The sequence below is a fragment of the Molothrus ater genome, chromosome 1, assembly GCF_012460135.2.
Source record: "Molothrus ater isolate BHLD 08-10-18 breed brown headed cowbird chromosome 1, BPBGC_Mater_1.1, whole genome shotgun sequence".
Lineage (NCBI taxonomy): Eukaryota > Metazoa > Chordata > Aves > Passeriformes > Icteridae > Molothrus > Molothrus ater.
Genome location: NC_050478.2, coordinates 105123505 through 105184855, shown reverse-complemented (window position 1 = coordinate 105184855; position 61351 = coordinate 105123505). Strand labels below are relative to the sequence as shown.

The 61351-nt window shown below is 38.4% G+C and overlaps 1 protein-coding gene across 3 annotated transcripts; it reads right to left on the bottom strand.

Annotated features, from left to right (window-relative positions):
* Nucleotides 1-715: 715 nt before the first annotated feature.
* Nucleotides 716-51821, bottom strand: YES1 (YES proto-oncogene 1, Src family tyrosine kinase). Of its 3 annotated transcripts, none has more exons than XM_036402280.1 (13): nt 51625-51821; nt 49866-49970; nt 18018-18290; nt 13800-13899; nt 13026-13124; nt 9722-9825; nt 9394-9543; nt 9015-9170; nt 8537-8716; nt 6231-6307; nt 5740-5893; nt 5075-5206; nt 716-4306 (listed from the first exon to the last, which is right to left on the bottom strand). In XM_036402280.1, the coding sequence occupies exons 3-13, from the start codon at nt 18280-18282 to the stop codon at nt 4098-4100; spliced, it is 1626 nt and encodes a 541-aa protein (XP_036258173.1). In that variant the 5' UTR covers nt 18283-18290; nt 49866-49970; nt 51625-51821; the 3' UTR covers nt 716-4097. The 3 variants fall into 3 exon arrangements, with proteins under 3 accessions (XP_036258173.1, XP_054370554.1, XP_036258165.1); XM_054514579.1 differs by lacking the exon at nt 49866-49970 and adding an exon at nt 37654-37780; XM_036402272.1 differs by lacking the exon at nt 49866-49970.
* Between the last annotated feature and the right edge of the window lie 9530 nt (nt 51822-61351).

Genomic DNA, 61351 nt, shown 5'->3' with positions numbered 1-61351 from the left:
CAGGGAAGCTGTTGCTGTTTCTGTAACTAACGCTCGCTCTGTGTCACTAGAAAAAGGTGCTGAGAAAATAATCTGGTCCTTGAGGAAATGCTAAAGTCTGCAGCTGAGGGCGAAGTTCCTCTGTGGGTTCTGCTTCCAACTCTCAACACCCTCATAAGTCTCTCACAGCTGACACCCAGCTAGCCAGGATTCTTGATCAGAACCCAGGTTTTACACTCCAGGCTGTTACATCAAAAATAGATACAACCACCTCACTTCCCTTTCCTGACTCTTCCCACCCTATCTTGGAAAGGGGTCTGTCAGAGATGCGTATTTGGGAGGATGCTGCTAGCCCCACACTGACATTCACTCTCCTGCAGTGCCTGGAAGGTCAAAGGCAGTTTTGTTCCTGTACTACAATGAGGCTGAAGTGGGAACAAGATGTGTGTCTATGAAGGAACCTGCACTTTCAGACATTTGCACAAGGCAATAGTTATTGGGTGAATCACAGTTCTGGACTGAGGCACTTATCCACCCAGACCTGCTTCTGGTGCCCAGATCAGCTGTTCCAATCTAGCTCTAAATTCCTAAAGCCAGGTGTGAGAATTTGAGTTTCCTGCTTGCAATGCTTAGCTTACGTTGAGTGCTCCTGTGGTTTAAACCCAACTTGACTGTGTAGCTCTAAGCGAAGGCGTGTCGGGGGAATGTTGCCACAAATACAAACATCTACAGCATCTCCACAGAAAACTTAAAAACTGAGAAGTTTATTGAACAGTTGAAAATAAATAACAAAAGTGGGGCTCATTAAGTTTACTTCTTTATACTCATTTATACTCACTCCAGCTGCAGAAAATGTGTTTTAGAACAAACATTAGTATTGTAGATGAGTGTGGGTAAGACAGTGTTCTGCCTTGTTTCTGCCCATCAGCAAACTCTAGAAGTCTTTCTTTAAACAAAACAAAAAAACAACCCAACCAACCAAAATAACCCACCAAACCCAACAAAAACCCGTCCAATCCTTTCCAAGGCTACTTTTCAGTTGTAAGGGCTACTCACAAGCCTAGTGAAATGACAATTCAGTGGTTGCAAGGATAAGAACACATAAGGTTCTTTTCATAATGCTTTATGCTGAAGTAGGAATGTACTTTATCTAAATAGTAGGCTTGCACACATGTTTATGTTTGGAAATTTACTCAAAAATACTAAGAAAATATTCTTAAAATACTACAGCCTGAAACAATGCATGACAGAAACAGTCTGCAGGCCTAGCATGCAGAATGGGAATCACAAGGTTTGGATGGACAACAGGGAGAGTACAGATTACCATAAATTACATGATTGTTCTCATTAAAAATAGTAAAACATTAATTACATTACAGGAAATACTAAAAATACAGCAAACTTTGCAGTTTGTAGGTTCTGTAAGAAGAATGGTTTTAGTGCTGTGTTAGTTATTATTGAAACTCAAACAGTACTAGCTCCTTGACCTACAGTGGCACTGTAGATACATGCCAGGATCTGCACTTTGAGTCGTACTGGTTGCTGAGACAGGTAACATTCAATGAGGTTGAGATAAAACATTGGCTGTCACAAGAACAAATGTATAAAATTCCCTGAAAAATTAGACAGAAGTGAACAGTGGCTGTTAATCCCAGAGAAAGCAAGAGGGAGGATATGTGCTTGCCTTACAGCATGACAGTGACTGCCAGCTGAGAGTTTAAGTTCGAGTTGCTCTCACAAGAATCCCAAGTCTGTCTGTCTGTCCACCAGAGGGGTTTGTTTTATGCCCAGGCAGAATTGTTCTAACCCATTCCTGCCAAGGACCTGTGAACTGGTCTAGAAAATGTCTGTTTTAACAGCAATAATGCACAATGAACTCACAATCCTGCATGGAAGTACAATTTACAGAGGATAAAAAGAACCTCATGAATGTTTTATTCCCGTCCTTCTCCCCTCAATTTGAAGGCTACTCTGCTTTTGTCCCCCTCCCACCTTCTCCCCCCGCCACCTCAAATAAGCAGATGCAATCAAGGTGAAATTTATTTTGAACCAATTCTGCAAAACAGTTCAACAATGCCATACTTTATAAAAATACTTAGTTACATAATTAAACTTATTACTATTTATATAAAAAGTGTGAATGTGAATTTTAAACTCTGTTAGGGTAAGAACCACATCAAGGTCTTCAGGTGAAACAAATAAATTTTCATAAACATACAAACTCTTTTGGAGAAGTTTTATAATACACAACCATTTACAATGAACACGTTCATTAAGTTAGTGTTTTATTCCTTTACTATACAAGTGTTATTACAATGAACTGTTCCATTCAGTAATTAAAAATCCATACAATGCCAGTGTCATTGTTGGCATTTTTTGTTATGACTGTATTAATACATAAACTCATATGATTGTGTTATTATTTTAAAATATTTAGAAAAATTAAAATTTCATCATCTTTTTTGGGTTTTTAAAGTATTTTGTGTATGTGTTTTTTTGTTTTTGTTTTTCTTACAGAAAGCCCTTTTAAAATTTGATAGCCACAGATGTACAGTTGATGAGCAATGATGAGGGAAAATGAAAAATTATGGCATTGTTCCGACACAGATCTGTTTGGTAGTTGGATTCAATGTAGTGTAAACCCATGAATGTTAAGTTTAGTACCAGAACTAAATTACCAGCTCTTCTGAATTCATTTGTTGGATAGTTTTACAATGATAATATGAATTCCAAGCCAGTAACTAAGTAAGAGTGTTTCAAAATTAAAGTATATAAGCTTGATCAGAAATTCAAGAACCTCATGCAAATTGTTGAGTAAAAGACATGACGTTATTGCTTGATATGTCAGTAGCCAAAGAAAATAAATCTAGATGTAGTGTCAGCTGGGCTGAATACCAGCAAATTTCATTACTTGGACAATATTAAATATATTTTATCCCTTTACTTTTTAAACTTTCACATTTTCTTTCACTTATTTTTAGTTAAATAATTCTGTAGGAAGGGCAGAAGTGGGAAGAGCAATGGTGTGTGTGTCTTAATAGCCAAGAAAAGCAAAAGTGCAATCAAATCCCTGAACTAGTGACAAATAGCACTTGTGGCACCCATCCTCATTAACACTTACAAGCCACATACAACAGTACCAAACCTGTCTTTGAAAAAGGACTAAAAGGTGGCCATTTACCAGCTTCAGTCTTGCTTTCCTGGTGAACTTTGTAACTTTGTTCAGGTAGTCTTCCCATACAAAAGCTCGCTGTTCCACTGGAGCTTAAAGATTAAAGGCTTTCCCCCCGTGATTGTATTACACAGCTTCAAGTTCAAATATCATCATACTTTATCAACACAATTTTATAAAATATTACCTCATTTTCTAGTTACCTTCATTATTCTTAATTAGCTATGCAGAAAGAAAAAAGGAAAAATCTCTCATGCTACTTTCCAGTTATATTAACACAAGTATTAACACAGTGCATTATGCTCTCTAATCTCACTATTGAGGTCTACCGTTTAGATCAAGTTTCTCATTCACTGTTCCAATTTCTCTTTCTACCTGCCTACTCTAATTAAGTCCATGAAAGTGGAAGCTTAAAGATTGAGACTATAAATCAAATACAGTTGTACCATCTTTTGTTTTGCGGGGGTGGGGGCACACATCTGTAGTTTTAAACACAGGGAGTTTTACTGAACTGGAATAGAATTGCTTGGTCCCACAAAGTTCTTCTGCTTTAAAAAGGCCTTACCCCAAGATCACAAATTCCACACAATTCCCTCAATAGTACAATGATTAGCAAATATTCGGAGAATAAAGGATTTGAAACATTGGTTTTTCAGCTATTGTTCACACCAACACTCATTTTTTCTGCCCCATATTTTCAGTAAGCTTCCTTTGGACCCTGAAAATAAGTTGGGAAAGAGGAAAAAATAAAAAATATGTCATTGGTAAATCAGAGTATAACACTTTAAAAGTGGTTTTGTGCAACTGCATTATGAAATTCCAGTTTGCCATTAAGAGCATGCAAAGTAGCGAAGATTTTCTTTCCTGTGATTCCTTAGAGACTTCAGGAATTCTTTGCAAGTCTTTTACATTTGGCAGATTTGTGCATGTTATATAGACTGTTGGCTTATAAATTGTCTCCAGGCTGGTACTGTGGTTCTGTAGCAGTAAAGTAGTCCTCCAAGAAAGACTGTATATACTCAAATGTTGGTCTCTCATCAGGGTCCTTCTTCCAACACTGTTTCATTAACTCATGGAGAGACTCTGGGCAGCCTTGCGGACAAGGCATCCTATACCCACGTTCTACTTGTTCCAGAACTTCTCGATTCACCATTCCTAAAAGGAAAGCATATTAGCTCTGAATGACATTATGCAAAGAACAGTTTCCCAAAGTTTTTCAAGAACCTCTGCAGCTGCAATGCATGTGGTTCTACCAGAACAGAACCTTTAATGAACACACTTTATAGGGAATGAAATTTTTACATTTTGCATTAAATACATTTTCTGAAAATTACTTCAGTACACTGGTAATTCCTCAAAACATAGTCCTTTTCCCTTTCTCCCTTTCCCATTGCCTTGGACCTGTTCTTTCATAGAGGAGACTCAAGTCCAAATAGTTTTTCCCTGCCTTAGGTTCCACTCAAGGACAACTTAATTTGAAATCAGGCCAAGAAAAAGGCTTTAAATATCCCTAACAGAACTGCCTTACACATTCCAGATCCAGCAAAATATCTGCTGAAAAATGTTTAGTTTCAAAAACTGGTTTAGCAGGTTCAGTGTAGTGATGCTCTCTGTAGTCTGGGAAAATGTCAAAAGTAGAAATATCAGGAACAGACAGAGAGAAAACATAAGGATATCCACTAATCTGAAATAAACTGTCAGTCACATTTAGAAGTGCTATTATCTTAAAACATTTGAAAATATGCAAGATTTAATCTGAACATAAACCAAAGTATCTTTGTGAACAAAGGAACCAGTAAGGTGTGACTAAGTTTTTGTCTCTGCTTGTCAACTGTGGGCTCTGAATGGAGAAAGTACAAAAGGTAACTTCAGAGGCAGAGAATACAACAAAGAAAAGAAAAATTGATTAAATCTTCCTGTTACCTGGATATGGCACTCTCCCCTTAGTTACCAGCTCTGTCAGTAAAATTCCAAATGACCACACATCCGACTTGATTGTAAACCGACCGTACAACGCTGCTTCTGGAGCAGTCCATTTAATTGGAAATTTAGCTCCTACAAACATTGGAAAGACAGATGCTCAGTTTTCCCTTGCTAATCCACAATTTGCTTACACTTCAAAATATTTTGAAAAGAATAATGCACTAAAAATATTTTTATACTTTAGGACAAAATTCAAGGTGGAATAGTATTTTAATATTTCTCAAACTAGGACAGCAATTATTGGCTACATATCTGGAAGCACTAAAGACATTTGAGAGTCTTACTTAAATATGTTTCAAAAAGTGAAACTGATGAACAACTTCTCTGGAATCTCATCTCTCTTCAAACTGTAGCATGTTTGATCCCCCAAAAATAATTAAAAGTGCTTTTTGAAATCACAAACAAACTGCACATAGTTTTGAACAAAGGAAGTTTACTAGGATTACACTTAGGCAAGGGGCTCACCTAAACAGAGCTGTGAAAGCACACTTCTATGCACGATCTTTATCCATGAACACAGAACACAAAGGCATGTTCTGCTAAATGTAATAGTTCTAAGCAATTGAAGGGCAACCAGTCTTATTAAATAAATTAACTGGCCTTACCTTGTCTTGCAGTGTACTCATTGTCCTCTATTAACCTTGCTAAACCAAAATCTGCTATTTTACACACAAGATTGTCTCCTACAAGAATGTTAGCTGCCCGGAGGTCCCTGTGGATGTAGTTCATTCTTTCAATGTAAGCCATGCCATCTGCAATCTTAAAAAGAAAAGTGTTATAAAAGGTTATTTTTCATGGCTAGATACATTTCTCCCAAGCATTAAGCTGCACCCCCTTATTTTAGCTCAATTCCCATTGTATAAGTATAGGAATGACATTATAGCAACCAAGAGCTTGGCACTGATTAGCGTGTCTGGCTGTGCAGTATCTACTAATTGCAAACCAGACTGTTTCCTTTCTGACAAATTACAAACCCACAACAGAAGGTGTAAGAGAGCAGCACACAACAGCCAGAGCATTTGATATTTACGTTTAGTTGCTATGTGATACCTCTTCTCTAGGCACAAAACATGTGTTTTGTAAGTTTTTTTGGTACCTGAGCAGCCATGTCGACCAGCTGTGGGAGTTTTAAGTATTTCCCTTCCCCTTCTTTAAGGAAGTCTAGCAAGCTGCCTGCAAAACATTAACACATTTTCAGAAAAAAAAAAAAACAAAGAGGAAAAAACAAAAACATTAACTTGACCTGAAAACACAAATGAGATTTTCTTCTTAGACATTATGATTGACACATTTATCTCATGAAATCTGTATTTGAAAATCCATCATTTACTAGAATATGTGACCCAATGATCATGCCCATAGTTACCTCTGCAGTGGTAACTAGTTAGTGCAATTCTATCAAGTGGTTTGGAATCCACTTCAATGATGCAAATAACTAAACAATAACAAAACAGATTGCTGTTTCTGGCAATTCACTGGAATTTTTCCAGTGTTGTTGGTATCAGTGCTCCTCCTAGCTGGGCTTTCTTCTGTGAGATTTATAATTGCAGAACAAAAAAACCTCTATCCTACTTACATTTTTCTGCCAGCCCCAATCATATATTAGAGAAATTATTCTGAAATTGTTGCTTTTATTTTGTGGCTTTTTCTTTCTTACAGTGAAAACTATCTTCTATTCTTTACAATACCTTATTTTCTCCCATTTATATAATGCAATTGTACCCAGAACATTACATGAGCAGTATCTGAAACCAGTTCCCAGGACCTGTGCTTCTGTTAAGACTCCAACCTCTACTTGAGCAGTAAAGCTTTGTCTCTACATATGAGTTTTTACAGGTGGCATTATGTCACACATGGTAAGAATAGGATCTCTTTCCTAAGAAACTGGTGAAAATTGGTAACTAATCACTCTTGTCACTGTCCAAATTACAGTAACAAAATTACAAGTGTGGCCAAGGTGGGGAAAGAAACTACTTGACTGCATATCCTGAAGTGGATTCACAGCAGTTCATAGCAGTAATTCTGAATTAGATTTCTCCAACATAAATTTAGTGACTTGCTGTATTTTTGCACAGTGAAAGTAAAAATGTGTCAGGTCAGACCCACACTGCTGCTGCTGTTTGCTGTGTGTGTTTGCACAGACTTTTTCTGACCTTGGTTCATGAGATCAAAGGACTGAAGAGGAGCAAAGATTTCACACTGATCTCTAGTAACCTGTCCACACTGCAAAAAACAGTTGGATACTTTGCAGTTTGTACCTGCTTCTCTTCCTTGTGAAAGGGGAAATAAAAATAAATTGTTCTAGTAGCTTAGAACAAGGAAATTCTGTGGGTTTTGTAAAATATGAGAATTTTGTCAAAGGAAAGCTATAAAGAGAAGCTTCCAACAGCATTTTAAATCCATAACTTTGACAAATTACAATTCTTTTGCTTTTGCAAGGTAACCAGTTCTGGTAGTGAACTTTGCTTTTCTTTAGGCAGTTATAAATATTTTTTTCCTTACTGCCTTGCTGAAACTTGATTTCTGAACAATGAAAACTGACTTTGCATGGCTGTCTAGTGTTATTTAGGAACAAAAATGCAGAAGCAAGTTTTTACATTTTCTATTCATTTTTACCTTTTTGATCTTACACAACCCTTTAAAAACCCCATCCAAACAGGAAAAAAGTAAACCCATACATTTGTAGTGCAGTACTGAACACAACTAGCCATTCCCTTGCTTCTGTAGCTTATGAGGATAGCAAAATTTTTCTCTGAGTTGAACAGAAGTCTGCATTTTATAAAAAATGGAATAATTGACTTGGAAATCTGCTGCTTCTTAACAGTCATATGCTTATGATGTTTATTTCTACATTCTGCCTAAATCTCTAAATCTCTGTTTCAGCAGCAGGGGGAGGGGGAAATGACACAGAGCAAAGGAAGAAGGATCAAAGACTGAAAACAAAGGGATAAAGGAGGGAGTCTGGGAAAAAAAAAACACTCAACCTTTTTAAAATTTACTATTACACTGCTGGGAAAGAAACACTAAAAAACCCAAAGCACAACATGTTTTGTTGTTAGCATGACCTGTCTACAGGCAGGCATAATCTCACAATAATACTCCCAGCTATGCTGTTCCATTTAATGTGATGGACAGTACACACTAAAAATGAGGAGAAAACCCCCCAGTCGTGTACTTGGAAGATTAGAAAGGGTGACACAGATGTGCGAAAGAATCATGTCTCTGCCCATAATCTAAATCAGGACTGCTCCAAGTAGGTCAAGCGTTGCTCATTTTAATTTAATCAAAATTAACACTTATACTCCAGTTAGCTTATACCTAACATTAATTAAACATTTGATTTGTTGCTGAGGTCTTAAATAACCTTTCAAATGTAGCATTTCTAACTATTCTGTCCCACACCTTTTGTCATGAATTCAGTGACGATGTAGATTGGTTCCTCAGAAACGACCGCGTACAGCGGAACAAGTTTGTCGTGTCGTAGCTTCTTCATGATCTGAGCCTCCTGCAGGAAAGCTTCTGGCATCATTGTGCCAGGCTTTAGTGTCTTGATTGCTACTTTTGTGGTTCCATTCCATGTTCCTAGAGAAACAGATCAGGTTTTATTCCCCACTGTAATACTGAAGAGATTTTCTGCTGAAACTTTTTTTTTGCTTCTCTTTTCTTAGCTAAGAAATAATAATAAACTAGATATAATCATAAACTAGAACAATACTGAATATTAATTTTACCATTACATGCATGATTACATGATCATAACTGGTATTTTTTCCCTTCATTTCTCTACGATATTATATTTTCAGATCCCGATACCGACTTACTTAAAATACTACTGAAACATTCACAGGAACAACTGAAATGTGTCACATTAAGCTCTTACCCATCCACACTTCACCAAAACATCCTTGGCCCAACTTAACTTCCAGCCTCAAAGATTCTCTAGGAATTTCCCAAGCGTCTTTTGCTAGTCCCTGTGTCTGTGGCTTCACAGTGGGACACACAGTTGTTAGCTTATGACACAGCCCATCAGCATGTTCTGGAAAACAGAAAAAATAGTCAACAGCTTCACAGTTAAGCAAGGGTAAAACTGTAAGAAAAGTAACATCTTAATGTTGATAAAAAACAATTAGTCCATTTACTTTTTGTTGAAATCAGAAAGAAATTTTATAGTTGTGAATTTTAAGAATAAGCTATGGATGCAGTCCTTCTTCCTCACAGTAGGCACAGGGTAACATTGGGACGCTGGAACTTGGACTTACCTCTGTAGTGTTTCACCAACTTCTGTAAAGATTCAAATTGTGCTCTGGTTGTGATATAGTATCCACCATTGTCAAGTTTCCTGATTTTGTAGTGTTTTACATTATCACCTCTGACCTCATCCCAGTCACGTATAGAAAGGGAATAAGCACCTAGGAAAAAAAAATCACATCTGGTTCTTCACCAAAATAGAAAAAGGTATTTAACGTATCTCCCCAAGTGTCATGGCACACACATATGGTGTGCACATTCATGTGTATCACGGGACAGGCAGAACAATGTTCACCTTGGTGTTGGGGAGAGAGAAGAGATACACAGACACATACATACCTTTAGTGGTTTCACTCTCTCTTACTAAGAAAATACCACGCTGGTTCCCAGGATTTAAAAGTAGCCTTTCTGCATCCTTCCTGCCCATCTTACCAAAATACCACCTAGAAAATGTAAAAGGAAATGTGTAAATAAAAGCTTCCTATGCTTTGGTACACATATAAGCAAAGGATTTAGAAATCTCAAGCACTGACTGGACTACTAATATTCCAAAACAGTTGCTGGGCTACAAAAATCCCAAAGCAGATACAGATCAACAAAAGCAACGACATCCATATAGACAAAAGATTAAAATGACCTATTTCTATATGACTCTCATTTCTGTTATTTACAAAATACATGCGAAGAGGCCTGTATCTGCAAACACTATGGTTTCCTGCTGGTTTAACAACAGACATCAGCTGTTCTTAATGTTGAAAGAAACACCCTCCTCAGGCTAAGTTTTCAGGGCAAGATGAATCAAATGACACACTTGGTAGCACAATCAAAACTGCAGCTGAAATACCTTCTTTAAAAAGTTTTGGCTTTATGTTAGAAAACAATATTTAATGCAAAGTGAGTGTGCATAAGTATCATTGGAGGACAGGTTCATTCAGGTAGGAAGGACCCTTGGAGTTCTCTGGTCCTGCCTCCTGCTGCAGGCAGGGTAGGCAGTGACATCACACCTAGTTGCTCAGGATGTTGTCTGCTTCAGGCTTGAAAACCCTGAAGGACAGATCACCAACCTGGGCAACCTGTACCCCTTCCTGGCTGTCCTCACGACAAAAATGTTTCTTATACTCAGCTGGAAACTCTCCTGTTTCAATTTCTGTTGTCTCACATCTTTCTCTATCTCAGCAGAGAGAGCTCTTTTTTATATTGATCATTTAGGAACAACCCTATGATAGACGTCATTTACTTCTTTGTGAAGTTTACAATTTACAAATTGCTGAATTATTCTGATACCAAAAAGAACACAGATGTTTTAGAAGACTTGCATTTTTTCTTGCCTTCAGCTCTTTCACATAAGGAGTTTTTTCTTCTATACTCCCACAGCATGCCCATCCTGATGAACATCCTCCACACAGTGCTGTTCTGAGCCAGTGATAATTTTAAGGTCCATCTTCCTATGAATCCCCAGACTTTGGAAGTATTTAGATGTATTTCTAACTACATCTGTTTTTATTAAATGCCTCAGAAGTTACAAGTGATGTAAAGTGTAAATTTCAAACATTTTTGTCTGTCACTATCTTATCGTCAAGCTAATTTGGCTTCATGAGTGATGGGAAAAATAGTACTGCAAACTGCTGCAAAACAATGGCTTTGTGGGTGAAATATTTTCTGGGGAAAAAATGTAGATAAAGAGGGATCACTTTGTTGGCCATGAACAGAATGGCCTGTGCAATCACATGGGAATTTGAAACTTTTTCTTACATTTTGTTGTATTTGCAGTTTGAGTGTTGAAGGAGACGTGCAAAGTTAGAAATGGATATGAGCGTATACACACTGGAGACAATTTGAATGTAACCTAAAATCTTACAGAAGCAAACATGAACCTAGTTCATAACGTCACATAAAAATGCCTCTTCCTCAGACTACAACAATTTACAAACTATATTGTAAAGTGCTGTTTTATTTCACTACCTATAAAATAATAGTTGAGTTTAATTGCTTCTTTTTTAGAGACAATTAAACATTTATATTATGGTGCCATTAAAAGAAGCACACAAATAATATGGATCCTGTCAAAAGCAGTTTCAGGCTTAGAAAAGGCCACAGACAAACTCTTAGCAACTTGGGGCTCTGTATGACATTTGCACTTTTATCTCTAATTGCAGTCACTACACAAAATCTACAAACTCTATCAAAGCACAGGGCTAACAAACTCTAAAGCAAATGAACTGTATTCCAAATGCTGTGGGGATATTTCATAAAATTAGCATAAATTAATTAATTAATTAGCATAAAATTATTTTATGTATATTATTTTATGTATATTATTATAATTTTATATATTTTTTATTACTGCACTACAAATGTATGGGTTTATGCATCCACTTTTTTCCTGTTTGTATGGGGTTTTTAAAGGGCTGTGTAAGATCAAAAAGGTAATTAATTTAATTAGCATAAAACTAATTTCATAAAATTAGTTTTTTTTTAAATAAACCTTTTTAGAAGGTTCCTCATTCATCACTCTTTACTCTCACCTGCAGTCATCACATAAACTTAAGACAAATCCCACCACTTTGTTCTGGCCAGTGTTTTAAGAGCTATGCTTTCTTTGTAAAAGGGCTATCATTTCCATTTTACCACCATTGCAGCTTTAATAGCCTAAGCTTTTATTGCATAGTTTAAAAAAAAAAGAAATCTTTGACTTTTTTCCCCCACAAAATAAAAAAAGGTTAATAATTTTAAAACCAGATGAAACTCAAGGGTGTAAAATAACAGAGTATCTTTGATGCAATCATTTCTTAATAGCACAGAGCCAAGTGAGAGCAGCAGCAGCAACACGTTGAAGTCTCAGCTTGAGATTCAGCAAACATCTTGAAAATAAGGCACTTTTCCCAGACATGCAGTAGCAAACAGAGAAGTGCACATATCAGTGAACTGCTGATTGGCAGTATCACTGAAACAAGGGCTGTGCAACTTTATATTTCTAGTACAACAAATACAATCCCTTGGAAGAAGGATAACCTAAAACTCTACTCCAACCTACGGGATCCACAGTCATTTTATGTGATTGTCTACCACTCCAGGATTTTAGTAAATGAATGTATGAAGCACTGGTACACAAAGCAGTATAATTTTCCAAATTCATAGCAGTCCTTAGCATATCAAACAATTTTGTCACCAAAAAGTTCTTACAGATTAATAAATTAACAATAATTGTGCACTCAAACGCTTTTTTAGAATGTAAGGTTAGGTAAAACCAAGTATATAGCTGACCTTGACTCAGGGTCTGGCAAGTAAAAATAGGGATAAAAACCTAGAGTTGATGGTGTGTGAACTCTTTAGTTAAAACCCATAAATTTTTGCTTTATATGATACACAAGGCTTGCCCTCCAATTTTTATCATTACTGAATTCTCCCAACCTTTCTCCTTTCTCCATGCCCTGCATGTAGCAAGCAGGCAGAAAACATCTGCGTGAGTGTCCACCCCATGCTTACTAATAATTGTACCTTTGACATAATCCAAGTAGCACTGCTATCCTTTCATTAATAGTATTCTCCTATTTTACCCTTAAATTTTACATATAATGAATTTAAAAACCAGTATCACCACAGGGTAGGAAGTGTATAAAATTGACAGAATACAGTATCTTACTCTTCTGCTTGAATGGAGTCTGCAGGAGCTACATAATTGCTTGGGATGTAGCCTGTCTTTCCCGTAGCAATGGATCTTGCTTCCCACCAGTCTCCTTCCCTGCAATCAAACATCATTACCTCTTCCACATATAAACACAACACATAATCCTATACCACCTGTAATGTACTTGCATATGAAAGGCAGGTAAATTTAGGTAACACGTTATTTTAATTATGTGGGCATCTCAAATAGTTTGTGCTGCACCTACATATATCTTGTGTTGTGAGCAACACAAATGCCTCTTAGCAGAATTTAATATTTTAAAGATTTGGGGCTTTTTTTTTTAATGTAAACCCAGAATGCTTTATGGCAGAGATGTGTAAGTAAATTTCTGAGTTATCTAGTCTTCATTTGCCTCTCCAGATCAGAGAGTAACTCCAGGTGCAGAGCCTGGGATGGAGCAGCACCTGTCCCCACTTTTGCTGCCCCAAAGGGTGTAGCTGTGCCTTGCTGGGGCAGGGAGGGGAAGGAGGTCACCCAACTGAGAAAAGGCTTGGGGCTACCACAGTTGCTACAGTTCTACATCTGCACCCAAACACTGATCTCAACCAGAAAAATTATTGTATTAGCAGTATTATGTATTTTAACCCCATGCTTGTTGAATATTGAATGTATTTAAACAAAAAAGAAATCAATTACCCTTCACTGAAATAGGATACACAGATTTCCAAAGGAACTAAGGATCTAATTATTTCAAACAACCTAGTGAGGTCTGTGAATGAGAACACTTACGTGTTATTTATTATCTGGAACCGTTCACCTTTCTTAAATGAAAGGTCATCTGTAGTTCTAGCTTCATAATCATATAAGGCCACAAATACAGTAACACCACCTTAGGAAAAAGAAAAAAAATCCTGTATGATATAGCAGTAATGTTGCAACACTTGATTTAAGGACTTGTCCATGAAACAATAAATCAGTTTTGAAGCAACTAAACACTCTGGGTTGCATCTCATTTTGGAAGACAGATCAATAACCTGCTAACTTCTTAGGAGAGAGCTATGCCCATAAACAGACATTCTGAAAATATGCTTCCGCACCACGAAAGGCCACTAGACACATCACTGGAACCACATTAATAATTACAGCACTTTTATACAGAAACCTGCAATGACGCATCATCGGTAAAAAAACCCAAACCCTTAGCTTCTTTATTAAGCTTGCTTCTTGTTAAGAAATGCAATTCTGGAAGAACCTACACCACCACAATAGTGAACCATCAGCCACTAATTTTCACAGAAGTGAAAGTTCCTGCTGCACTTAGCTATAAATAACTGATGCATTCCCAACTTTTGGAGGTTACACATCAAGACCTACCCAAGGAACTGAACCAGAAATTAAAGTATTCTCTTGGGGACAAGGACATTCCTCTGCTTTAGCACTGATGATTTTTTTGATGCCACCAAGTCTCCCCACCCGTGAAGCAGACCCTTGCTGAGGATGATCCATCAGTGCATGACTCCAGAGAACAAGGACCAAGGCAGGTCACATGAGGAACAGCTGCACTCCACCAACCCTAAGGAATCTGCTGTCTCATCCCACTGCTGGTATAGTGCACGCTGTTGAACATGTTCCCTAAATAAGACAGATGTAAGAGAGGTGGATGGTAGGAAGGCTTCTACACTTAGCAGCAGAAAACATTTTTCTATACTTCAAAGACTTAATCTATAAAACTGGGAAGACAGAGAAGAGGAAGAGGGAAAGGAGGAAAGGCTGTATGAGATGTACAAGCTACTAGCAAAAATAAAGAACCATGTACCATAACCATGAGAAAGTTAAAATAGAAAATTGCAAATAGACAATTCAGAAAGACTTTTTAAGCCCTAGAAATGCTATTTCTTAGTCTAATTAACATTTAGGAAGCCTAATGATGGTCCAACCAATAACATATTTTTAAACATATAATACTACATCTCTAATGTGCACATGTACATATCAGGATATGCATGAAAGCCTACCAAGAGAAACATGTTGCATCTAATTTAGGTCTTAAAATTAGTATTATCATGATCAGAAGGGAAGAATACATAATGCAATGGGGACAGTCTATATGCAATATTCTTTTGCAATGTGTACTTTCTGACATAAGAGCTCCTAATCACCTAAAATAGTTTGATTAGGAGTCTTCCTGTGGTTACAGTCTCTCAGCAGGCCTCAGCTGGAAATGAATTTACAGTTCCGCTAGGAAAAACAGAACAAAATCCCCACAGGAGGTTAGAGTAATTGAGGGTTTTTTTTTTTAAGTGTGATTTATGAACTCAAAATGAATGAAAATATTCCTTAGAAGTTAGCAGTTCCTAATTTAAGTTAAAAATCAAAACAGTTCTACCAATTTTTCTCTATATTACTACATTATTTTGATGACACAAACTGATAAGTGGAGCAAGAAAATAGTGAGGATACAAACAGTATTCACACAAACAGAAAGCAAGAGTTATGGAAATAAACCATCTCCAGAAAGTTCTTCAGCAGATGAAAACAATCAATACTCTCAAGTCACAATATCACAAAAGTTTTTAACTGCATATAAAGAAACTTGAAAAACTTCAGCTACCATAAAACCTCTTTTTATTCTCAGTCACAAGTGCTATTTTTTCATAGCAAAGAATAGAAAAATACTTGAAGAGAACAGCATCAGCACGGACTGATTTAAACAAAGATACTGACAAATGATATTTCAAATCTTTTGCAGCTGTTTTCTTTGTGAACCACTGTGAGGTGATCTAGTTTAGTTGCTCAAACTATCTGCAGCCACAAGACTTCCCTTAAAGATTTTCCTTTTATTAGGTCAGTATGCCATCCTCAATCTATGACTGCTTTTGGAGAGAAGACTTCACCTTCTTGTTCAGCAAGGGGATTACAGAGTACTAGCACAGCTTCATGGAAGACAGGAACAGTAATCCATTTTTCTGTTTTGATTTTCAGCAATATTCTATGAATTCAGAGTATCTGAAGACAGTGTGTAATACAGAAGCAGTGTGACTAACTCAGATTTCTTCTTCTTTTCTGCTCTAGAGGAATAAAAGATGGCTCAACTTTTCAGCCTCACTACAGGCCATGATGACAACCATATCATCCTCTTGTCACTCATCACTGATCAACTGGATAAGTACTACTGACATTTACATCCTGTTTGACAAGCCCATCTATTCTCCTCTCTTGTGTAACAAAGGGTGACAGAATGTGATCCAGTGTTTTATTGGTCACAAATACAAACAGCTTACAGCAGATGAAGGCTATCTCATTTGCTCACAAAACCACCCAATTTTGATTGATCTGAAAGGCAGTACTGAATGTACCAAATAATTGTTACTGCAATTCTGTTTATGTATGTATGTATTTATGTATGTATGTTTTTTTGTGGATGGGCTGGTTTTACAGAAGAAGGAGGAATAATTTCATATGCAGTATCATTTTGCCTAATTGCAAAACAATGGAAGCGTTCACACAAATCAGCCTGCCTGCTGATAACTGATTTCACACTGATGAGATATCAGACTCTCTTTTCATGAGAAATCTCTCTTGTTGACTCTGGTTCAAGATATAACACGCTTAACAACCAGCAGGAACAGGAGCAGGCAAGAGAACATCCCTTCTGGTCTCTGCAGCAAAGAATTTGTCGTATCCATTGGGGGGCTACATCCCTGATGTCTGGTTATGCCCAGGAGTGCTTGCATGCACTGTTGGACATTCCTACATAACCAAAGAACCAGATCTAGTAAGAAGAAATATTCCAAGGTTCTTGGGGGAAATGAAATACAATAAACTTTCCTCAGCAGAGCTAATGAAAATAAACAAATGCTGCCCTTATTTAATTTCTGCATATGTTCATCCAAAAGAGGGATTCACAGTTGACTCATAAATGATACAGGCTAGATGTTCATTTTAATTATTTGGTTTTTAATGTACTCCCAAGAAAAGGACCATGAGGTGATCATTACCTGACAATTCATACTTGGTTTCCGGAATTGCTTAATGCCAAGGTCAGAATGTATTTTCATGGATCTCAGATTTCTTGTGTTTTTAAAAGACTTTAAATGCCACTGGAACAATGCAAACACTTCAGCACTGTAATTGTGCTAACATTAGAGGTTTGGGGGAAACTAGAAATAGACTATTAAGGAATTATTTACTCTGTTTTCTGAAAGTTCTGTAAAGAGCTTCTAGAATAAATTAGTCTGTCTTCTTAGTGTCTCTCAAAAAAAAAAAAAATCACAGCTTCCTCTCAAAAATATCCATCAAAACAATGAAATCAGTAACATGGACACAATCAGTATTTTTATAAGTTTTAAGATTTTAATATTAAGGTGGGTTTATAACATCAAATATGCATGTTGCTTTAAAATGCTGTATCTTCTACACCTCAGCCAAAAAGGTCTCTGTGTGCTGCAAATTCTATCTTTACATTTTCCATTCTGGTTTTCATATGACCACCAAAAATGGGAATTCCACTCTTTCATTTCACACATATTGTTCCCACAGCAAAGTACATAGAATATAATGCAAATCCAGTTTAGTTTTATAAATTCATTCAATGTTGTATTAATGTAACTTAAAAGCAGTCAGACTTAAAACCAGTTTAAAAACCAATTTCCTGAATCTGAAGTGTTTTTCATTTTGTACATCCCTCCAAGTTTAAAGCCATTATCCCATACACATCCTTTCAACAGCTTACAACTTCTAATGTAAGTTTATCAACTATTCCCATTACTGTCTTTAGTAACTCTTAAATTTCTCTGTTCTGTGATCTTAACTGTCTCCACAAAAATAAAAGCCAAAACACCCAACCTTTATGCCCCAGTCACTAGTGAATACAGGTTGAATTATTACATGAGCAGTAAAGATACTGAAAATCAGGAATTTGCAATTTATTTCTGTATGGCAAGGTGTCATAGTATTTTTGTGGGTATAATACTAAATAATAATAGCATCATTTTATGTAACACTCACCTGTTAAAGTACTAGGATATGTACTTGGCACAGCTGAAAATGAAGATGATGCTCCTCCAAAGGGTGTCATTCCTGAAGGCCCTCCAAAAGGAGTCATGGAATGACTATTAAAATTAACTGCTGATCCCTTTATTGAAGGTGACTGTGTTGCTTGGCTGGAATCTGATCCATAATGACTGACATGGGAAATAACAGGTTCTGGAGCATTTTCAGTTCTGTATTTCATGGCTGGGCCTTTACCTTCTTTGCTTTTAATGCACCCCATCGTTGTTTCTGTGAGGATGAAAGGGAAAAAAAGAAAAAGAGTTCACCTTCATGTGGTCTTAAGATAGCTAACACAGGATATTCCCAAAAAGTTAATCCAAATGCGAATTTATTACTGTTAAACCCCATGCAGAGTGTGAACTCCGATGAGAAAATGTTCTGGAATAAAACCTAAACTATTACCAGACTAAGGAAGCCTTAATTATTTTCCTCTACAACTTCACATAGTAACAGCACATTTGAATTATTCTTCATCCTGGTCACTTGACAGACTGTAAATGGTAACAAAGAAAATAAGGAGGAATCAGGCAACAGATGAGGAAAAGACACTGGAATCTTCTATACCAGGGTGGAGGGGGAAACAGATGTGACAAATCCAGACTCAATTATAGGAAGCAAATCCAAAGCAATTCTACAAAGAAAATGAATGGGGCATTCCTGCTTTCTTTTTTAAGGATCTGCCAATGAAGTCTTGACCAACTGCTGACATCTTTAAAGACATAAAGAAGTTTTCATCCATTGCCAGTCCCCCAAATACATCTCACAAACAAACCTCAGATCTTCAACAGTCAGAGGATAGGGTTAAGCTCTAGAGTAACTACAATTGCAAAAAACCCAAAAGTAATTACAATTCCTAAGGGATTTAGAAACAGAACCGTGCCTGGCCAGGTAACAATTGATGGCCCAGGAGTGCCTGCATCTCCCACTACAGGCAGACAGTGCCAGAGTTCTTTACCGTGGGGGCACCTATTACCTGCTGCTGAAGGCAATCAGAGGAGACCTGTCACCAGCAATTAACACCGACTGAGCCTTAAGAAGTCACCACCTGTCATTTATCAGGTGGTGTGACAACTGGTAGCAGGCATTTTCTGGCTTACCCCAGTTAGGAAACAAATCAGGAAGAAAACAGCAGCGTCTATTAGATGCAGCACAAGTCTGGCATTAAAATCCCTGTGTTATTTGCAGGAGGGGGTTTAAAAATCTACTTTAACTACAAAAGTAAAACCTCTACAGACACAGGAAATCAACTGCTCAACATTCTCTAATGAATCAATTAAAAAAATAAACAGCAGGAGCCTGAAAGCATGAAAACCACATATTTTTATAAGTACAACCACAATTTCATGGACTCTAACAATTAGGAAAATACAGTATTTCCCAATGTGTGTCTAAATCTTTTTTTCCTTCTCAATTCCTTCTTACCTTGTTAACTATTAGACACAGAAATATGGAACAAAGTAAATTTTACTAAACAAATACTGCTGTAATACAGTCACACTGAGAGAAAATAACACCCTCCGTATAACTAACCGTTACAATAATAAAGATACTGTAATTTCCTCAAGAACCATGAATCAGAGTTCCTGGAAGGAACAAGGTCCACAGACAGCGAAACACCCTATAAAATTTAATGCTCAAAACCATAATATTCACCCTGTCATTTCAGCCCCTAATACTGCAATGTAATACAATTACTGATGCAGAAACAAGCAGCAACAAAGTCAAATAACTGCCCTTTTACAAATCACATTTAAGGTTTTCCACAGAATAATGAATCATCACAAAGCACACCTTTTCAATTATTCTTACTTCTTATACTATTATTGCCAACTTATTAACTATGAACAAATGTTAACAGAGCAAGGCTCAAATATGTGAATAAGAATGCAATGTGCCTAAATACTTTACAAAAAGTATACATTACTATACACAGTAGAAAAGCCAGTTATTAATTCACAATAGAAGTCAAACATCCAGAATCCCATCCTTTTAATTTCTCTACTGCTGCAAACAGACACTATAATCCCAAATACTTTCTTTTGGCCATGTGGCTGCCTATTGTGAATTCTTGTCTTCCTCTGAGGCCTACTTGACTATTTTTAAAAAACTTAAATTCTGTTTTCTGCTAGCATTGAACAAAAATCCAAGCACCTTTACAAAAATGTCTTTTCTAATAGCACTGATTACTTGCCTTTGGCTGAAGTTGAGCACACAATTCAAAAGTCCAGCACACTACTAATGTTAATCAAGTAGATTAAAAGGGAAGCACACAGACATCTGTCCAAATGTCCATCACAAATGTATTTCCGTCCTTGTGCCATTTGCCTAACTTGTAGCAGGCTGATAAGACCTCAAGATTAAAAAAAAAAAAAGTAATAAAAAAATAGCAAACAATTTACCAAGTCCAGTAAAACTGCTGGATCCTGCCCAAGGAATTGCTGATTTGATCAAATGGCTGGTAACTACTATCACCCCAACCTGCTCACCCACTAAGGCTGTGTTAACAGCAAGAACTCACTATTGGGATGCTTGAGTGTCACAAAGAAAAGCCCTTACTGAAGACCTGAATTCATTCGAGAAAAACAGAATCAACCTCTCCCTTTGCTTCTCCCCTCCCCAGCCACTTCACTGTTAAGGTAATCTTCTTTCAGGGGTTAAAGAGATTAACAGCAGAGATTCAATCAGCACTTCAAAGAGAAAGACATTCAGAAATAAGCAGACAAAAATGTAAACACTTTTATAACTGCATAGCCACAAAAGAAAATTGAGCAAACTCCCTAGCTTTCAAAAGCAAAAAAATATAGGTGTGAACTGCAGTAAAATTCTGTATATGCATTTGTGAAGACAAGTTAGAAGCATGAGGGGAGAGAAGATGATATAAACCAAGAGCAAGCAGTAAAAAATCCCTGACTGCCCATCCTGTGGGGGAAAACCCCCAACGACTTAGTACTGTTTAGTCTTATAATAAATTGCTGGATAAAGAACAAAAAATCCCTAAGCAGCTGGTGTGCAATGCTGGATTTGATTATTCTGGTATTACATTTGTTATCAAAAATGTATGTAACTGAAATAACTTTACACCTATTTTTACCAACCTTTGCCTGGCCAGCAAAAACATATTAAGGAATACGTTTTTGTCATAAATAGCTAACAGCTCTCTTTCTGTTGCACTGAACTCTTTAAAATAGACTCAAATGGGAAATTCCTATTTTCACTGCAGAAGTCAATCTATTTAAAGCAATGCTGGCCCAAGGTATCTTATTCACAAGCCTCTAACTTCCCACTAATTAGATCATTGTTTCACGCCAAACTGGTGTCTGAGGCAATTTATTTGAGTAACTTCAGCACCTTGTTCTTTTTTTGAAACGAACATTCACCTATTGATTCTGATCACTGTGCCACACATTTTGGATGGGAGAAGGTGGCAGTCAGCTTGCTGGAGGTCTATCAGGAAACCATGTTCAGAAAGGCATGGATTATAAGTCCAGCCGTCTTGTTCTGCCTTCTAGATGAAAACAAACCTATGTTAGAATGTTCTCAAGTAGAAACAGAAACTAAAATGATTACTGTTAAGGGCAGTTGAAGGTTAACAGGGTGCCCACAGAAATCAAAAGAAGAATGAGAGTACCCCAGGAAGTCGGAATCAAATGAAATTTTAGTAGCATCTCACTGGATTTGTGCTTTTTGGGGAAGTCATATAAAGAGCAACAGATAATTGTCATTCAATACCCTACAAATACCTCACACAATGAAGAAGACCCTTAATAAACACTCTGACAAGATGAGAACTCCAGGAAAGTCAATGCTGCTCTCTTATCATCCCAACTCCTTTTTATAGCAGAGTCCCAGACGAGAGGAAAGCTTTGTTCAACAACAATTGAAAAGTGTGGCCAGTAAAGTCTTCGTGTTGGCATTTTGCTGCTTTCCTTTAAGGATGAGCTACCAGACCAAGAAAAACAAGTTTTTCTTCTAAAGCAATTGTATCTTAGCATACTGACAAATTCCCTCAGGGTGTCTGCAGCCTTGTCCATCCAGCCCAGAGAGGTGGCTGTCACAAAGAACCTACTTGTTTATCTAATGTGTCTTTGCTCCTTCCAGTTGATAGTTACATAAGTTATTCCTTGGTTCCTTGGGATGCAGGATTGTCAGGAGTGCTTCAGTGAAGGTCTCCTACTGGCATGAAGGAAGATTAGAAAAAGTTTTCATTGAAAGAGGGGATTTCAACTTGGGTGGATAAACTGACTGTGTTCCAGCCACATGCCTTAGAGCAAAGCAGCCTGCAAATGCCTCTAAACACTGCGCTGCCTTTCCCCCATACTCTACCCATCAGCACAGAGATTTTGAGGGCTGGGTGTTAACCATCTGAAACCCTGAACCAAAGGCTGGAAGAGGCTCACGTTTGTTTCACTTGCTGTAATGCATTTGATAACAAAACCCATCACTATTAAAAAAAACCCCAAAAAACCAAAACAATCAAACAAAAGACATCCAAGAAAACTGGTGTTTCCTTTTGGGGCCAACTGAATACCTCTCTGATTTTGCTCTTGTGTTACAATGCAGCATGTCCCAATTGCCTTCTGGAGACTACATCTTGAGTAAGGCCAGGAGTGACAGTCACATGTAGCAGTTTCCAGGCACCACAAAGGGCAAGATGCTCTAGGGACTTCCTCTCTTTTCAACCTCTCATATAAACCAGGTACTGTACCATAACTAAGAGGTACAGAAAAAGACAATCACTAAGGGAAGGGCAGTTTTCAACATTTTGATTTCATTACTTTTGATTACTGAAATTGTCCATACAGCTAAAAAAGAGCATAGAAGTGATTTTTCACTACAAAGAGTAAGTCAAGTTAGAACAAGCAAATCAAGTCTCTTCCCAGAAGGATAAGGCAAGACTGCAAATATTTTCCCACCTAAAACATACAAAAAATCCTCTAACTAAAAAGTAACTCTCCATGCTACCTAATACAGAAAAATAATTTGAGGTTCATAAATGGCTAATAAAAAGATGAAAAAAACATTGAAGATTTCCACTGCTACTGTAGCTTGACTTCTCAGTGTTAGCATAAAAAAGAAATTGTTTCTGTCAAGAAAAGACATGCCTTCACTTCTGTGAAACAAATGCCTTACAAAAAGGTCTTCTTAACTTTCAACTAAAGTAATGATTAAAAGTTATTAAAATTTCATGCAGCGATAAAGACAGGATATTCTGTGGGAAGTTTGCTAATGGATCCATTAGCTGGCAGCTGTCTATTTGCTCAAACAAGTGTAGAGCTGATTCCACATGTCAACAGAGACACAGAACCTATACTGGCTTTTTGTACACTGGACAAACAGCATAGACCATCTGCCAAACAGCTGGCTTCAGCTGGTGGTATTGAAAAATCATTTATTAGATGTGACACAGACTGAAAAAACTGAAAACCAGTAGTAAAGAGGTAACAAGTCTTTAGCCACTATGATAATATCCAGCTAATTCAGTCCATCTTTAACAGGTCAGTGCTTTGGTATGAAAACAAGAGTGGGCTCTCTTGTCTACAAAACAACCTGCCTTGTTTATAAAGGACAGTGTACTAAAGAATTGCCCTGTGTTCTTTGCAAAGTACATACAGTTTTAAAAAATTACGCCGTTTTTATCATGGGATATAATTTATCTTTTATGAGCTGTCATAAATTGCAGGGTTTGCTTATTTTACCATGAACAATCCATGACATTTCAAAGAATGATGTTCTACTGTATTCAGTTTTATAATTAGCAGCAACATTAGTGCAATGAGGCCTTAGAGAGTCTGCATCATTATGCATTTAAAGTGCAACTGACATGACCTTGCAATTAATGATCTAATAAGGAACAAAAAGTGAAGATAAAGGAAGAAGCATTCATAAAACCCCCACTGAAGCAAGCATTTATGTTACTTGAATTTCAATGTTTACCACACATCTTTGTGGAGTTCTACACCAAAAAATAACTACAAATCAGTACTATTAGATCTCATCTTGCCTATACACTAAAATAGATATTTAAAACCATCCTCTTTATTACTAAGGCAAGCTGAACTTTTGAATCCTAATGACTGTACAGACCTAGTGCTTCTCTGATCATGACTATACAAACATATTGAACAAAAAAATGAGGGGCTACCGTGATAATGATTTTGATTTCACAGCAACAAAACAGACTCTGGATTGTTTTCTAATAAAGCTACAGCTAGCAAACCCAGTGTAGCAAACAGAGGATTCTGTACAGAGAAAAAAACTGAGAATAAAATGCTTTTTAGGTGGACATTTTGCATTTTAGAGTCAAGAGATATTGGAAATATTACATATTGCTATTCTGGTTTGTGTTTTTTACAGGACTCAGAATTTTGAATTTGCTTTAAATTAATGATTGATAATGATCCTTCTAGTGGAGGAACCAGTTAGCTGGCTTACAAGATCACAAAGGAATACTGAAGTAATTCACTGAAGGAATATGAGATTCTAAAATGCTACCTAAAAAACAAGGATAAGCAGAAACTGCTAAAAGAAGAAGGTCCTTCAATCCTTCGTGTCTTTCCATGATTTCCTGACTTTTTTTTTCCCCCCAATGGAAGAAGTTCAATGGAAGTTTGTTTCCTCTGAGGTTTGAATGGCTTAGATATGGGAGATTTGCCCAGATGTGTCAGATTTTGAACACTGTACCTATGCAGGAGTCTAAGGATTTACAGTTCTCCAATTTGGATCATCCCAAACAAAGGCTTCTCTACTGAGGAAACACTTACTGTCCTTGTTGGACCTAACAGGTAGGAGATGGAACTGCCCCAGCAGGCAATACAATCCTCACACCAGTCCACAACAGGCCCTAGCAATCCAACTCTAAGGTCCCACTGGATGCTAGGTTGCAAAGTTGAAGGAAAAATTGACTATGGCAAAGAAAAGTTCTAAAAACAAAAGTGGAATTAAGGGTTATCAGTGAGGCAAAATTAGGAGAGATGTGAACACTCTCTTATTTTTTATCTGTTACATTCTTCCTTTTATCTGGGTCAAACACATGTAGGATCTTCACCCACTCACTGGGTACCTGGACAGCTGAATCTGTAGAGGTGCAGATTTGTGTACCTCTAAAGTGTCTTTCAATTTAGAGACAGGCAAAGGCTTCAAGAGCATACTGGAGACAATGACCATGTCATGGATGATACCCAGCTGGCTCTGCAAAACAGACATACTCATAAATTTGTGCTTATTTATAGTCAAAGTTTCACCTACACTATCTAGGGTAGTAGGTTTTCTTTGATCAGATGTTTTATGTAAGAAAAGGTGGTGCTTCCAATTAGACTAGGAAGTGGCCAAGAATGACAGACTAGAGGTAGAAGAAAGCAAGCCTACTGTAATTCTTAACACACTTCTCGTCAAAGAAGACCTAGCTTATTATTCTGCCTCCAATAGTGGCCTTTGCCTCTAAGCAGGAGTTCTACCCCTCACTGTGGGTATGGGCTCTGACATAAAATAAGACTTGTCTCTTTATAAAGAGGCATCAGCAGGGGATGCCTTGGAACACGAGACAAGCAGGATGAGGGCAGACTGCTCTGACTTCCATCAACCTGTAGCTCAGAAATTCTACCCCAAGACTAAGGACTCAGCTACCTGAAGAATACTCCAACAGGTATGTCCCAGCTTATGAATTTGTTGATGCAACATCTGCACAGGATTTGCATTCTAGTATGTCTTCACTTGAATTGTTTTATGCTTACTGGTTTAAGTCAAAATAATCTTATCCAAGAAAATAGAAGTAGTTATTACTATACTGACACTGACTTAAACATCAGAAACATTCTGATCTAGACAAGGCTTAGGAAAGCCCACAGGGGGGTGAATATCACAGCCAGGGCCAGGACTAAGATCTTGAAAGAGCAACTGTAGCAGCCTGACTTTCAGTCTGATAGACCAGTGCAAGGTTGCCTCATCCAAACTGCTCAACATCTGAAAAAGCACATTCCCACCATCAACCTCCTGGTATTCCATCTGCCCACAGAAACAATCCCCACTTCAGCTGGAAGCTGCCTACCTTGTGTGCAAGACAATGCAAAGCAAAAAGAAATAAGTTACTGGATGGTAAAGAACCCCAAGCAAACGGAAAAGTACCAAACACCCCAAACCCAGCTGCAGCAGGCACAGAGCCTAGCTGGGGTACCTGTCAGTCAGGGGTACCTGACTGACATCACAAGGGAGCTGTTCCTAACTTCCAAAGCAGAGCAGAGAAAATACAGCAAAGTTAAATAGTTAATTTTTTAAACCCCTATCAACTGCCAAATAGAGCTTCTACATAAAGAAAGTTTGTTTTCGGGATGTATACTGAATTTTGAGTGAAGTCAACATATTCTTCACTTTCAGAAAGGGTGAAAAGGCAGATGATGCAAAATACGTAACACTGGTGGATTAATTTTCTTTATTCCAACAATCAAGATCACAAGAGAGAGACTAACTAAAGTATCAGAATTTCAAAACCAGTTTTATGTGATGAAATACATAATACATATACATAAGACCGTTTTTAAAATTTAGAGTTACAATGTCTAGCCATAGAATTTCAAGCCCTTACCACACAAAGACATTTTCTCTGACAACAGATGATACTAGAGACAAAACAACCAATATATTGTCTAGACAGTATTACTGCTGCTGTATTGTCATGAACATTTAAGTAGATAGTCAATAAATACATGCAGAAAAGAACAATTCTGCTGTTTTGGTTTTTTTTAATAGTGCAATGGCTATTTTTATTAACATTCAAATAATTACAAGTATCTTAAAAGCTGAAAGTTGGATATGTTTAAAAAGCCTGGTCAAAAGATTGTTTCAGATTTTAAGGCACATCATACCTTGTCAAAGATATCCAGGATATTTTAGACAGGATGCTGGAATCAATTTATAAATAGAAATATTTTGCTTTCATTAAATTTTATTTGGAAAACAACAAACCTATGATACCCATGCCTCGTACCATAGACCATTTTCAATCAGTTTTCAGACATTCTATTTAAGGATATTAAAAAGAAAGTATCCAAAAGTTATTAAAAAAGCCACTTTTAAATTTTGTTTACTAAATTAAACTAGCATTGGCTTTCTGGGTCTCACAGCATGAAGCATGCAAAACATGTTCCCAAGGGACATCTGCCTTACAGAAAAACCAACATAAAACTTACATGGTAGAAGAACAAATTGCACTTTTGTTCTGAAAAGATAATTTAAGAAGCAATTTCTTTCAAAGTTCAACTATGAACTACATATGAAAAAGGGATGACAACATTTGCAAGCTCCCAGAAACTCAGAGACACTTAAATTCTTATGAATAATTTTCATCTTGTCAGATGGGCATACTTGAAGATGACAGAAGAATTCAATATCAGCAAGAATCCTCTTGCAACTTCATTAGTCAACTTAGAAATATAACAGAAAGGAACAGTTGCAGCAACTTAAAGCGATAAATCAATGAAAGACCCTATAATGTTATATTCATCTAAATTATAGCACATGGTCACTGATAAGAAACCTCAAGGAACTTAAGACATGATTTATTTGCCATGTGTTTGATACACTGTACTTTACACTTGCACATTCCTGCTTTGCAGACATGAATTTCCCATCTACTCTTTGCCAAACATCACCCTAAGCTGAATGCAGATTCTCCTTTATTCTCAATGCTGTTTTATCCTAATATGCTTGACACGATTACCATGTTAAGAAAAATCAGTAAATAAAGTGTTTAAGTCCAATTATTAAGTCAAATTACTGACAAAATGTTGCAGTATCATTTATTCAAGGACCATACACCCAGACCTCCTTCAATTAGCTCTCTGCTGAACAACAGCAATGATTCCAAGAAGACAGCTGGAAAATATCAACCTTTGAACTAAAACAAAAAGTTAAAGTATGTATAAACAATTACAAATACATATGTACATTGTTCTTCATTAATCAATAGCTTTAATCAATAGTGTTTTTCCTTTGTGTATTAAAAAAAAGGGAAAAGTACAATTAAATTGTAAAGAAATTCAAAATGAAACAAACAAAAAAGATGACATCTGCTAAATAACACCCTTATGAAAAGAGCTGGGTGATTTTTAAACAAGAATTATAACCCTAATAGCTATCATTAGTGCTGTTCTATTGTTTCTCTACTGACAGCTATAATAGTGTTCATAGGCAAGAAGACCAGGAGAAATTATCTTAATTAGCTAGTCAGGCATCTTGCACAATAGAGGCCATAGGGCTGCCCTAAATTGATTTTTCCTTTTATGGTCCTGAATGCACACACATGCCCAAACTCATTTGAAATGACTGTTACCCACTGTCTGGGCAAGTCCTACATTTTGAGCACAGTAACCACAGCAAGTACATGCCTCACATCCCATCTGAATTTAATGGCAACATCCAGAAAACACCTTTGCCTTGGAGCCCTACAGCTACCTTGTTCCTGTTTCCAGTGTAATAAAGATCACAGCTTGCTTAAACCTTCCCTTTGACAAGACTCATGCAGTCCCACTAGGCTCCAGTCCATCAAGTGCCTCTTCAGTCACTCAATCACCTCATCAAATCATCTCCAAGATCCCTCAGTTTTTTCAGAAACTCTCATTAACAGTGTTCATTAGGAACACACATGGCATTCAAAGTAGGGGATATTCCTTAATCCTTCTTTCATATAATCACAGAATGTTTTGGATTGGGAAGGATCTTCTAAGATCATCTAGTTCCAGCCCCACATGAGCCTGAGCAGGGATATCTTTCACATTGAGCAGGACTCCATGCAACCTGGCTGGGGATGGGGCATCCACAACAACTCTGAGTGATTTGCTTCAGTGTCTCATCACCCTCATCCTGAAATATTTCCCACTATTATGTGATACCAAGCTATGGTCTTTCAGTTTAAAACTGATCTGTCACTACAGGCCCTGGTAAAAGTCTCTCTCTGTGCTTCTAACACGCTCCATTTATATACTCAAAGTCCACAACAACTCTTCCTGGAGCCACTTCCTCTCCAGACTGAACAATCCAAACTCTGTCAGCCTGTCCTCATGCCCCAGCCCTCTGCTCATCTTTGTGGTTTCCTGTGGACCTGCTTTAACACTTCTACATTGTTGCTATGGTCAGGGCCCCAGAGCAGGACACAGCACCCCAAGTGGGGTCTCACCAGAGCAGAGCAGAGGGGCAGAATCACCTCCCTTGACCTACTGGCCACACTTCTGATGCTGCCCAGGACATGGTCACCTCATGCCCAATTTTTCATCCACCAACATCTATCTTATTCTTTGCAAGGCTGCTTTCAATTTTTTCCTCCTCCAGTCTGTATTGCTGCTGGGGATTTTCCTGATCCAGGAGCAGGACTTTGCACTTGACTTTGTGGAAAATCATGATGCTCCCTGGGCCCATTTGAGATCTTTACTATTTATTTTGACAGCAGCATTATGATTCTTAGGTCCTTTTCAGCATTGCTCTTGCACAGAATTTTCCATATCCTGAAAGTATGATGCACATCCTTCTTGCTGAAGTAAATAATAATTTTTCTGTATTAAACAGACATGACTCTCAGTTAATCCAGGCAACTCTAATCCTGGAGCTGCAGGACAAATTTGGAAAAAAAAAAATTCAGAATTCTATCACTCATCTGAAAGCAGAGACAAAAGGACACAGTAGGAGTCTCACCACTACTCTGTGAGTTTCTTATGCTTATCTTGAATACTGCATTGCCTTGTTCATCATCTGCCCTGCAAGCACCTGGCACTGTGTTGTGCAATGTGCATGGAGCTCAGCTATGCAGCAGTTCTACCTTCCAAGTTCATCTGCTTCTGCAGGACAAAGACATAGCTGCTGCACCTCAGCAAGCACACCACAGGAAAGCACTCACATTCTTCCTGTCTTTGTAAGCAAGACTGGCTTATTTGTAGGTTACAGCCACTTGTCCTAAACAAGGGCTGGTTCCTGCAAAGTAGGTGTATCCTGTGTCTCCAGCAGAAAAGTTTTGTTCCAAATGCAGGCACTTAAACTAGTGATTTCATTAACTTGCTTGAAAAAAAAAAATCAATCTTTGCTTTCTAAAATTTGGATATTACCTTCCCTTACATTCATGTAGTTTCATTTGCTTAAGGGATCAAAATATTAAACCCTTTCCAGCCCCAGTCTAGCAATCAGAGACTTGTACCAAGCATACCAAGCCTGCAATGACGGCATGTGACATGGAACCACACAGTGTTTGCTTCCTCTTGGCTTTTGTTTCAACTCACCTTCTGCTGATTTTCACTCTACCACTTAAAACCACTGAAAGGGCTTTAAGCACAGTTCATAAAAGCATTTCTGCAGAATATGTCAAAGACTACCATTTCCTAAGGGTGTTCTTATTTGATGGAGTGAAACAGAGGGAAACTATCTTAGTATTTCCTGTGATGGACTTTATCAACATACAGCTCAAAAACAATGTTGAAGTCTTCTAATGATATTTTAGAGATGACATCAGTTTTGTTTCCCTGTTTAAAAGGTTTTCCATATTAGTCAATGGGCCTTCCCTGTGACATAGTTCCCTCTAATATATGTTCCAAGCATGGACTGGCCAACAACACATAAAACAAATCATCAGTCACTACTCCCTGAACATGAGCAAAGTGAGCACAACAGATAACTTTGGTAAGTTTTAGCCATGGTACGGGATACCAAATAAAACAGTAATAGAGCAGAGAAGGGCAAGTAAAGGAGAGAAGATATGCTGGAGCAATTACTAGAGGGCTGAAAGTTATCTTTAAAAGAGAAACAAACCACTAATAATCAAAGAGCAATAGGAAATAGTTTTGACATATTTCATGTAAGTAAATACTATTAACTTCCAAAAGGGCACACCACAGCACAAAGATACCCTTCAGTTTTTATTGACCAGTTCAGGCAAAGTTTTTCTAAATAGGTAAGTAAAGCCTTGGCCATTTTGTATTCTCAATCACTCTGGTACCTTGTTTTCAGAAGTAAACAAAAGTGTGTTTAAGAACTCTCTTTAGGCTAATTAACTGCTGTTTAGTAACAAATTTTCTTGTTCATAACCAGTAAGCAGGGCTTTTAGCAATATTTTTTTGACTCTAGAAGTACTGCCAGAAGGAAGGACAATTTCCATTTCAATTAAATGTTAAACTGAAGGGTGGAAGGAAGTTGTTAGGGATTTAGCAGAAGCATGCACGCCAAACAACTTACTCCTCAGTAACCTGCATGAGTTTTTAAAATTTTGGTCACAGGTCAGAATGATCTCAGTCATGAGTAACAAGGAAACAACAAATTTACACTATTCAAAAATAACTAATGTTGCCTGATAGAGATATTTCAATGACAGAACTGCTGATCTTCAAAAATAAGCAGCATGATTAAAACAGCTTAAATGAAAACCACTTCACTGCAGATTTGAATGTCTGACTGAAAATTTCAATAAACCCAAGGATTTATTGAAAACAAAATAAAAATATAAGCATTTAAAATAACTTATATAATAATTTTATCATGTCACCATAAAACAAGAAAAAGGAAAAAGTCTTCCCATTGTTCTATGTCTCTTCGGAAGGTGGGGGAGACATATGTTATGTAGCTTTCTTACTTATTTCAGTGTTTTAATTCCTATTATACTGATGGTTTACAGATGTGTAAAAACTTGCATTTGTCACTTCTCATAAGTTGAAGAAAAAAAGATGTATCTGAGAGAAAGTTATGTGTCATCCCTATCCAGCAGAAATGGGATTTCCTTGCTAAGCTCCTAAACTTCCAAAATTCCTTAAGTCCTTACCATCTTTATAAACTTAATACTTCTAAATGTCATCTTTCCAGTAGGAAGCAATGCAATACTATCATGCCACAAGTTAGCCTTAAGAATTAATTCTGCATATTTTTGAACACTGTCTTTTGGACTAAACACAAAATGGATCTGCTGAAAAACGGGTCCAGCTGTTTGGAACAATCTGTGGACTGCTGGCCAGAATCTACTGCTATTCACAAAGAGTAGTACTAAGAGGGGTAACTCTGAGCCTGAGCAGAATTAGAGGTAAATACCTGGACCTGCAGCCACCAAAGGAGTGACACAGTTCATTGGTGACTGGTCTAAGGTAAGAGATACACAATACAACATTAAACCCCAAATACACAGGAAGAAGAAAGGAGAAATACACGGAAGGAAGTAACCCCTTGGCAGCTGTCTACAGGGGAGCAGTAGGTAGCACTTCATATTTCTACCAAGTACTGGTAGAAGCACTCAACAGGAGAAGGGATATTGTCCCCAAGCAAAGTCCTATTCAACATCCAATGGAGAGCTCAGCAATCACTCCTTATCAGACAAACTGACAGGTTTGCACTTTCTGCTCGTACAACACCAGCATTAAACTGCCAGGCTAGGAAAAGGAAGAATTACCCAGCCACTCCCACCTGGTAGAGACTAATGAGCTTTTTTATGTCCCAGCTTAGAGGGGATATTGTTTTCTAAAAGTGCCTGGCAATTTCTATTTGATAAATTCTATCTCTGCTAGTGCTAAGGGCTGGTGACTTGTTTTACCTGCCCTCATATCTTTCCATAGCTTGACATAGCTACTACTTCTGACTTTTGCTATTTTTGTTCAGAGAGTTGAGAACTGCTTTACATACTTGTCAGTACAAGTAAGGAGCTCAAACCATATCTGTACAACATCCAGTTCTCTCAGTTAGGAACATCAATAACCCTTTGGGTCCAAGTTGCCAGCCTCTGATTTCCTCTAAGCTCTGAGTGAGGAACTCCTCTCCCCACCATGATTGTATCTGGTGGAGTAAGATGTTCAAAGGATATATTTTTCTATTATACTCATAACCTCAAATGTTCTTGTGATTTTTTTAACCCCAATCTACTTTTCTAGAACCTTCAGGTTGATGTAGGAACTAAAAAATTTCAAAGCAAAAAAAACTCATTTCAATGCAAAAAAAAATCCCCAAACCCAACAGACCTGACAGAATTCTACCATCCTTGATATATAACTGGACATAAGAATAGTAAATGGTATAGGAAAATAAAAGTGGTACAGTAGCAATGGGATTGTAATAATTCTTTATATTTGATTCAAGTATTAGGATAGAATCTGATGGCAGGACTTGATCAGTGTGATCATGAGGAAAAAGTTGCCACAAATCATGACATAAAAAGCAGTGTTTCCAAAAGGGAAAAAAAAAAAAAAAAAAAAAGGTCTAGGAGATTGCCCATGACAGGAAAGGAATCAAGATGTATAAACAGGAAAAATGAATGGGGGGGGAGGGGGGGGGATGATTTCTGTGTGTGTAAGCATGGCACAGCATGAAAAGTATTTTAAAAGAATACCAGTCATACCAAGTGTCTGTTCCAGACAAACAGAAACAAAAAAGGTATTTGCACTGCCTACCTTTTCTTCCTGATAATTTGAAGGCTGGATCACCTCATACCTCATTCAAACTTCATGTATAACCATTGTAGAGACACAGGCTCCTGTAGAGGAGCAATGATTTTAAGGACACAGGATTTTTTTTTTCTTAAATTCCTAACATTTAGCAGAAAGTTACAAGCAGAAAGACATCTTTCTGACAACAGGGACTAGCATAATGAGAAGAGCAGGGCACATAACCCTGTTGTCATCTCCTTATACCAGCAATCATATCAGCTGTCAGGAAGAGTCAGACAGCCTGGGAGAGTTAGATACTTAGAAATTAAGGAATGTGAATATATCTGACCTGTAACTTTCAAATCGGCTGTAAAGGCAGAGCATCTTCAAACAACACAAAATATGAAACAGGCTTCAGAGTGCTGATTTTAAACCTCTGAAACACAATTCATGTAAGAAAAAAAAAGACTTCTACTCAATTGTTGTGCCAGTCAAGCTAGTGTCCTTTAAAAATAATTCCCTAGTTTAAACTAATGACATTTATATTCGGTAATGGACTTCAGGTGGAATTCATCTTCCAAATTTAGACATCCATCTGGGGGTGAGATGAATCATGCAGTGAAAGTGCTTATTTCTCTCCACTGACTATAACGGGAGCCTACAGAACCAGCTCACGTATAGGCAGCCAAAGCTGGTGTTAACCAACCTGTCTCCTGACAGCTAATGCACAAGTTTAAGTGGCATGGCATGCCTAATAGCCATCTCCTTCCAAAGTCTCAAAAAATTAGGCTAGAAAAGTTGTCCTTCAACAGGGTGAGAAGCAGCACTGCCACAAATAAGCTAATTCCAGTAGCTAAAGTCATGTGTAAATATTAGCATCCATTATTTTCCCCCTGCACAACAGACAGGAGTTTGTTCATGGAAAAATAATCACACCTTTCAAATAAAACTACACATGCTTATGACATCTTCGTACAAATCTTGATATCTGCTGAACATAAAATAATTATTTTAAAATAAGGAAACTATATAAGGAAAGCTATCAGGAAATCCGTATCTTCAGATAATGATGTGTAACTGGATGAAAATATTTCATGAAGTCTACTAATTCCTTAACCTCAGCCTAAAATTCAAAAATGTTTCTACAGAAAGCAGAAACTAAATAATAGTCAGCTACATAGTAAAGTATACTACTAAATCAAAATAATGCATTATGATTGAACCAAACAGTTAAGACCAGTTATTTGCAGAGCTGCCACCTTCACAAAAGGAACAGGGCAGCTGCACTAAATAGCAGTCTCTTGTTTCAAATAGTGTGAAGATACTCAAATGGAATATTGCCATCCAACACAGTATTACTTCTTCATTCACAAGTAGCAAGATCTCTTGATTATTTCAATAGTCATGAGAGACACAGAGAAGTATATTTTTACCAATAAGCATGTCTGGAGGAGGAAGTGCAATACAAAATCACTGCAACAGAGTCAGAAGGGAGAGCAGAAATAATCTGCCTACAGTTAGCCCAGGCCATGCATTTGTTCAACCTGTACACATTCAAAACCACCTCTTCCTTAGAACATACATTACATGACCAAAATGTTCTATGCACCAGTAAGAGGATAAAGTCTTATGAAATTAAGCCATTGACTGACACATACCTGCAGTCCTATCCCTGGTCTGAACATGATCAGATTTTATATTTTGGAGATTTTATATTTTGGTTGCACGCACAAGGTCTCACAAAGAAAAGAATATGTAACCAGTGGCTTTAAAACCCTCCTTTAATATCTCAGCACCCCACCGTGGGCTAAAGTTTGAGTACTACTGTTAGAAAGGATTCTGGAAAACTAATAACAGAAATAAAAATAAAAAAGGAGCAGGCTTTGAAACAAAGTAATGGCTATACTAAGTAAGATCCAGAGGTCCATGTCCATTCAAATAGCCTCTCACTAATGGCAGCCAAGAGTGGAGCATGCAAGAATACATAGCAGTGTTTCCCAAGAATATTCTTTGATCCCCCAATGGTTTGCAGAAGCAGGATTTCCTGAACAAGAATAGGTAGGTAATTGATGATTCTTCCACGAAACAGCAGTTTCGTGATGTAATGTTTAGACTCCTTAAATTCCTGAGGCAAGAAATTCTATAGCTTAATTACACGTTCTGTTGGGAACTACCTCCTTTTGTCTGTTTTCAATTCCTAGCTGCTATTTTCATTAGATACCTCTTAGCGTGCATGCACTAAAAAAAGACAGTGAATAAACATCCCCTATTTTTGTCCCATTAGTTGCTGAACACTTAACAGGATGCTGTCACACCAGTTTTGGTCACCTTTTCCACCTTAACAAATTCATGCGGCTCCTCTTACAGACATTGTCCCATATTTCAGATTTTCTCTTCCTTGAAACTTCAACTATGTTCTTTTTACAGCAATGACAGGGATAGCAGGGGAAAACTGCATAAGATGATTAAATTTCTTAGAAGTTATAATCATTATTCTCCCTTTCCTTCCTAACCATTTCTAGTGGCAATAGTCAGCTTTGAAGTCATCTTTTTAGATGAGAAGACAAGCTTGTTCTTCCTTACCTCCAAATAGAACACATGAAGCAATTTATGAGAAATTTCATCTCGCATTTTAATGTCTGGTTGCTGAGCAATGTCAGGTCCCTGTGTAATGCTGGGGTCTGCCTTTGCATCTGCTATCCATCAGTGAAGTCTGTGAGCTCACTTTTCTTCTATACACCTTATTAACTTGAACACGCTCCACTAACATAACCCTGGAGAATTATTACCTGGGGCCTCTCTCTACTCTATTTACTCCAACCCTTCTCTTATATTTTAGTCATTAATTTAACTGCATAAAATCCTTTCCCCCTATCCTGTGCCTGCTTGGTTTCTTCAAAATTCTTTGGTGGTGGCCCTTGTCAAATGCTTGTTGGACATCCAAGGGAACCACTTCTGTCAGATCTTGCTTATTCATGTACTTGCCTTCAAAAAACCTCCAGCGAGTTTGCAAAACATGACATCCCTTCACAGCAGGCTTCTAACTCTTCCTCAATACATCATGTTTATCCATGTTTCATTATTCAAATATTTCATTAATATTATTTTCACTGATATACTTGAGCAGATGTCAGGCTTAGTAATCTGTACTTGCCCAGATCTGTCCTGAAGCCTTTTTTAAAAATAGTGTCACATACAGATTAGGATACTATAGATCACACACACACGGATTTATATCTCAGCTAGGTGTTATATTTGTTTCTTACTGTCTACAGTACAATGATCCTTGCTTGCTTGCTGTTTGGAAAGCTGTACTTCGAAAGTGCAAAGCAGGCACTGTTCCTAAATACATGAAAGTGGTTTTCATTTTTTCAATAGGAGGTTTAAGCATTATCTTTAGGAAGAGCAGTACATGATAAACATTTACTGTAACAGTAATACTACAAATATTTAATTGCATCAAAAAGTCACTCTCATCTTTACAGTCTGTAAACAATAGTTCCATAAATACATGCTCCTGTGCAGCAGTGGCCATTCAACTATGTAATAGCTGTCCTAATTACCAGAAAATACAAATGAGCTTGTGAAGACACACTTATTCATTTGCAAATGAGGCAGCATTTAACATCTTTCTGGATCTGAGAACTTCTGTGGAAATTACAACCAACAAGCAGGCAACTCGAGGTAAGGACTAAAAAAACATACACAGGTGTTTTTAGGCTCACCGATTTTGTGTGAAGTTGAAGTTTTACAATACAAAGTTTTTAAGTGCCATTTAAGTTTCAGGTTTTCATTCACACAAATTTTCTTCAACATAGTGCCAACTTTCATCTCTTTTAACTCACATATCCAAAGACAGAGTTGAAAATTAGTCTTACAAACGGATGAAGTGCTTTCTGTGGTGCAAGATCAAACACTAGGTTCATTGTGACCGTATTTCTACTGGCAGGATGTTACAGTTACACATAACAGAGTGTTTAAATCCATATGCAACTGTTTAATCTCCTTCTTCACCTCTGTATTTTGCATCAGTCTAATAGAAGCTTGTAGCTCTAATACCAACAGAAAAGCAGCATGGGTGAATCAATTCAGTATGTTTAAATCAAATGTAAGGAGACAATAAAATTAAAAAACACCATAATGATTGGTAAAAGACCATTGGAGCAAGCATAGTGTTCACATCCTATGTTTTTACATTATGAAGAAGAAAAAAAAATTACCCCAATTACAGATGTTGAGAAAACATCTTTCCAGATATGAGACGAAAACTTTTCCTTGTCTTAAAGCCTCTGGTGGTGCTCAGTGGTCTGGGCAGCAGGAAAGCTAACAGTAGCCTCACTGCTGCTGCTGCAGGAGTGAGAGGACACAGCTGTCAATAAAGCCATACACAGCCTTGGTATTAATAGCAGAAAGCTAAGATACCCAAGAGAACAACGCAGTTGCAAAGAGTTCTCTCCCCTCTTCCCAAGCTGTCAAAATAAAGCTGGGAGGAACAAACAAACAAACAAACAAACTTGTCTGTGAATACAAACAAAAATATTCTGCCTTTCAACACCTGTATTTAGTTTCATTTCAACTGCCACACTTATTGGTTTGGCCCTCTTAAATAATTTAATGAAAATCACAGAACAGCTGAAACTGGAAGGGACATCTGGACATGCCTACCCCAACCCCCCTGCTCAAAGCATGTCAATGACAGCAACTTGCTCAGGGCTGTGTCCAGCTGGGTTTTGAGTTATTGCCAAGGATGGAGAATCCAAAACATTTTTTGGACCACCTGTTCCAGCAATCTATCACCCTTAACATAAAAAACCCCTCTTTTTTCTGATGTTTAAATGGAATTTCCTGTATTACAATTTGTGCCCATTACTTCATCCACTATCAGTGGAAACTAGGGAGAGCAGCCTGACTCTATCCTCTTTATTCCACCCCATTAGGTTATTTACACACATAGGGTGCCCCTGAGCATTCTTTTCTCCAGGCTGAGTAATCCTAGCTTTCTCAGCTTCTCCTCATAGGAGAAATTCTCCAGATCCTTAGTCATCTTAGTGGCCCTTTGCTGGAGTCTCTCCAGTATATCCATGTTTCTCTTGTACAGGGAAGCCCAGAAGCACACAGCACTTAAAGCGTGGCCTTACCAGTGGTGAGTAGGGGAAAAGGCTCACCACCTTAATCTGCTGGTAACTTCTCCTAATATATCCAGAACACTTCTGGCCTTCTTTGTTGCAAGTTCACATAGATGGCTCACACAAATCTTTCCCGCCAGGACCCCTGGGTCCTTTTCTGCACTTTCTTCTCAGCTGATTAGACCCTACCACATACTGGAGCCTGGAGTTGGTCCTCGCCAGGATCACTGAATTTCCCCTTACTGAATTTCTGGAGGTTTCCATCAGACAATTCCTCTGTCAATGTCCCTCTGGATATCAGCACAACCCTCTTTGGTCTATCAGTTCCTCCTGCAAACTTGGTGAGGTTGCACCTCTGTGGGACCCCCAGGTCAGTATCAAAGGTGTTAAACAGAATTGTCCCTGGTACTGAGCCCCAGGGTACACTGCTAGTGACTGGCCACGAGCTTTTGAGCCACTTGTGACATTGTGCCACTGATGCCAACCCTTTGAGCCCATCAGATCAGACAGTTTCCAGTTGCTTTCACTGTTCACCCACCTGGCATGAACTTTATCAGTTTGTTTAAAAGGATGCTACGGGAGACAACGATGAAAACCTCACTGAAGACAAGATAAACAATGTTCACTGCTCTGCTCTCATCTACCCAGCCAATCTCATCACACAAGGTGGTTAAACATGATTTCTTCTCCATGCTATGCTGACAGATCCAAATCAACATCTTGTCTTTCATATTTGAAAATTATTCTAGCTCCTGTTCTTCATCTCCAATCTAAGCTTTTGTTTTGGTTTTTTTCTTTTGATGTCTACAATACACTTACTAACAGTTGCACATCTACTAATGGAGATGTCCCTAAAACAACCAACAATCTCTGCTTAACAAACTGTCCCTAAAACAACTAACAGCACTGCTTAACAAACTATTATTCCAGCCAGGCACTGAAACAACAATGCTTCTTTTTTCTCCACAAATATATGTAAGCTAGTAGCAATGTTGTTGCAGCTGTAATGGCCTAATGACCTCAGAGAAGCAAGGAAAACACCCTCCTCCCTGCCCCCAAATATACTCACTACTCGCTGCTATGCCCGTAAGAAATTTTCTCTCCTTTAAACTGAGTATTTTGTTAACAGCATCCTTTCTACACATTTAGGATAATAACCACATTTTGTCAGGCTCTTGACCGAAATAACTTATTTTCTCAGATTTCCTGGCCTCCCTGAAAAAGAAACATGAAGAATTTCAGGAAGCATTTTCTCCACACGTTTTTTTCTTAATTTTTTCACCCTCTCTCTTCCCCTCCAAAGTGCAGTGAAGAAATATCAGGGCCCAAATTATGCTTAGGAAAAGTTAATCCTTACACTATTAAGCACAGCACTAAACCCTCTGCACTCAAGTGATGGTGTACCTAGAAGGTATGCATCCTTTCAACCTGCATACCTAAAACTAAAAATGCATCAAAAAATTTTAGCAAAGCAGCGATGCAATTTTCATAAATTCTGTCCACTTTTACACAGTTCCAGGTAATGGATAATCCAAGTAGCTGGCTTGGCTAAACGGTAGCTCAGCTCTGTAGGCACTACAGTAATGACAGGCTACAGTTGTGGTTTTACACTGTATTATACACCCAACTAAGTGTTTCAAACACACGCTGCGGCATTAAATGGAACTGGAAGAGCAGATTACAACATAAATCCTGTATTCTTTCACCAATTTAGTGATGTGCTGCCAAATAGGAGTCCATTTTAAAAGCTGTATTGTACATTCAGCCAGGACACGTCTGCTACAGTTCTGACAGGCCACGGGCGACTGTCTGACAACCACTTCTGGGGTACTAAGGCTCTCTGCAGCCTAGTGATTGACTAAAATATTTTGAACAAATTTTCATGTGAAATCAGATTATAACAATTATAACAATTTTCAAGCAGCTGATGCTCTGGGCCAATGCTAGTTGACAGCACCCATTTAAAAACTCTTTCACACCCATACCAAGTTAAATCAACTTGGCACTCTCTCTCTGGTAGACAATTGTCTCCTTAAAGTATGAGCACTATTCATCCAAGTGAATTGCTGCATTAAGGGGGCAGTTGGCTGGCATGGGGAGGACTGGACTGATTGACAATGCATCTTAGTCACAAAGAAGTTGCAGCAAGAGTTTCTAAAACCCAAAAAGCAGTCAGGACCATGAATAGATGAAGCATGCTGAAGACACAAAAGTACAGGATGTATCCAGGAAGATGCCGGTGCTTCAATAAGCTTCCTAACTATGACTAATCTTAAAACAGTTCTCGTGTCTTGTTTTGTAAATTTAGCATTTCAAGTGTTTCAGAGAGTTTAAGTTTCCTACTTAACCCCTTAACACCAGCCAAATATTGCAGCAACAGTTATTTGAGGAGGATTTTTTTTCAGAGCTATGTATGCTAAACAGCAAAGAGCCCTGTGAAGCTTCCTAGGGAGCGGATTTTATTAACCTCTGAAATGTTAATAGAGAAATGCGGGGCAGCATTTAAGGGCTCATTCTCAAATTATTCTAAGGAGAGTACAATACTCCCACCCCCCTTCCCCTTGTGAAATTTCAAAGTACAAGAAACCCATACAGAAATTGCTCAGGTCATAATCACCACAGACAGTCGAATTCATTCCTGATTCCAACAGATACCAGAAGCATCAGAAAAAAACTTGATACGCAAGAGTGCAAATCATACATTTTATGAGAAGTGTAAAAGTTATTACATAAGTAATCACTACATTTGAGTTCATTTGTCAAATATTACTTCTTCACCATTTGTGTACACAAAACAGATACCGTTGTGTAAAGCATTAGTGGAAGATGCCAAAGGCACTACAGTCTTCTATGGAACTCAATGGGATTACTCCAGACACCACCAGCAAACACGTGAGATAACATCAGTTCAATTTTCGGTGTAAATGAATTACCCACTTCTCACCTCAGCAAGACTACATAAAGACACTCAAGACGCCAGCCTGAGGCTGAAGTAATACAAACAAGGCTCCCCAAACCTCACACAAATTGTCATATAAAGCCTAGATTTAAACAGCAATTCAAACAGATTCCTTTCATCTACTTAAGGATAAACTCCTCAAAAGTTTGCTTAACATTTACCAAGTGATAATTCTTACGCCAAAAAAAGGTTCATAAAGAGATTCTAGTTTCTGTAAAATATTTGTAGTCAAGATTAAGTGACATATGTTATTCACTGCTCAATGCAGTGAAGTAATATAACTACAATCTAATTGAAAAGGGCTAAAATCTTTGATTCAACTGCTAAATTAACCTAGCTGTTTGAGCTAACAGATCCAATTTCACTGCCTGTTAAGGCAGGCAACATTTTTTTGTCTTCATTTTATACTCTAATGAAGTCTACTTCAATAGAGTTGCCTCCACTTATCCCAGAGGATGATTTAGTTCTTTTGTGTACAACTAATCCAGCTCTCCCTGAAGTCAAGGGGAATTTTGCACTTGACTTCAGTGTGAAAAAGGATCACATCCTAGAATAGCAACGCTAAAACATCTGTGAATAAAAACAGGTTCCGATTTTCCAGTTCCTAATTAGCCAAAAAATGCCCCAGACAAACAAACAAACTATCCTAAAACAAACCTTTTAATAAATAAAAAAAATCTAATTTCCATTTCAGTTTAAAGCATGTGAGAAGTTATTTTACATGGCAATGTTTTTAAAGAGAATGATTCCATTCGGATATTCTGACTGTAAAACTGTACTATTCTGCATCTGTTTCAGCTTTCAGTTTTAGGGGAACTCGAGGGAAAAGTAAAAATCCATCAAATCTAGGAATTTTAAGAGAAGCAACAGTTTAATGGCATGGTTTCCAAGCTGTAGAAATCCTGCAGCAGTAACACTAACAAACTTTTCAATTTTCCATCAGAGCAATCAGGGATTCCTCAAGAACTTCTTATGCTGTGATAAATCAACAGGCTCAGAAGTTTTTGCAGGTTACTCTCTGTTGGCCTAAATATGACTGGATTCCATTACATAAATTACCTGGTTACCTGGCTACACTGTACTGCACATAATGCAGCAAACAATGTTTACTTCTATTTGTATAACAGCAAAAATAGAGTACAACAGACATATGGAGCCAAATTAAGTCATACACAGACTGACCACACGTCATATATAATTATAATAGTAAGTTACCCTTCTGATGGCTTTTTTTTAATATTTAATGTGGAGAAAAAAAATTTAACTGAAATTTAGAAAGAAAATTTTTACTTTCAGGAAAACCTATACTGAGTTTTAAAATATACTCAAACTATGATGCTAGCCACCAAAACTTTAAACAAATTTAAATCACCAAACTGGCAGAGCTAATTCATAACCACCTGAAATCAGAATTTGAATACCCAAATATATAAAGTAACACAAGCTGTTTCAAGTGTAAAGAATATTCCACCCCTCAATGTTATCTAGATACTGGTTCACTAGAATCTTAAGACACATTTAGGAAAGACAAGTTTAAATGATAGAGGAGAGTTTTGTTTCTATTTTCAAAGAAAATAAAAACTTGGAAGTATGGGATCTATCTATTCTAATGCCTTAGAGGCTGTAGTGACCAAAAATTATTCACAAACTAAAGCTAATATTCTCTTTTGTAAATAAATCTAGCAGATTTAAAGAAAAATGTGGTTTGCACTAGAATTATTGCCTTCTATATCCTTATCTAGGAAGCAACACATTAATCTGTACTTTAAAATGTAACACTGGTTATTTATGAGTTTCAATCAGAACTTCCATTCAAATGCCACTGAACACACACTAGGAAGAAATAAAAATGTCTTGCATAGAAATTGCAGTGTCATTGCTTAAATAATTATGTATATAGCTTAAGAGAATTATTAAGACACTTTACTATTACATTAAATATATACACAGAGAATCCATGCCCCTGGCAAAAAGCTAACAGGATTAGTGTAAACCTAATATGGAGAGTCAATACAGTTTACTGACTAGTAAGGCTCAACCTCTTTCTTTGGGAAAAGAACGAAGAAGCCCAAGTGTAAATCTGAGGTAAAACAGTAATGTAAAATAACCATATAAAACAAAGGTGTCATGCTTGTTAATATAAGTCACATATTAACTTGGCTATGACTTCACCATGTATGCACCAGATTTAAATAGTATTCTGATGATATGTCAGACCTAAGCAAAAGGGAAGGGGAGGTAATCAAAGAGCCCTAGATTTCATAACCAATGCAAATGAATTCCAGAATATTTAAATACACCTACTATGCATGAACAAGTCAAACGTTTCCAGGGAAATAATTTTTCATCTATAAACTAACACTTGTCTCATTTTACGTACATCATGATAGCCTGAATCAATCAGTTCTACGATTTCTACAGCGTACAAGATAAGAAATAATTCCCAAAATGAAAAAGATTGATATCTTTAGCAAATTACATAATGTGCAATTATTCAGCAAGATATTTTGAAAGCTTATCACTTTAAATAGCCTCAATCACTATGATTTATGAATTGTGTTTTAAGTGTGTAGCTGTGCTTAAAATACAGTACAGAATTGTACTTGAAAGTAAAAAAAAGGTACCCATATTACTATTGCTTCCTAGCCACATACAGTTAGCATTTAATTTTTGTGTGATCTGAAGCTGAAAATTTTGTACTTGCATTTTGCTCTCTCACTGAGAACCACAGAAAAACAGCAAAAAAAAAGCCAAAAAACACCCCTTAAACCCCACCAAATAAATACATATAACTCTTTTTTCCCACCAACTACAGAATGTCAATACAATGCCTACTTCTCAGGCTTGAGAAAACAAATATTACTCAAGAAAATTTCCCCAATCGACTAGTAGTAACATCTCAGGAATTATCCTTGTTTTCCCTTCTCTTTTCTTCATGAATAATTGTTTCAAAAGTAATAGTATTTTGCTCTATGCTCTAAGTGTTCCTGAACACAATAACTTTACTATGAAAAAAGAATTCAACATGGCTGTCTACAGTGAGACTAATATACCCTTTTTCTCTTACCAGTGAATGTTTTTCAGTGAGGTATGGACAAGCTGATGTGGCCAATGCTATTATAACCTTTAATCATCCATTAAACTAATATTTAACACCAGTATCAGCTAAACAAGCCCATCCTCTCTTTGCTTTAAGGGCTTTGTCATTCTATAATGCAACTTATACTCTAAAATATATGACAGGGAGAATCCCAAAAAAAAACCAAAACCAAAGAAAATACTCTGGCAAAAATCCCACATATCACATGTCTCAGAAGCCAGAGAGCACAGTCATATTTTAAAACACTGCTGTTGGAAAAAACCTGAATACTTTTTATTTCGAACAGGCAGAATAAGAAGTACCATCTGTTGCTCAAAGAACCCATTCTGAAAATTAGCCTCTAACTGAACTTCCAAGAACTTCTACTTGAAACATTAAGAATTTATCCTGAATGAAGTGGATTGAAAAAAAAAAATCAAGACAACAGATATTTGCCTAGATAGACTTCTGGTCTGATTTACAACAACTCCTCTTTCAGTAGGCTTCAGCTAAAGAACATGTGCATCAAAGAGAAGCTTTGTTCAGATTAAGGATAAAAATCCTCAAACAATCAAGAAAACTAAAAGTCTTCCATCCCCATTCAGTAAGGGAGAGTCTTCTTTTTAGAATAATACACAACTCACCTGGGCTAGCCTTCACATAGAGCAGGGAATGGTCTTTGCCTTGCAAAACTTATTTAAGCCTTGCATAAATTTGCATTAGGAGAAAAGAAGACAAAATCTGTATTTTCACATTCACCTGTCAGTGAAGTATCTGTAGGATTTTCTATTAGGAGAGATTACCTATGAACCCATAAGATGCATCACTAAGTATGTTCACAGCCTCATCAGAGTATCTCTACAAGTTCACACCTCTAAGGAAACATGAAGTGTTTCAACTGAACTACTGCAATTGGAGCTGGTCACAAACATTAAATACCAGGGATCAACAAAACACCACAAGTCGCAAAATGTTCCACTGGCATGGTCTGTTTTCAGCTCCAGGTACAGGAAGAAGGACACAAACCACTTGCTTTTATCACCATAAGCTTTCCTCCCATTTCATCTCACCCTTGCTTAGTCCTCATATGAATATAAATGCCGTGACTCTACAGATTTTTAAAATGTGAACTTTGCTACTAGGTTTGGTGCAGATCTGTAATTTTTTAAGATGTTTGGAGTCTCGTGTTTTATACACATTTCAGACATAAATGTCACGTTTAACTCTGTGTTTTGCACAGACTAAGCCTGATCAACTTCTAACTGAAGCACTACATATTTTTTCTGTTAATATTCTTCTGAAGACCTCAGTTTGGGAATCAGTAATGCAAGGTTTTCATCTCAAACTGCAGACCTCCAGAAAAACAGATCAAAATCAAAGCAAAGAAAGGAGGTACAAGAGCACTCAAAAGATGTATGACTAATTGTGGTGATTTGTTTTAACACTTTACAATGAAATACAGAACTTTTATATATTTTTTTACATTTCCTCCCTCAACCTCAGTTTTGATAATGTTTTCTTTCCTAAGTTTGGCAAACAAATGCTGGTTTCATATAAATGTGCACTTTGAAAACAAGAATATTTTCTAGACGTTAATTCTATATTCATTTTTCAGTGAAGCATACTTTAAAAACCTTAAAAGCATTGTTCATCTGTGAGGCACATGTTAAGTTAAGCCTATTGAAAGGCCAGTTTTTATAAATTAGACCAGAAGCCCATCAAGCCCAAAGACCTCTGAGTCAGACCAGAAGTTCACCATGGGCCCCCACCATCTGAAATGTTGGGCAATACTGGATGCTCAGGAAGGAAGCCTAAGAATTAGGAAAGCCTGTGGTCATGCTGTCCTTGGTGCAGTCTTTTAGCTTCTGGACTTTGGGGTACTACTACTGGCAAAATAAAGTATTTATGTTGAACAGGCTGAGCTGGTAAAAATCAACCAGAAACAGTATGGAAGAGTACGTAAAGAAAGAGGAGGACTTTGGAGGGTTTTTCTTTTACTCTTCTGTGGTTACAAGTGTCAGTCATGATATTAGTTTCCAATCAAATGTTCTTGAAAAGCAAGAAGATACACATAACAACTGAGACCTGTTTTTTTCTCTGTCACACTTCAAGCATAAATATTAATGTTGTTATCTAACCATACTTAAAATAACTTATTAAAACTGGATTGTTCACTATTAATTTGTTTTAAGTCTCCCTTTCCTGGCTGACTGCCAAAACAGTTATAATGCCATACAATTGCAATACACAAGAGATCCATAGCACCCTCTAATTACTCTTTAAATACCTCGCACAAGCACTGCCTTTTCTTACAACTGTGAGGCCATTAGGTAGGGTTGAAATCTCAAAATCTTTAGCCCAGATACTTTATTTTATTTCTGAAGTTTGCATGCAATATCAAAATGTTTGCCTGAACTATGGGCAAACATTTGGAAAATGAACACCATCCTCCACTCCAACGCTTTTCTACAGGGGCTGTTAGTCCTGGGAAGCATACCTGAGGCCTGACTGCATTTATACTCCATAATTCACATCATGAATAAAACACTACTACTGTCTCAGTTTTGCAACACTACAGAGTACTTTGGGCATGTGCAAAGGAACTTAACCCTACTAAATCAAACCCCTCCAATATGAAGACTGAGTTTAAATGTACGATTAATGCCACAAAATTCTCCTGAAAGTTTCTCTAAAACAAAGTTAAAGGCCCTGATCTACAGAGATTTACTTACGTGGGTGTGTTTACTCAACTTCAGTGTCAACGGAATTAAACAAAGTTATTCATTCTTGTAAGCCTGATGTAGATAACTCTAAAATTTCAACTAAAAGGGTTCATCACTGCTGAAGAATCATTTATTTTTCCCAGACTTCTCTAGACCTCTGGTGTGAAGAAAACCACAGAAACATTTTAAGCCATAGAAGTTTTTCATCTACCTGAAGTGAAAAGTTGAAAGACAAATTATTTGATGTTCAGTATCACCATCAGAATTCAAAATTGACATAAACATTTAAGACATAGGTGCAGTCAATATTGTTACTTATTGAAGTCTCATGTAACATTACTATAAAAGCATTTGCCTTCCAAAAATACAAAGATAAAACACAGCCAGGTTAACAAAAAAAGTTATCCAATTTCCTACTCAACAACTAACAGTGTTCAAGAAGCTAAAATACAAATTATTCCAGTCTGAGGTTTTACTTCCTCAGCATTCTCCAACCATGCCCTATAACATTACCTAATACTACAGTCAGGAAAAATCGAAACAAAACCCCAGTCTTGGCCACAACAGTCAACACAGCCTTAAATGCAGTTAGTGATGATCTCTACAGCAGTAGCCCACTGAGCTCTGGGGCTGGGATACAAGCCAGGGCTAGCCAGAAGTCCAGCTTGAGGGCTTGATTTCAGCTGTGCAAGGCTTTGGTGCACTGACTTACGGGACACAGCATGAAGCCCAGTGCTCTACATGGCACCTATCTAAAATGACAATAGAGAGTGTTTTCTATCCTTTTTCCAGCTACCCTTTACATTTTCAAAGAATATGTGTTTAAAAGGAACAAAACTCATGCATAAGTAATAGTGTTTACTTACTCAATTTCTAGCATTAAAGTTACTATCATCTTGATCTCTGATCCTGCAATCAGACATTTGTGTTAACTTTACCTAAGGGTGCAGTCCCACTCATTTCAATTACTTTGGTGCCAGTTCCTGTTTTGATGTACTGGCACCATCAAGGATAAACCCCCATAAATGCAAAAGGCAGTAAGAACGACCTCTTATAAGCTAAAATTAAACTTGTCCTACAGTTAGTTAACAGCATCTTTTCAGTATTATATTTTCTCTAGTAAACTAAGCATATACATGGGAAGTTATCCAGGTTTACCTTCAAAACCTGGCAATTGGTGATACAATCTGGAACCCTACAGCTCTAATCATTGGTGTGAATGCAGCCAGGGACTGTAGTGATTGAAAGAAGTTCCCATATGGCAATTGTAAAGCAGCTAGTATTTAAAAAAATATAAAAAATAGTGATTATCACATAATAAAATCCATCACTATAAAACAGCCTCCTACTGGCACTCTCAAGGAGAACAGAAATGAAATAAATCCTGAGACTAGAGTTACCTACTTGTATTCGGAGGTGACTCCTCCAAGACAAAAACTAACCCATTCTGCTATAGTAGTTAGAGAAACTGCAGTTCTCCCTCATGGATCAATCTGTTCCATCCACAGGCACAGGACTTGCAGCATCAGAAGCCTGAAACCTTTCAGGAGGACTTCACAGAAACCACAGGCTGTGTACATATGCACAGAACATGTCCTACCTGAAAAAGGCTGCTTGATGCGACACAGCAGAATAAGGACGCGTTCCTAAAGTAATTTTTGTGTTAGTACTGACACCAATTTTTAAATTAACATCAAGGTATCTTACTCAAACTGTGATCAAACTACACAGCAAAACAGTTGGATGCAAGTAGGGAACATGAATGAAAGAACGTATTTCTTTTAACTAATGTTTTGAACACAAGGAATTATCTATTGAAAATGTACAGCTTTTGTCCACAGGTAGTGCATATGGAAAAGTAAAACCATGCAGCTATCTCGTTCATAAAGTAAACTTTGACCACATAATCTGATATGTGCCACACTGCAGACTTTTGCATCACTGTCACATGACGCCATGATTTATCAGACTGAACACAGTGACAATTTCATTCTTCAGGAGCTGCAGAAGTGCACAAAGCACAAAATAAAGAACATTTCTTTGGTGCACAAGAATAGTTCTCTGCTCTGCTGCATGAATATTGATAAAAACCCCTATAATGTGAAGTTTTTCAATAATTCTATTACAGTAGAATTATTACAGTATGCAGCACACCAAAAATGTATTAAGTATTTCTCCAGCTATTTCAAAATAATACAGCAATTTAAGTATACTTTTAGTTCCACTCATATGTTTTGTACCCAAAGAACTGTCGTTGAGTAACAAGAATTTCCTTGAAAATCTCTCATGGTAATACAAAATACAGATTAAAGCTACCTTGGGCTCACCAGTCTCATTCCAGATAGAATGGTATGGTGGTTGAGTTATTAAATAACTATTGAAAACTGGACCAGTAGCTCTGCAAGCAGCAAAACCAGGGAGGCCCCATTTCCTGCAGCAATTTCCAGCTTGAGGTAAGTGTTGCTGTGAACTCTCTGGAGTGCAGGTTAAATGCGCCGTTCTACCTGCCTTCCTTACTTCCAGAAATTTTGTAGAAACTGCTCACCTGGGAGACCTCTGCTGCCAAATTTATTTGAAATCTTCTAACAGCCAAAAGAGTTATTAGGGAGACTGAAGGCACACAGAGATTATAGCTCTATTTGAGCTGCACCTGTTAAAGAAATAAAGCTAATAAAGCACGTGGAATAATTAATTACTGGCAATTGCTGTTACTAACTACTGTCACACCTGGTACCACAGGATTTTTTCTTCGAAATTCAGTGGAAACACAGTGCCCATGCTGCTGTGCTGCTGTCCCTGTTGCCATCACAGATGCTACCTTGTCCCAGAATTAACCACAACACCCTGGCTGTGCAGAAAACACACAGAGTCTCCACTCTATGCTTATCCTCAGTAGGAGCCTTCTATAACTAAATTTACAGATACACATCAGAAATAAGAGTGGAAGTGCGAGGTTTTGTTGTTTGGAAAGGAAATGTTCTTACTTCCATGAAGCCAACAAAAACATGGCTACAAACAAGGAATACCTACAAGCAGAGGAACTGCAAAGGTAACTGACAAGGCAATTCTATTCCTCTTCAATGCTTACTTTCCAGAAAGGAAAGAAAAAGACTCTGAAGTAAATTTTCATATCTGGCTCCCGACTTAAGATCAATTTCATTTGCAAAATCTGCTGAAAAATCATTCAGCTATCTATGAGTTATATTAAGTGAAAACCAATACACTTTCCTTGTCAACACACTCCAACCTTCAAAACTGGTTTTGGAACATTCTGCCACTTAAAGTAAATCCAAACACCTAATTTTTAATTAATGACTGGCCTCTGCCTAGGGTTAAATCCAGCAGGTACATCTGAATATACCTTTACAACATGAGCTTCAGAAATATTTCTGTCCTAGTTTTCCCAGTGCCAAGATGATCATAATCACATGCATACACGACACGTAGTAGCCCATATATTCATATAATAAATAACCACATCATAAACTTCACATATTTGTAATACTGAGTATTGGAGAAGTCACACTAGCCCTTGGTCTGAGGACACAACTTTAAACACATCAAGCCTGCGGGTCCACAGAGAGCAGAAAGTTATGTGCAGCCTCCACAGGAACAGGGGCCTGTGTGTGTCCAACACATTTTTTTTTAAATTGTAAGGAAGACAAGGAGCCTTGATGAAGTGTGATGATTGAACATTTAAATTAATGACTCAGAAACGTACAGCGGTCATGTTTCAGGCTCGATAATAGGATATAAACCAGAACAGTGGGGCGGGGGAAAAAAAACCTAATAGCATATAAAACCACGCAGGCCAAGCTACAGGCGACTCCTGAATTTTGCCCTTTTACATCCTCCGTCCCCGCGCCGGGAGCGGAGCCGGGAGCGGCTCACGCCGAGCACCAGCCCGGGCGGTGAACGCCGCCTCCGCCGGGGGAAGAGCAGCCGGCCCGCAGCAGCGCGGCGGGCAGGGGCCGGGAGGGGCCCGGGCCGAGCAGGGGTCACGGGGCCCTCCCCCACAAACTTACTGCCCGCAGCCCGCCCCACGCAGCCCGCCCAGCCCAGCGCGGCTCCCGCCCGCCCGACCCCTCGGCCCCGCGGGCAGGAGCTCGGGCCCGGGAGAAAGTTGCCGAGAAAGTTTCTGCGGACGAGAAGGGGCCGGGGGTGCGGGACGCCCCCCGCCCCCGGGGCGCGGCGGCGGGGCGAGGCCGGGGGCGGGCGGCCGGGGCCTAGCGCCTCCATCGCCGCCGCCATCGCGGCCGCCGCTCCCGTGGGGCGGCGGAGCGGGGACACGGCCGGGGCCTCACCTGCCTCTCCTCGGCGTGGCGGGTGGGAGAAGGAGGGGGGGAGGGAAGGAAGCGGGGGCCCCCCCGCTCCTCCCGGAGCCGCGGCGACCCGGGGAGGGAAGCGGGGAGGAGGGGAAGGGAGGAGGGACGAGGAGGAGGGAGCCGAGCGCTCCGGTGCGTGCGGGGAGCTGGAGCCTCGCTGCGGGAGGAGGAGGAGGAGGAGGAGGAGGAGACTCCCCGCCCCTATGGCCGGGATCTCCGGTGGGTACCGCGGCCCCTCCTCCGCACCGCGTTTCCCTCCATGCGCTCCGGGTCAGGATCGCCGCGCCTGCTGGCCGGGGTAGCGCCTCCGCGCCCGAACCGGAGGCCGCGGGGAGGAGCCGGGCGGCCCCCGCGGAGCCGGGCTGGCGGCGGCGGTCCCTCCTCCGCGCCGCTGCGCACCGAGACAACATGGTGGAGGCGTGCGGAGCGGCGCGGGGGCGGCGGGGAGGGAGCCGGGGCTTGCCCTGCCCCGCGGCTCGCCCGAGGGCGGCCGCCTACTCCCGGCCTTGGGTCGCGGGGACCCCGGTCGGGCTCGATCCTCCTGTCGTGCCGTGCCGGGCTGGTGAGTTCGGTGAGGCTCTCTTGCCAGAGAAGCTGAATGTGAAAAATTCCGGCAGCAGAGCCCTTCGGCGTTGTGCGTGAAAAGCGAACAAAAATAACTTTTAAAACTCCTCGCCTGGGCGTCTTCAGGTGGGCCACGGCTTAGGCTCGGTGTATTTAATTTCCTGTGGGTCAAACAGGAGCAAGATGGCCCTCCGGCAGTGCGGGTGCAGCGCTGGCAGCTCGGGAGTGCCCAGGGCGGCACCGCGGAACAGACCTGCCGCCGAACACCGAGCAATGAACGAGCCTGTACATTACGCATCAGGAACTCCGGGGAATTCTACGTTACGGGTTTCCCACTCATCGCGGTTCCATTAGTCAGTGTTTCGTATTTTAAGAAATAAAAAATTGGGTTTCTGTCAAGGTGGGCTTCGTGGGAAAAGGTGGTTCAAATGCATCTAGCCTTCAGAGCTGCAGGAAGGAGTGGAAGAACATTAAAAAAATGAACCTAAAGACCCGAAGTTTATATGGGCAAATCGGCAGTTCTCATTTAGCATTATTTTTTATTTTTCTCAGCTCTCTAATAATCAAATTTACACCTCCCCCCTGTTTCATTTTCTTTAAAGGCTGATCAGATAATAGGAGTTGTTTTGATCACTAATGATAATATAGTTTGTTCTTAAGAAAAATAATTGAGTCAGGATGTCCAGTTTATTATGCAAGCAATGCTGCAGAATAAAACCATTTGTGTTTTTTAATTTCGGATAAAGCAAATATACATATATTTGCTCTTAGAGGACCATAGATACACTTAAGCAGTTAACAAAATACAAAAAAAGAAGTGTTCTAGATTTGGAGACTCAATACCATAAATGCTTCTCATGTAACCTTCTTAGAGTGATGAAATTCATCATATCCTGTTCAGTCAGAAATCTAACTCACATTATACAGAATTGATTTTTAATTTAAACAGCAATTGCAAGTTTTACAAATTGACTTTGGCAATGAATTACTTAACAGTTTGCAGACTGGTTGAAGCTCTGGGTCAGCCATGGCTTCACAACTCCAACTGGGTCTTGAGTGAGAGCGAAGTTTGAATTCCAGTATCATTTGTGGTGTTTTGTATACACAGGCAAGCGTTGCTGATTGTTTAGTTTTACAGCACAATGGTAAAATTTGCATACCTGAAAAACACGAGACCTAGTTGTGTTACCGTCTTCATGACGTTTCAAAATGACTCACCTAAGAAATTTTGTGGCATTGGGCTAAAGCTTCATAGTTAGAGACATCCTGGCTCTTGCCAGCTGTCCCTGTAATTTGATGTCTGGGTTTCAGGTTCGGTGTTGCTGGGCGGGATTATAGAGTAGTCCTTTCTCACGGCACCTGGCGATGCCCGTGTGGTACCAAAAGGTTTGTTGGGATTCTCAGTTCATCACACCTCTCCTGTTGCTTTCTCTCCTAAAGACCAATGTAAGGAATGATTTGGTGAGTTTCTGAAAGGCTGAGCTACTAACTGTCCTCTGCTGTCTGTCTTACGTGTATGTGTGCTATTGGCTGCCACAGACAGTACTGGGGCTGCACCAGTGATTGACTTGGTCGGTAGTGGAGAGACTGCCACGCTTAATTTCAAGCACAGTGTGATTAAAATAGCAGAGCAGTTGGGGAGAAGACGAGCTGACTGACCAGTCCCATCGCTGAGAGCAGGCTCAGACTCACACCATATGGGTGTGAAAGAAGAGATGAGGGTCTGAGTCGGGAGTCTTGGAGGCTAGACATGCTTTCATTGCAGTGGAAAAATTGGCTGCTTCTTAAATTGTCTTGCACTTGTCACTGATAGTCTTGAGTGTTCCTCACAGCGTTCCTTTTATAAGGAAATGTTGAACAGGTGACTTAAAATGATCAAACTGTTGGTAGTTCAGCCTGATTAATCCTGCACAGGATGGGACTCGGAGTGTCATTGCCACCTTTTGCCTGCCAGTCAGGCAGCCTGAAAAATGTCTGCCACATGATACCTGGGTAAAGCCCCTTCCCAGGGCTGTTCCTGAGTGGGATCTCAAAGGTGTTGCAGAGCAGGTGGACTGACACTGCTTGGTATTCGCTCAGGAGACTGAATGGATCAGCCAAAACTACCAGTCTCACCTACTAGTCAGGCAAGGCAAGTGCCAGCTTTTAGGAATTTCCCCTTTTTTCATTCTTTTGTTTTAAATTAATATTTTTGACCTTGTGAGGGAAGGAGAAGGGAGGAGCTGCCCTTGAATGGTTTAGCATGGCTGGAGTATAGTGTAAGAAGCTACTGATGCAGGGGTTCATTGCTGCCATTTGCTGAACACAGTTTCCCAAACAGCCCTTCAGACAGGCTCAGCATTCACTAACTCCTCATCTGTGTGTCATTAATTTAATCTTGAAGATTTATGCAAATAGCCTATGTTTAGGCAGGCATTCTCCATGTAGTATCCTTGAAAATTCTCATATATTTGAATTACTTTCTAAAGTGATCATTTATACTTATACAATCCTTAATGTGTTTGAGTACTTTGAAAAATCCAAAAATATATGATAGGATCAAATACATATTATGCCAAATAAAGTATTTTTAGGGTGATATGGGGGAATACAGGTGTAAGAGCAAGAAGAAAGAGGAATATAGATGGAGACAGGCTGACTAAAATATTTCAAACACTGATGTGGGTTCAGTGGTTTGTAATTGGGGCATACAGGACTTGCATCCTGAGATATTGAAGGAGATGGATAGATTGATTCCCTGAAGAGCTTTGCCAGTACATTCCAAAAGTTTATCTATGGTATGCCTGGTAGTAACCTGAAAACATCAACACATTATTGAAAACACTTGGTGGGATTCTGCAATTCAGAGTAAATAAAAAAAAACATTACAGTGGTTCATGGACAAAATTTTTTTTTTTTGTTTTGAAAGTAAAAAAATATTTCTGGACCTAAATGAATTCCCTCTTTTTGAGAAATAACTGAGGTAGTCAAGGCCTCATCCTAGCTATTGCGCTTTGAAAGTGTAGAAAACAATGGTATTTTATAGCAGCACCTCCTAAAATTCATGTCCAAAGTTCCCATTGCTCGTTGTACTCCGTTATCATATTAAAAAACGTAGTTAATATTGGAAATAGTATTAGTCACTTGCTTACTTTGAAGCTCTTGGATCACTATTTTAAGAACATGGTGTTTAGCAAAACATAGTTTTTTCTTTTTAATCCCTAATACATTTCTTTTGAATCTGAATATTCTAAGCATTAGTTGAATAAGTGGGTAGTTCTTGTCATGGTAATTTCTATTTAATATTCCAGAAGCTATTAATAAAATCATTGATGTTTAAAAGTGAAAGATCTTCCTTAGATATAATGCAAATTACATACCAGTATAGTAGTTCAGTAGTTCAAGGAAATGGAGTGCTAAGTCACTGTGTGGTTGATCTGTAATTATTTCCTATTCTGAAGCAAGTATCCTATTTAAGCCTCGTGTTAAACTTGTCCCATTTTGCCTTAAAAGGCATCTGCATCTCCAAATGGTCAGGATCTTTGTGTTTGGTGCCTGCATCTATTTGTGAGATTAAATATTCTGTTCTTTCTCAAATAGCACTTCTGTTTGATCTTGCATAACATCTCTAATTATTTATGCATATTATACTTCTAGCAAGGATGCGGAGGGTTCTTTTTGAAAAACATTGTTTCAAAGATTGTTTTTGAACTTACTAAAAGTTATGCTTAAAAGCTTGTTAGACTTTGAAAACCCTGTATTCCCAAACCTGTTGCTATTTACATTTGTGTCACATCCAGTTACATCAGACACGCTGGATTACATTGTATAATGAAAGCCGTATTGCTGTACTCTAATCTTTATCTCTTTATATCCGATCTCCTTTGAATTGCACATGAGTATTGCTTATGGTTACTTAAAATAACTACTGCTTTTGTTTCAAGGGCAGTGCTATAGACGATGAACACTTAACACTCAACGCTGCTTTGGCAGCGACTTCACATCCTGTGTCTTTGGTTCTTGCATGATTTAATTGGGAAGCTTGCACACATTCTTTTTTTATTTTTCATTTAAATTTCAAAGTTGAAAAATCTGAAACCTGTGAAATCATACATGTTCAGAAAAAAATAATATATTTACCTGTGCCACTGTGCTCTTCTGAGAGATTTGGAATGTATGCCTTCCTCTTCACAAAGCAGGTCGTGTACTCTTAGGGAGAGTGGAAAAGGACAAAGAGTAGGAGGAAAAGAAGTTTGTGCAGTAAAGCTGACCTGAAGTGGGGTTGGTTTTGACATCACTGCCAGAGTCATTCATAGCCTGTAAGAGACTTCTGACCTCATTTGATAGCCAGTAAAAAGAAGCAATTTCTGCTGACTTTGGGAGACTTGCACATGTACATACTGATTATATGTATTTTGTTTTTCTTGAAGTGACTACCTAAGACATTATTGTGTGAGTAATGTTTAATAATGTTAGTAGCTGCAGAATCCAAGTTAAAATGGCATTTAGGGAGCACTGGAAGGGGATTCTGCATCCAAACTTCCTCTTTTTCAAGGCACCCTGAATTTTTACTGTTGAACACACATGCTGTTGTGGTGCTTTTATATATATGACTTTATACAACAAAGCCAGGTGAAATAGAATGAAAAAAAAAAAAAAGAAATCTTACTCTCCTGTCATCAGTAGTTAAACCTTGCTTGGAACTCTGTATGGTCTTTTCCTCTCAGCTACCACCTCGCTTAAAGATGAACAAATTCCTCAGGCTGTGTGAGTGCCCTTCATTATACTTTGATGCTTAATAGGTCTTTAGAATTTTCTGTGACAGGTTGTTTTTCCTGCCCTCTTGTTTGAGGATAATTGTTGGTCACAACCTTGAGGATGAGAAACCCTTCCTCCTTAATTTAGAGATGAATGTGATGAAATTTATCACTCTGGGAATAGTTCCAGGAGCAAAATCATCCCCTCAATCTGTGATGTCAAACAAATCCTTAGAATGGAGCTTGTATCAGGATGGGGTTGTTCACCATTAGAGGTGGACGTAACTGCTGTGCACCATTTAGAGATCTGAGAAAACTGGACATCTGTCAGATATGTGGGCTTGTTTTCTCAGCATGCCCTCTATCTCTATTGTTTTCCTCATGACTTTAATTTTCTCATCACCATTCCTTCAGGTGGAGGTTACAGTTCCCTCAGGTCTGCTGGTGTAGAGGTTTTCCTATAGTTTTATAGTTTTTCAGCTCTGCCAACATGATCTTAGTTTACATCTCCTAATAGTTTTCTACAAGCTAAGAACATGTTGAGGCAATTTTGCTAGGGATATATACATTGTGTTCACTGGCATGAGGAACGAGGTAATAACAAAGGGACACCAGTGACTTCTTATCCCACCTACAACCAGAATGGTCTGAATTTTCTGAAATTTCAGAGTTTAGGAAAATCCAGTGTGATTGCATTAATAGATGAAGAGAGAGCAGTGGTGGTAGGGAATAGGGAAGACTATAGGGCTCTGTTTTCCTGATATTTAACTGTTCCATGGTTCTGCATGGATGTTTTTCAGTTCCCATCTCACTTCTGGTAAATGTCCTTTGGTTTGCTTATCACTATCTACTGTGTTCCCTTGAAGCAGCCACAGTCTCTTCCATTCTTCCCTGAGAATCTCTGTTGAGGCTGAATGAGGGAGTCATGGAGCCAGCTGAGGTAACAGCTACTCAAGAGGCTGCACCTGTAGAAAGCTTGATTCTTAACATCTGAAGAAGACATGAGGAGATGGAAGAAGACTGGGTTTATTAAAACAAGAGTTTGTATAATTTCCTTGTTGTTAATTGTTATTATTGAGTGTGAGAATTTTCAGTTGCCTATAACCACCCAGCTTCCACTTTTTCTAGGCAAAGATTGTTCTTGGCAATTGCCTGCCTCACTGCTCTGGCACTGGCAAAGTGAAAGTCTGCTGCTTTCTCATGTTAGAAGGAAGCAACTTTGCCAGCTAAGTTGTAGAGCAACACCTCTGCTTCCAAACTGGACACAGCCCTTTGAAATGTCTCGAGTCTCCCACGCAGATGGCAGGGATCTGCATTTTGCAGTAGGTGTTAATAGGACATCCATACCTGGCCTAAAGGCAAGTAAGCCTCTGCACAGTCTCACTTCTCATGTAGAGGCTTGGTAGATCTAAGGTGAGTTCTCCAAAAACTCTATCTGCATTTCCTCTCACAAGCCAAGGAGGTTGGAGATGCTCTGCTCAAAGGCTTCCAAGGCTAAGTCAGCATTTCTTTACAATTAGGTAGGAGTACAGAGCTGGAACAGACCTCCCACCATGCAACAACTATTGTGGAAAATGTTAGCAGCTCTAACCTTCTCTACCCCTAGCTCAAAAGATATAAATATACAGGAATTAATAAAGAAGGAAAACTACTTTTGAGTTACTCTTCTCTTTTTTTTCTGCAGGCTCCTGATTTGTCCTGATGTTTCATCACTGTGCTTTTTGGGGATCTGGCTTTCAGGAGAAAAAAAGGAGCAGAACAGAACCAAACCTGAGCCTGCCTTCATGAGTGCTGAAGCTGGTGATGGTATGTCACAGCCACCCAGAACCTTTTTGTTCATATTCTTCAAAAGAAAAAAAGAAAAGACTGCTATAAAGGTTTGGAAGAACTAAGTATATGCCATGAATTCGGAACTGCAAGCTACAAAAATGACAAATTTATTTAGAAAGGAGAGGTTTACCAACATATATTTATACAAATTTTGAGTTATTCTAAGAAAGGCAGCTGGCAAATAGTCCTTTCCTCCCCTCTGCTTCTTTGAATATGCAAGTAATTGATCCTATTGTTTGAGATAACTGTAAAACTTTGGAGGGAATGTGAAAATATTTGGGTTTTTCTTTTCAAAGTAACATCATATTCAACTATTTAATTTTGTTTCATACATTTCATTAAACAGTTTGTTGTAGCCAGATACCCTTGTGTGTTGGTATTTCATTTCTTATGGAATAAGTTTTAAATGATGGGATTAAAAGTTGCATTTATAATTCTCATAATGGACAATGCTAGTTAATAGTATGCAGAAAAATGTAGCTAAATGAAAGAAGAAAAAATACCAGCTAAACAAAGATATATGACATTAAGGATTACATTAGTATGGGTCACATGCTACTTCCTTCTGCCTACTTTTCCTTTCACTTTTGGTTAAAGTGGGATTTTCCAAAGCACAAGAATTTCCTACTCCTCTTTCCATCAAAATGGAGCCTATTGAAAATCAGACAGTGTGTTCATAATTGTCCCACATTGTTGCTTTTGTTTTCTAATTGGGATGAAAAACAAAACACAGAATGTTCCAAAGTATTTTGGTTTTAAAATGTGGGCCTGGACATCTTTGATGCATCATCATAACAGCTAGAAGGGACATTATTTTTCTTGATGGAAAATGCAATCCATGCAGGAACCCCAAATGATGGGGGGAAATGAGGAACCTAAACCATGACAAAGTCATGATGAGTAGTGACAAACAATCCTGAAGCCAAACATTTAGATTTGCTTGGACAGTTCAAAACATTTTGGATTCTTTTTTTATTTTCCCAAAGGGATATGACATTGTTTTGACACAACCAACTTTTTCCTGTGGAAAAAAATATCACAGAAAACACTTTCCTATTAAAAACCATGAATAGAAAATTCTGGAGCAGCAATAGAGGGAAATAGTCAAGCCAAAACCAAGTGCATTTGAAAATGTCCTCTCAGGAGAATCTTATGACTGCTCCAACCTAGCAATAAGGATTTTATTTGAAGGTAAGTTTATTTCCTAGACAACAAACATAACCTTATGAAATCCACGTAGCATAACTCAGTGTGTTCAACACATTTGAAATATGATGTTTCTCAGAGTTGCTTGAGAACTGTAAAAATGTGAAAGAGCTCTGGTGGTAGGCTTGGGCCTTTGACATGAAAAATCACATCTGAGATTTCACAACTGTTTTCCTAGGACTGGGCATTTTTTAAAAACTGAACACTGCTTTTTTAAAAAAATGTCTCAGTCTACCAAGCAAAAATTTGTATGTTTAAACACATAGTTTTAGCTTTAAAAACATGTAGGTAAATTCACAAATTTTTAATGTTCAGAGACATACTCTTAAATTTGTTTTTAAAAATGGGCACAAACGTCTTTTTAACGACAGCGAAGTATTTTCAGGAAATATAAGGGTTGCCATACTCTTACTGAATTTTTAGGATACAGGTAGTTAGGATAACCTGCCAGGACATTTTATATCTTTGTAATAGTGGCCATGAGTCGCTGACTTGCTAGAACTGATGACTATCTCAATGCTTATTTGTCAAAGGAACCTGTGCTTTAAATGTGACAAACTGTGTGCTGGCTTCTAAGTCAGGGCAAGCTCCATCTTGTCAAGAGTGGGTGGGAGACAGAGCCTGTTATTCCCTATTACCCAAGTTAATCACATGCTTTTCTGAGTATAAACAGGTGATTCACTGAGTTTAAGAACAGAAGTGACCAACAGACCAGCTAGTGTCAAGCACTCTGAATATCCACAGAATTCACAGAATTCAGAACTCCGAATATCTATCACCACTTCTCAAATTTCACCCACACTTGGATCCTATTTCTTCTGCCAGGCTGAAGTGTCCTCATAGGGATAGAAGACTTTTAGAGATGGGGATTGCAGAGTTTTGGGTAGAACAGGCTTAAGGGACCAAAAAGCAAGGAGAGCAGAGCAACAAACAAAGCCTGATGGGCATTTGAAAATGATTGTTGGCATCATGCCTGTTGGCACATGCATCATTTGGTCAATGAAATTATGTGAACTTTCACCTGGTTCTTGCAGGAGTGTGTAATTTTTTTGATGTTCTTTGTGTGTGCAGTTTTCACAGTCAGATGCTGGTCCTTATAGCAGGTCTGTTAGGGGTCTTCATAACGAAAGATACAGTAAAATAAACAACCTTTGCTAGTCCAATATGCAAAATGGCCACTGACAACTCTGAGCTTCAGCACAGCTTAGTGGTGTGGAATTCAGGATGAGCTATTGAAGGGCCCAGGGTCCTGGTAAAATCAGTAAATACTCTGTTTGCTTCATGATGGGATTGTTTGAGAAGTCAAATTAAAATGGAAGAGTGGATTTTATAGCTGGGGGCTTCCCCTTGGAATTCTTGTGGCACTAGCT

What these genes read in the sequence shown, in the direction of transcription:
- YES1 (XM_036402280.1), bottom strand. Translation starts at nt 18,282, where the DNA reads ATGGGGTGCATTAAAAGCAAAGAAGGTAAAGGCCCAGCCATGAAATAC. An exon ending in TTCCAGATAATAAATAACAC is followed by an intron (nt 13,125 to 13,799) that starts GTAAGTGTTCTC and finishes GTTTGATTGCAG; the next exon opens with GGAAGGAGACTGGTGGGAAG. An exon ending in AGAGAGTGAAACCACTAAAG is followed by an intron (nt 9,544 to 9,721) that starts GTATGTATGTGT and finishes TTTTTTTCCTAG; the next exon opens with GTGCTTATTCCCTTTCTATA.